Raw genomic sequence first — 72,089 nt, forward strand, 5'->3', positions numbered from 1 at the left:
AATGGGCCTTCACAATTGGGGTAGTTCATGTGAGGGAGAGCTGGGTTCAGTATGTCGTACCCACTGCTATTGGCCCCCTAACTCTCACACAAGGCCCAAAAGAGAGGAATTTAACCTTTAAATAAACAATTGTTATTCATTGAATAAGCCCAAATCTAATTGGGCCTAAATAAATTTACTTATGTTAAAATTTATTTTAGCAACCTAGTCCATTTACTTAGTAAAACTTAAATGGGCTTCCTATATGCATCTAAGCCCAATAGCAAACATATAGGCTCACACAGGTCAAATGATTTGGATGGGCCCTATCATGTTACTAGGTTTACACAGATGAAAGAAGTACAAATTTACCTGTTACTTATAAGATCGTTGACAATTGGATGGGCCCTATCATGTTATTTATAAGATCTATTGACAATTGGACTATGATTAAAATCAGATCATTGGATCTATCAACAAGTTAATCATAGAAATTTAGATCAAATAAATAATAGGTTTGTTAAAAAAAAGTTTTCAATAAACAAACATTGTCCATGTAACAAATGTAAAAAAAAATATTAATATAATTAAATTATTATTCTTAAACTAACCAACTAAAATTTAAAAATTTAGGGTTGTTAAAACAAACCTCAAAAATCTCAAAATTTAAAATTCAAATGAAAAACTAATTTAAAATATCTAGGTTTATTTGAATTATTTTTATCAAATTAAATTAAATATCAAATAAGATCAATGATTTGAAAAAAGTATCTTCAATATCATTTCCAAATCTTATAATTTAATGAAATTAAAATAATAAAATAAACCAATTTTAAAATAGATATGGTTAGATAATTATTATTTTAAGAATAAAATAATAATTATCCTAATTATATGTCAAAATATCTCAAATTAAGCAATATTCAAATTTCTACAAAATATCTAAGTTATTTAACTATTTAAAAAATAATTTATAAATTTCTAATAAGTAAAATGATATAAAATAGTAAAATATCATTTTAAACTTATAATTTATAAATAATAAAATATTTCACAAAATAACAAACTTTTTAATTTGAACATAATGGTTAAAATATCTATAAAAATATCTAGGTTAATTTCAAATTTATTAATTATTTAATTTGTCATATAAGATAATTTTAATATAATATTTCAAATAAAAAAGATAAAGTTATCTTTTAATTTAAAATATGTTAAATATCAAAATATCTAATCTTATAATTAAATAATATATAAATATTAAAGAAATTAACAAATTTTTAAATCTGACCATAATTTAAAAAATAAAATAATCAATTTTTTTTTAAAAATTTAAACCTGAAAATATCAAAATTAATAATAACTTATTGAGAAATAAATATTATTAATTTAAAATATGATATTTAGGTTCAAATATATTTAAAAATAATATTTTATTTTAAATTTAGGGTTTGAAAATTGGAAAAATCGGATTTTTGGGAAAAATCCCATGAAAATCGGATTTTATGGGTTGGCAGCCCTGTAGGCTGCACGTGCAGCCTTCATAGGCTACAAAAATAGGGATGCGCGCGCGGATTGGAGGTGCCAGCCGAGGAACCTCGGCGGATGCAGCCTCCTAGAGGCAAAATTGCAGGGTATTAGGGCGAGACGCCGGGTTCAAACAAGGAATTGTCTAAAGCATGCGCGCGGAATGAGCCTCTTGTCCAAGTGCACTCGCGCGGATCCCAGGTTGTCCGAGTGCCTGGTGCGATTGATGCACCCCTCTCGACAACCATGACACCCAATCTTCCAAAATTCATAACTTTTTCAATTTTTATCGGAATTGAGTTCCGTAAAAAAGAAAATTGCTTAATTTTTCACAAGGAATCCAAATAAAATATTTTTAAAAACAGAAAAAATATTTTCATGGAAAAATTTCGTACAACACATACATTCATCACATAAGCACATAAACTAACATGAAACCATCCAAATCAACACATATCATCGTTTTAATTCATATTTCATGAACGTAAATCATTATCATGGCTCTGAGGCAAGTTGTTGGAAATATTTTACAAGGATCTAGATTTACTAACAAGTATGTTTCATTAACATCCTAATATGAATTCTAAAACAATAACACATAAGGGTTTAAGAAAATCTTACATTGGGTGCAACGGAATATAATAACTCCTTCCGTTCAGATCTCTAGCCCTTGATTCCTTTCTGTATCAGAGCATTATCAAGATCTGAACCTGTATCTCTTTCTCTCCTTCTTGAGCACGATTCTCCTTCTTGTTAGTTGGATTCTTCACAGTCTTCCACACTATGATTGAGATACCACTTGATGTGTGTGGGCCCTCACTCATTCACTCAAGGTTCGAAAATTTAGAAGAAGAAAGGAGAAGGGAAGTGGTTCGGCCTAATAGAGAGAAGCTCAGGAAAATTTTTCTAAAAGTGAAATTTTTTCAAAACTTTTAAGTGTGAGCCATCATTATCTATTTATAGGTAACCACCTAGGTTTAGGTTAGAATTATTTGGCATTAAAATAATAGAAAAAATAAATGATAAAAGCCTACACTAGTGGCCGGCCTGGGCTTTGGATATTGGGCCCCACTTATGCAATTTTACTATTTTATCATTTTTCCATCCCATTTTCTCAAAAACACCAATTTTCCAATTTAACCACTTAAATGCCAATTCCAATTATTTAATAACTAAAAATTAATTATTAAATAATATTGTCATTTAATATATTTATTAATTAGACATATAAAGTCTCTTAATTAATAAATCAAACCTAGAATCTCTTTTCTTCACAATTTCGCCCTTGCTTAGTGAAAATTCATAAACTAGACATAGTCTAATTTTAGAATTATAATTGATTAATTAAAATCAATTAACTAAGTCTTACAAGCAGTATGGTCTCAACTAGTGTGGGGACCATGGGCCTATATAACCGAGCTTCCAATAAGCAGACCAAGAATTTACCAAGTAAATCCACTGACTTATTAATTCCTTGTTGCATCAACGCATAGAACTTGGAATTGCACTCTCAGTCATATAGAACGCTCTATATGTTCCACGATATAGATACGCTATTAATTATCTATTTTTATAATCCTAAATTTATCAATGATCCTCTAATAGATGATCTACATTATATAGGGATTAAATTACCGTTACACCCTTCAAAGTATTTTACCCTTAAAACACTTAGCTCTGTATAAATGATATTTTAGTGAAGTGAAATGAGTACTCAAGAGAAGCAAACACATAGAAAGGAAGTATCACATCATCAGAGAATATGTGGCAAGAGGGGATGTACTGGTTGAGAAAGTGGACACAGAAGACAACTTAGCTGATCCATTCACCAAAGTCTTGGCAGTAACAGCATTTGAAAAGCACCGTCAGAATTTAGGATTAATTGATATGTACTGATTAGTTTTATTTAGTGCAAGTGGGAGTTTGTTGGGTTTTATGCCCTAAATAAAACTCCATTTCAATGTAATCCATTTTATTCAACATCAATAAAGAAACAGAAGTATTTTTCATTCATATGTGTATGTTTTGGTTCATGTTATCAATTGCTTGTCTATTTGATTTATAAATTCATCTGAAACCCTTTTCACATACTTGATCCTGTTTATTGTGTTGTCAACACATTGGAAAGTAAACATGACTATGTGAATAAAGATTCCTAAATTTATTAGACACAGGGTTTTACTGATATGATAATCTACAACAGAGTTTACTTGCATTTGGTATAATGCTATGTTCTTTCCAGAGCATTGGTTAAAGTAAAGCTTAGGTTGGGTGCATGGAGTATGCATCGGAAGGGACCGATATTGAACTTTGACATAGATTTATTAAACTTACCGTAATATCTATCCAAGTCAATATCGCCTAGTTGATCCTAGATCAAATGATCTTAATCCAGATATGATTAGGTTCGATCTCAAGAGTGTTATTCGTGTTCTTTGATTTGTTAGTTTAGCCTACTTTTGGGTCAGGGTGATACGTACATTTTGGGAACACGGTAGTGCAATTGAGTGGGAGCGCTAACATAAATATGGAATCTATAGCTTCTATCTGGCGAATAGAAAGTAAAGGATGATTTCCTTTGAGCTTGACCAAACGAAAATAAATGGTGGAGTACTCATTTCACATAGCTGAAATATCACTTATACGGGGTTAAGTGTTTTAAGGATAAAATACATTGTAGGGTGTTACGGTAATCTAATCCTTTACGGTGTAGATCATTCATATAGAGGATCATTGATCAAATTAGGATTATAACAATGGATAAATAATGACGTGTCTATATGGTGGAACATATAGAGTGTTCTATATACTGAGAGTGCAATTCTAAGTTCTATGCGTGGATTCAACGAAGAATTAATAAGTCAGTGAATTTAGGTTATAAATTCGTGATCAACTTATTGGAAGCTCGGTTATATAGACCCATGGTCCCCCCACTAGTTGAGATAATATTACTTGTAGGACTCATTTAATTGGTTTTGATTAATCAATTATAATTCTCAAATTAGACTATGTCTATTTGTGAATTTTTCACTAAGTAAGGGCGAAATCGTAAAGAAAGAGTTTTTAGGGCATATTTGTTAATTAAGATACTTTGTATGGTTCAATTAATAAATAAGATAAATGACAATATTATTTAATAATTATTTATAGTTATTAATTAGTTAGAATTTGCATTTAAATGGTTGAATTTGAAAATTGGCATTTTTGAGAAAATGAGATGCAGAAATGATAAAACTGCAAAATTGCAAAAGTGAGGCCCAAATCCATAATGCCTTGGCCGGCCACTTTTGTAGGGATTATCATCTGATATTTTCATTATTTTAATGCCAAATAATTCAAACCTAACCCTATGTGGAATGCTATAAATAGATAGTGAAGGCTTCAGGAAATATACACTTTCACATATTGTTTCCTTCAGAGAAAAACCTGAACCTTCTCTCTCTAAACCTAGCCGCCACCTTCACTCTCTTCTTCTTCCTTGAATAATTTCAAACCTCTTAGTGATAGAGTAGTGCCCACACACAGCAAGTGATACCTCAATCATAGTGAGGAAGATCGTGAAGAAAGACATTCAACAAGAAGGAGATTCAACACTAAAGAAAGGAGAGAAAGAGATCCAGGTTCAGATCTTGATAATACTCTGCGACAGAAAGGATACGAGGGTTAGAGATCTGAATGGAAGGAGACATATTATTCCGCTGCACCCAATGTAAGGTTTCTCATACTTTATATGTGTTTTTTTTTTTTTGAAAAAATACTTTATATGTGTTTAATTTATAATCGTTTTAGAAGTTCATATTTAGGGTGTTAATCAACATACTTGTGAGTAGATCTAAGAACCTGCTAAAATAATTTCCAACAACTGGCCTCAGAGCCTTGGTAATTGATTTGCTTGCAAGAAATTTGGACTTAAAACGATTTGTTTGTTTTTTGGATGGTATCATGTTGTTTTGAGTGTTGTATGATGATTGATTGATGTTTGTGAATTTTCGTGAAAAATAATTGAAAATCTGTTTCTGGAATTATTTTTATTGGATAGTTTGGAAAAAATTAAGCAATTTACTTTTTTACAGAACTCAATTTCGATTTAATTTGAATTAGTTATGATTTTTTGAATTTTCGAAAAATATCGGGATGGTGCAACTGTCACACACGCGTGCATGAGAGCCTTCCCTCGGACAGCACGCACTCAGATACGGTTTTGTGTCTGAAACCGAGCCTTCTACGCGCGGAGAGGCTGCATGCAGCCTCCTGCACCGGCATTCCTCGGTCAGCTCCTCCCTTGCACGCGCGCGGACAGTATGCAATGCATACTGTCCGTACAGCTCGCAATTTTTTCGTTTTTCTTCGATTTTTCATGCTATTTCATGGAATTAACTTCCGATTTTTTGTGTAGTTTTGTATTTTGATTTTAACTTTTCAATTTTCAAATCTAATATCATAAATAAATTAATTTGAATTTTTAAATTTAATTTTAGATATTAGTGTAATTTGAATTTGAAAACAAGTAAAAATCTATCTTCTTGCTTGATTTTATATCTTATTTTTAAATTTGATTATTTTATCTTATTTTTTAAATTTAAAGGTCAGATATTAAATATTTTTTAAATTAATTTTTTTTTTAAATTATTTGACCTTATTTAAATTTAAAATAAGATTACTATAACCATGTAATTTTAAATAGAAGTAAGATATTTTGCTAACTTTTAAATTTTGTTATTTTTTATTTAAATTAAATTATAAAATCTGAAAAATAATTTTTTTTGATTTTATATTTAATTTATAAAATAACTTTAAAAATTTAAAAGGTGGTTAGCAATTATTTTTGAAATGATATTTAGGTTAGTTGAAACCTATTTTTGCAAAAATTGTAGGTTTAAATTTTAATAAAAAAAATTATTTTATTTTAATTTAAAAAACCGAAATATTTTTTTTAATTATTTTCGAAATTTTCTATTTAAAATTAAATAATTCCTACATCCAACTATCAAATTCATCTTGTTGCAGGAGTATGTGTTTTAGCTTGTTTGTAAGTTTTATAAAACCTATTATTGCTTGATTTAAATTGCCATGGTTAACTTGTTGAAATATGCAATGATCTGATTTTAACCCATGGTTCAATTGTCAATATGTCAAGTAATAATTTGTAATAGGTAAATTTTTACAATCTTCTTTCATCTGTGTGTGACCTAGCAACATGAGAGGATCCATCCAAATGTGTGTTTGTGTGAGCCTATATGTTTAATTTTGTTATAGATGCATATAGGTTGTTGTTGCTAAATAAAATATCATAGTTTTTGATAGATTTTATTTAGGCCCATTTAGTTGTTGGGCCTATTCAATTAATAACAGTTGTTCATTTTAAGGTTAAATTCCTCTCTTTTGACCCAATAGAAGTGGGTACGACATACTGAACCCAGTTCCCCCTCACATGAACTACCCCAATTGTGTAGGCCCATTTGCCTGATTTGGATAACTGTACTAGGTTAATTAAATTAGTTTAACCCAATAAAATTGATTAGCAACATAATTAATTTCATTTATTTTGAAATTAATTTAAGAAAACATAGTTTAATGAATTATATTCTAAGCTAAACTATATGTATTTTCTTGTATTTAATTAAATATAGAATTATAACCAACTAGATTCTTTCTCAAGCTTAATTTAAATTTTTCATTAAATATTCCTATTTAAGTTGAAAATTAGTTATCTCTAACTAATCAACTTAAATCTGAATATCTTTTGAATTTCAAATTTCAAAATTAAGTTGAGGAATTTTAGGAATTGGTTATTAAGATTCTTTAGATATTTTTTAAGTTGATATTTTTTCAAATATTAACTTAAATGGAATATTTTTAAATTAAGTGGTTACAACTTAATTTTATATTTAATGAAATCTACTTTGAAAGATATTTAAGTTGATTTTTTTTAGAGTCTTCTAAACAACTTAAACAAGATATTTTCAAATTTGTTCCATTATTTTCGAATTTAAATTATAATTGAAATTTAATTAAAGTTTTTTTTTAAACCAACTTTAATTTGTACTTTTTCATTATTATAATACGGAATAAATGATTAAATAAAATACATATTTTAAAATAATGAGCTTTAATCAAGAGACATTCGATCTCCATTGTTGGTTTTACATAGCCTTTGTTTTAGTGAGTAATCCTCCCTAATGGAGGAACGTTCATTAGCAAGTTAGCACCGTTTAATCTCGAAAGATAAGTAGCTTTGTAAGTGTTTTATATGGTATGGATCACCCTAATGGTGGCGACTGTATTTGACTTACAAAATATGAAACAATGGTGGAAGCTCATAAGATAGAATTGCCTTGACTTTCGCCTAAACGGGACAACGCTGAATTCCAATCTTGATCGAATAAAAGGTTGCTAGAATGATTATCATTTTAGATGAATTGACAACTCTATTCAATGGATGATGCTTTGACTCTCGCCTAAACGGGACACTGTATCAGTTTGTTGAAAACCTTGGAAAATAAACTATGTTAGATTTAATATTTTTATAACATATGTGATTATTTGTTATTTTCTGAAATTGTGTATGAATTTATTTGAACCAAAACCTTACTTATGTTTTATTGATGTATTGTAGTGCCAATATGAATAACCCTCACCCTGATCCACTCCTAGTTTATATCTTAGCAAAAGAACTCTATAGTGTGATAAACTCGCATCTGTTGATGATGAATCTGAAGTTCTAAAAGGCAAATCTACTATGGATTGATTTATCAAAAGAACAATGGGTACAACTCATTCTTAATAGTCTTCCTCCAGAGTATAATGGATTTGTTGTATCTTACATGATCAACAATTTTAACTCCTCCGACATGGACAAGCTCGAAGAAGAATTACGAGCCCATGAACGAAACTTGATTGCAATGGGACCTCCTGGGTCTGCAAATCTTAATCAGAGGAAAAGGATTAAGCATGAAGGCTCTAGAAAAGCTACTTCTTCAAGTACAGTTATCAGACATAATCTTCTATGTTCGAATTGTAATGAAAAGGGACATCAAGAAGAACGATGTCCCCGGCTTCTAAACAATTCAAACGAAGGTAATGCTTCTGTCTTTGAATCATGTGTTTTAGAGAACGACAAATCCACTTGGATAGTTGATTTTGGGTCTACTAACCATGTATGTTCTTCATTGCAGCTGCTTGAAACTTGGGAAAATCTGCTTCCAGAAGAGTTAAAGCTTAAAGTTGGGAATGGCGAGTTAGTGTCGGTCAAAGCTAGAGGAAAAGCCCGCATCAAGTTTCAACAAAGATTTTTAATTTTAGAAAATGTTTTATTTATTCCAAACTTTAGTAGAAACTTGATAAGTGTCACATGTTTGCAAACACAATCTTATACATTGAATTTTTCGAGTTCTTATTGTTCAATTTCTCGTAATGGATTTCAAATATGTGTTGCTTCCATGGAACAAGGGCTTTATGTTTTAAGACCAAATACACAAATCTCACTAAGTAGTGAACTTTTCAATGTAGCTAAACCTAGAAACCTTAAAAGAAAAGAGATTGATAATGATGATCAAACTTATCTATGGCATTTACGTTTAGGTCATATAGGTTTTGATAGACTCAAAAGGCTAACCAAAGACGTGTTGGGTTTTGTGCCCTAAATAAAACCCTTTACAATCTGATTAGTTATCAATATAAGAGATTTGAAATGATTAATGTTTGCATGAATTTAACATGCTAATGGTTTAATATGTTTATTACATTTACACACAAAATCAGTTAAGTCCAGATCATATGTTTATTCACAATTACAGTATCGTCAACACAGTGGAATGTGATTGTGATCATATGAATCAAAAGACTAAGTCCCTGTTTCAACAGTGTTTTGGATTTACACTAATGTGATAATCAGCGATGATGTGTACTTACACTTCGAGTAAGTGTTATGTTCTTTCCAGGACATTAGTAAAGTATACTAGTTTCGAATGTATGGAGTATACATTGGACTGGACCGATATTGCAACTTAGTTAAGATATTATAAACTTACCGTCATATCTTTCCAAGTCAATATCAGTAGTTGATCTTAAGATTAAAAGAATCTAAATCCTGATATGCTTAGGCTCAACTCAGGAGTACTATTCATGTTCTTTGATTTATTAGTTAAGCCTACTTTTGGGTCAGGGTGATACGTATATTTTGGGAACACGATAGTATGATTGAGTGGGAGTGCTGAACATAAATATGGAATCTATAGCTTCTACTGGTGTATAGAAGTCAAGTGATGTTTCCCTTAGACCTTAGCTAAATAGAAGTAAATGGATGAGCTCTTGTTTAAGTGACTAATTCTTAGATCACTAAACATCATTTACAGGTAGCTAAGTGTTTTAAGGGGCAAAATACGTTGAGGGGTGAGAACGGTAAAATTATCCCATCTCGATGTAAATTATCTATATAGAGGATCTTTGATCACAATAAGATTATAACACTGGTTAAATGAGATAGCATATCAATATCGTGGAACATATAATATGCTCTATATAAGTCGGAGAGTGCAATTCTAAGTTCTAAGAGTGGATTCAACGAAGAATTAATAAGTAGGAATTTACTTAGTAAATTCGGTTCACTTATTGGAAGCTCAGCATATAGATCCATGGTCCCCATTCTAGTTGAGACTATACTGCTTGTAAGACTTAATAATTGATTTGTGATTAATCAATTATAATTCTAAAGTTCGACTATGTCTAATTTGTGAATTTTCACTAAACAGGGGCGAAATTGTAAAGAAAAGAGATTTTAGGTTTATTTATTTATTAATAGACTTTATGTTGGAAATTATTTTACCAGGATCTTAGATCTACTCACAAGTATGTTTATTAACATCCTAAATAAGAACTTTCTAAAACGATAAATTAAACACATATAAAGTTTAAGAAACCTTACATTGGGTGCAGCGGAATTAAATGACTCCTTCCGTTCAGATCTCTAACCCTTGTATCCTTTACGTAGCGAGTATTATCAAGATCTGAACCTGGATCTCTTTCTCTGAATCCTTGATGCTGAATCTCCTTTGCTGATGATCTTTCTTCACGATCTTCCTCACTATGATTGAGGTATTGCTTGCTGTGTGTGGGCACTACTCTAATCACTAGGGTAAGTTCGAAATTCTAAGGAAGAAGAGAGAGAGTGAGTGGCGGCTAGGGAAGAGAGATAGGAGGCTCAGGTTTTTCTGATTCAGAAAGTGTGAAGTGTAATTTTCCTGAAGCCTTCACTATCTATTTATAGCATTCCACGCATAGAACTTAGAATTGCACTCTCAGTATATAGAATGCTCTATATGTTCCACCATATAGACACATCATTAGTTATCCATTGTTATAATCCTAATTTGATCAATGATCCTCTATATGAATGATCTACACTGTAAAGGGATTAGATTACCGTAACACCCTACTATGTATCCATGCTATGTGCTTATAATTTCTGAATTGATTTTGTGTTAAACCATTATTGATTTCTATTTATTATTTTGTAGCATCCCCTATAATCATGATGAATTCCATGTTATCACTCTTGACCGAAAATAAGCTAAATGGATCTAACTTTCCAAAATGGAATGAGAATATTAATATTGCTCTCATAGTTGAAAGTGCCTTGTTTGTGTTAACTGAGCCGTCTCCAGAAGTGCCGGGGGACAATGCATCCAAAGCTGTGAAAGAAAAGTATGAGCGTTGGCAGAAAGCAAATGACAAAGCTCTATACTTTAAGCTTTCCAGCATGGTTGACACCCTTAAAACTCGGTTTTCTAAAACCGAAAAGGCTGCTGAAGTTATGACGAAGTTAACTGAGCTATTCGGTAGGGCATCTCTTCAGTCTCGCTTTAACGCGACTAAGAAATACATCAATGCACGGATGGAACCCCATCAAAACGTGTGTGATCATGTTCTCCTCATGGCAAGTTATTTCCAAGAAGCTCAGGATAATGGTGCTGAAATGGATCACACTACTCAAGTAAGTCTTATCTTGAATAGTCTGACAACAGCATTTCTGCCCTATACATCAAATTATATCATGAATAAAAAGGACATAGACTTTCATGAGTTAGTCAATGACCTTCAGACATATGAAAATTTGATTGGAGGACCCAGGAAGAAAGGGAGTAAGCCTCAAAATTCTGGGAATGGTAATGGGACGGGCAAACCTGAGGCAAATATTGCCTCTGTTTCTAAACCCAAATCGAAGAAGAAGTGGAAAAACACCAAGAAAAGTGCCAAAGCCCTGAAAAACTAAAAGGCTGCTGCTTCTGGTGATACACTCAAAGGAAAGTATTTCTACTGCAATGAGAAAGGTCATTGGAAACCCCAATGTCCTAAACTTCTTGCAAAGAAACAATGTATTTCTTTCTATAAACTTTAAGAGTTTTAGTGAATTATTATCCAATTGGATTATTGATTCTGGACTAACTTTGTTTATTTGTTTCTTCTTCTTATAGGCCAAGCTACTTGAACTCAGATGCTATCTTCATGAGTTGGATCGGAAAGCTGGACAAAGGGTGAAGATCATCCAAGATGAAGATGAAGCTCTTTTATCTATTTTTGAATTAATTGTTTTAGTTTAAAGACAATTTGGATTTCGAATTTTAGTTAGGGATTTTTTATCTCTGTTTTTCTCATATTGTTGCAATATTTTTTTTATTAATAAAATTTATTTTATTTTCTATTCAAACAAATTGCAATTTATGAGATTGAGCTTCATTTACTTTATCTTAAACCACAATTACCACATTATATTTATATGTTTGTATGTGTAAGTGTTTTTATTATTGATGCAAATTCTATAATATTTACAACTCTTCATAGAGTTATATTAAATAAACATAGAAATATTTTCTATGTTTATTAATAATTGTTAATTCTAATACAATTATTAAGAATTTGTTTAATAAAAGGATCTTTTGATCTGATAGGGGTGGAGAAAAGTTAAGAAAAATATGCAGTTCAACGATCTTTTATATCTAATGAACTATGATTGTATTCAACTCCACATAATCTCTATAACACTTAGAGAATCATGATCTTTACAACCTTTAGGGGTGGATCATAATCTCTATATACTTAGGGGTGGAGTTTACCCACAATACCTTATGTAGCACATATTTTCTTTAAACATGGAAGTAATATAATGACTTAGCTATTATCAATATAAATCCTTGATCTTGATTGTATGTTCCAATTTAGTTTTAATGTTGTAGTAAAAATTGATACCTATAAAAGTTCTTTGATAATGTATCACACTACCTTAATTGAGTGGGAGAATTTTAAAATTCTTTACCCATCTTCATTAGGTTGACACTTGTGATAGGAACTTAAGAACACTTCTGAAAAGCAAATCTAACCATTCATGTGGATAGATATAACTTATCAGAATTATGAGAATAAGATAAAAGAACTCTAGTTCAGTCTATTCGAATGACTTGAGCCAAGAATTCTTAATCCTCATAAAATTTTATGGTATCTTAATTTTGATTACTTAATCTCTAGCAAGTATTTTTCACTTCAAATACTAGTCTGCTATGTTGATGATTTAGTATTAAAAGAAACTTAAAGTTTTAGACTAATACAATAAGTCACAACTAAATAACTCTCCAAACAATAAAGAGGTTAAAAGTATTATTTAACCAGACATCTGCTATTGAGTGGGAGCTATCTGAGATGTAATCAAATAAGGAACGTTAGAAGATATTCAAGAAAGATTTATGAAAGTGATCTATATGTTAGATATTAAGGAACTGTATATCAGTTATCCTTGTATCTACCCCAACTCATTCAAAATTTTGAGATGGTGGTTACTCTGGGGGTGGAGGAATTATTCTATAATAATTCAAGCTCTACCAGAAAAGAATTATAACTTCGTAAATTCGAAATTACCAGAAAGTTACATTACTGAAGAAAAGTCTACGCTGTATTATCTCAATTCCATATTTTAAAATATGAGAGATATGTCTTCTGTTTATTCAGATGAACTTTAAAAACAGTAAGGATTTCAGTATCCCTTTATGAGTAAAGCATATAGTAAAGGATGTTTCATAAATGTATTTATGAACTAGTTTCCAGAATTTTGGGTGGATTCAAATATACTACACTTGATCTGAAGATCAAGACATCAGATTGATTTATTTGCACAGTTTGTTTTATGTTAGTGCAAGTGGGAGTTTGTTGGGTTTTGTGCCCTAAATAAAACCCTTTCCAATCTGATTAGTTATCAATATAAGAGATTTGAAGTGATTTATGTTTGCATGAATTTAACATGCTAATGGTTTAATATGTTTATTACATTTACACACAAAATCAGTTAAGTCCAGATCATATGTTTATTCACAATTACAGTATCGTCAACACAGTGGAATGTGATTGTGATCATATGAATCAAAAGACTAAGTCCCTGTTTCAACAATGTTTTGGATTTACACTAATGTGATAATCAGCGATGATGTGTACTTACACTTGGAGTAAGTGTTATGTTCTTTCCAGGACATTAGTAAAGTATACTAGTTTCGAATGTATGGAGTATACATTGGACTGGACCGATATTGCAACTTAGTTAAGATATTATACTTAACGTCATATCTTTCCAAGTCAATATCAGTAGTTGATCTTAAGATTAAAAGAATCTAAATCCTGATATGCTTAGGCTCAACTCAGGAGTACTATTCATGTTCTTTTATTTATTAGTTAAGCCTACTTTTGGGTTAGGGTGATACGTATATTTTGGGAACATGATAGTATGATTGAGTGGGAGTGCTGAACATAAATATGGAATCTATAGCTTCTACAGGTGTATAGAAGTCAAGTGATGATTCCCTTCGAGCTTAGCTAAATAGAAGTAAATGGATGAGCTCTTGTTTAAGTGACTAATTCTTAGATCACTAAACACCATTTACAGGTAGCTAAGTATTTTAAGGGGCAAAATACGTTGAGGGGTGAGACCGGTAAAATTATCCCATCTCGATGTAAATCATCTATATAAAGGATCTTTGATCACAATAAGTGTAAAGCCCGCTTAGCTAATTTGGAAATTATCAGTTAATTGGGATTAATTATGAAATTATTTATAGCTATTTAAATAATTTATGATACTGTTATTTATGTTATTCAGTAGCTTGCATATTTTGCATTTCCGGTGTCCGGTATTTTGGAACTCGGCGTTTGGCTCAGTAGAAATCACAACTTAGTATGTTAGTAATTTGGGGACGGGTTTTAGACATTGGGAATGTCGGGAATGGCCGGAAATTTAGAATGTCCCAAAAATACCCCTTTAGTATGATTTTCATGATTTTATGGTGGAGGGGCAAAATGGTCTTTTTGCCCCATTAGTGTTTTGTCTTATGTGAGTGTATTATTTGAAAAATAAATATTTAATTATGTGTATTCTTGGCTGAAATGTTTATTGCATATAGTTTATTCATTTCCTTTTTTAGCAAAAAATCACTAAGTTAGAAAAAGAAAGAAAATTTCCAAATTTCACTCAAAACTCTCTCTCTTTTCCTCTCTCTCTCTCGGCTGTGCATGTGGGTGCAAAGGGGGGATTTTTGCTTTGATTTCTTAGTGGATTCTCATCCAAAGCCAAGCATTCTTCAAGCTAGGTTAGCTCTTTGGTTTTCTCTTGAATTTTATTGAAATTTTGATGAAAATGTGATGATTCTTGCATGATTTATTGTTCTTGTTCTTCTTTGTGGTTTTGTGTTAATTTATGTGGGTTAAAGCATGTTAATTGAAGTTAAATTGAGCTGTGTTGAAGCATGTTAGTTAGAATTGTTCAAAGCTTTTAGTTTCTATGTTAAAATATGTGATTTTTGAAAGAAAAGGTTCATTTTGTTTCTGTGTAGTTGCTGGATGTTCTTGTGTGTTTTCAGAGGCTTATTCATGCTTAGTTGAGTAGAATTAAGTTAGTTTGATTGCATGTTTAGGTGTTTTTGCTCAAGTTTGAGTTTAGAACTCAAGCTTGAGCTCCAATGGCATTTTTCATGTTTGAGGTTTCTGGGTGGTTTTGATGCCTTGGATTTGTTCTAGGGATAGTTTAGAACAGGTCTGGAAAGTTTGGGACCAATTGGGGTTGAATTGGTCGAGTTATGAGAATTTTAGTTGGCTGCCTACGAGGAACCGGAATTCCGGTTGTGCATCCGGAATTCCGGATGAGGGTTCAGTAATTCCCAGAACCGGAATTCCGGTTGGGCAACCGGTCTGCCGGTTGGGGAATTTTTCCGAACCCTAGTTTTCCTCGTTTTTAGGTTTTTAGGGGTATTGCCATGCTTTTTATCGATAGGGAAACTTTTAGTTCCTAGTTTTAGTCCCCGGGAAGTGATTTAGCGTGTCACTTATAGCGTTGTGATTTTTATGGTTTAGGAGCCGATGTCCGCGCTCGGCTTCGATTCCGGTCGGGTTGGCAAGACACCGAAATCGGAATCCAGGTAAGATTAGTATAACAGTATGCATATGTAGATTACATGTTTAGCGTGCATGTAGGAAGCCTGCTAGATTACATTAGTTATGTATTTAGGCTTCGAACCATCCAACCCTGTCACGTCGGTACAGTGGAGTATGACCGACGGCGGAGTATGACCGGTTCGACCGATCAGGCTGACACTTGGTTGGTGGTTCAGTGCTATTGACCTATCCCGTCGGTACAGGCTGGAGTATGACCAGCAGCCGGAGTATGACCGGTTCGACCGATCAGGAGGATACTTGTCAATAGTACCGTCCCCTGAACGTTCAAAACTCAGTACCATGTTGGACATGGCAGTAGTGGCTCAGTACCATGTTGGACATGGCAGTAGCGGGACTCAGTATCGTGTTGGACACGACAGTTAGTATTATGTATGATATTATTATGCTTTTCTTGCGAGTACGTCGACTCACAGTTTATGTTCATGTGTAGGTAAAGGCAAGGCTATAGCTGATGGACCGTGAGCGAGCTTATGAGATTGTACATGTCGGGGCGGTTAGGCCTGGAGCGTACGATCCTCAGGACAGCAAGGCTGAGATTTTTGTAACTGTCGTTAGACGACTTTTATTTTGATGTAATAGTTAAACAGTGAAACTTTTTGTAAATATTTTTATAATCGGGATCCCGAGTCTTTTATAATATGTTTTACAAGTTTAATCAAAAAGCAAAATTTCAATTAATCACGTTTTTCCATAAACCTCGTTGATTAGCAACGAGCTGCACAGTACGTTTAAAAATCACGTAATACGCCTAAGTTAGTTAGGGTGTTACAATAAGATTATAACAATAGTTAAATGAGACAGCATATCTATATCGTGGAACATATAATATGCTCTATATAAGTCTGAGAGTGCAATTCTAAGTTCTTAGAGTGGATTCAACAAAGAATTAATAAGTAGGAATTTACTTAGTAAATTCGGTTCACTTATTGGAAGCTCAGCATATAGTTCCATGGTCCCCATTCTAGTTGAGACTATACTTCTTGTAAGACTTAATAATTGATTTGTGATTAATCAATTATAATTCTAAAGTTAGACTATGTCTAATTTGTGAATTTTCACTAAGCATGGGCGAAATTGTAAAGAAAAGAGATTCTAGGTTTATTTATTTATTAATAGACTTTATATGTCTAATTAATAATTAAATTAACTGACAATATTATTTAATAATCTATTTTAGATATTAAATAATTAGTTTTGGCATTTAAATGGTTAGAATTGGAAAATTGGCGTTTTTGAGAAAATAGAAATAAAATTTGTGAAAACTGCAAAATCCAAGTAAGGCCCATTACACACCATGGCCGGCCACATGGGATGGTTTTTCAAATTGATATTTTCATTATTTTAATGCCAAATAATTACTAAACTAAACCTAGTAGTTGCCTATAAATAGAAAGTGATGGCTCAGTCAAATCATAAGTTTTAAATAACCTTTTCTGTCAGAAAATTCTTTCTTCAGAAAAACTGAGTCTTCCCTTTTCTCTCTATAGTCGACATCAACCCTCTCTCTTTTCTTCTTCTAAATTTCAAAACCCTTAGTGATAGAGTAGTGCCCACACACAGCAAGTGGTACCTAAATCATAGATTGGAAGATTGTGAAGGATCACACACAAGGAGAAGGACATTCGGGCTCAGATCTTGATAATACTCTGCGACAGAAAGGATACAAGGGTTAGAGATCTGAGTGGAAGGAGACATTAATTCCGCTGCCATCAATGTAAGGTTTTCTTAACTTTATATGTGTTTATTTATCGTTTTAGAAAGTTCATATTTAGGGTGTTAAACAACATACTTGTGAGTAGATCTAAGATCCTGGTAAAATAAATTCCAACAAGACGGTCTATTGAAAAATGTCGTCTTAGGTGAATTGCCAGTATGCGAGTCCTGCCTAGAAGGAAAAATGACCAAACGTTCTTTCTCTGCAAAGGGAGAGCGTGCCAAACAACCCCTAGGGTTAGTGCATTCAGATGTTTGCGGACCTTTGAATGTCCAAGCCTGAGGTGGTTATGAGTACTTTGTCACTTTCATTGATGATTACTCTAGATATAGTTTTCTTTACCTAATGCAAAAGAAATCTGAAACGTTTGAAAAGTTTCAGGAGTTTCATGCTTTGGCTCAAAACCAATTAGGTAAAACATTAAAGATCTTGCGAACTGATAGGGGTGGAGAATATATGGATATGCAGTTCAAAGATCATTTAATTTAACTTGGAATTGAATCCCAATACACTGCCCCAGGCACTCCACAGCAAAATGGAGTTGTAGAAAGAAGAAATCCCACTCTTTTGGAAATGGTTAGGTCTATGCTGAGTTATTCAACTCTGTCTACGTCCTTCTGGGGATATGCTATACAGATGGCAAATGACATTTTAAATGTTGTTCCATCTAAAGCAGTCCCTAAGACACCCGTTGAACTATGGAATGGTCGTACACCTAGTTTACGCCACTACAGAATTTGGGGGTGCCCTGCTCATGTCTTGAGAAAGAAAGAAGGCAAACTTGAATCACGAACTGAAGTTTGCATGTTTGTCGGAAATTCTAAAGAGACTAGGGGTGGACTGTTTTATAGTCACAAGGATAACAAAGTGTTTTTTTTCTACAAATGCTACTTTTCTTGAAGAAAAGTATATTAAAGACAACAAACCGAAAAAGTAAAGTTGTTTTAGAGGAAATGCTTTCAGATATAACTCCTTCCAATGTTCCGTCCTCTTCCACTCAAGAAGAGGATAATCCCACTCCCTCAGTCGAACCTACTGAGAAAACTACTACCAAAGTTCCTATTCAGAAGATCACCGCTCCTCGTCGTAGTGGGAGGGTTTTCACAAAACCAGCTCGTTATGGCTTGGATGGTGAAATCAATAGGGTCATTGGTGACGGTATTGATGACGACCCATTAACCTATAAACAGGCAATGGCTAGTCCGCAACGAAAATGATGGTCAGCCGGCATGGATTCAAAAATAGATTCCATGAAAAAGAACAAAGTCTGGGAATATGTAGACGCACTTGATGACTATCATCCAATCGGATGTAAGTGGGTTTACAAGAAGAAAAGAGGCGCTGGAGGCGAAGTCGAAACTTTTAAAGCTAGACTTGTAGCCAAGGGTTATACCCAAAGAGAAGGTGTGGACTATGAGGAAACTTTTAGTCCTGTTGCCATGCTCAAATCCATCCGAATTCTTCTCTCCATAGCTGTCGCTTTCGATTATGAAATCTGGCAAATGGATGTCAAGACTGCCTTCCTTAATGGGGTACTTGAAGAAACCATCTATATGGAGCAACCAGAAGGCTATGTTCTTCCAGGGCAGGAAAAGAAAGTTTGCAAATTAAATAATTCTATCTATGGACTAAAGCAAGCTTCTCGCTCATGGAACAAAAGGTTTGATGAAATTATCAAGACCTACGGCTTTCTTCAGAATGAAGATGAACCTTGTGTTTACCAACTCAAGGAAGACCAAGTAGTAGTATTCCTGGTCCTTTATGTTGACGACATTTTGATTATTGGAAACAATATCAAGAAAATGACTAACATCAAGGAATGGCTTGACACTCAATTCGATATGAAAGATTTGGGTGAGGCAGCCTATGCTCTTGGTATTCAGATTATTAGAAACCGAAGAACAGATCTCTTGCTCTCTCTCAAAAAACCTATATTGATAAAGTTTTAGAAAGATTCTCCATGAACAACACCAACGGGGTGAACATGCCTTCTAGATATGGTATCCGTCTATCTAAGGAACAGTCTCCTACTGATCCTCAAGGGATAGAGGACATGGTGAAAATTCCTTATGCTTCTGCAGTTGGAAGTCTAATGTATGCAATGTTATGCACTAGACCTGACATCTGCTATGCAGTTGGAATCGTGAGCAGGTATCAGTCAAATCTAGGACAGGAACATTGGAATGCAGTTAAGTATATTCTGAAATACTTAAAGAGTACAAGGAATCTTATGTTAGTCTACAAGGGTGGTGCTTTAAATCCCACAGGCTCTACTGATTCAGGTTTCCAAGCATGTCTTGAAGACAGGAAATCTACATCTGGGATGGTGTTTACTCTTGGGGGTGGAGCAGTGGTTTGGAGAAGTGCTAAACAAACCGCGATATCGGACTTGACGATGGAAGCAGAATACATAGCTACACCAGAAGCTGCTAAAGAGCTTGTCTGGCTAAGAAAGTTCTTCACCAGTATCGGCGTCGTGCCTGGAATGGAAAAGCCTCTGGTCCTACTTTGTTATAATAATGGAGCAATAGCCAATAGTAAGGAACCTCGAAGTCACAAGAGAAGCAAACACATACAAAGGAAGTATCACATCATCAGAGAATATGTGGCAAGAGGGGATGTACTGGTTGAGAAAGTGGACACAGAAGACAACTTAGCTGATCCATTCACCAAAGTCTTGGCAGTAACAGCATTTGAAAAGCACCGTCAGAATTTAGGATTAATTGATATGTACTGATTAGTTTTATTTAGTGCAAGTGGGAGTTTGTTGGGTTTTATGCCCTAAATAAAACTCCATTTCAATGTAATCCATTTTATTCAACATCAATAAAGAAACAGAAGTATTTTTCATTCATTTGTGTATGTTTTGGTTCATGTTATCAATTGCTTGTCTATTTGATTTATAAATTCATCTGAAACCCTTTTCACATACTTGATCCTGTTTATTGTGTTGTCAACACATTGGAAAGTAAACATGACTATGTGAATAAAGATTCCTAAATTTATTAGACACAGGGTTTTACTGATATGATAATCTACAACAGAGTTTACTTGCATTTGGTATAATGCTATGTTCTTTCCAGAGCATTGGTTAAAGTAAAGCTTAGGTTGGGTGCATGGAGTATGCATCGGAAGGGACCGATATTGAACTTTGACATAGATTTATTAAACTTACCGTAATATCTATTCAAGTCAATATCGCCTAGTTGATCCTAGATCAAATGATCTTAATCCTGATATGATTAGGTTCGATCTCAAGAGTGTTATTCGTGTTCTTTGATTTGTTAGTTAAGCTTACTTTTGGGTCAGGGTGATACGTACATTTTGGGAACACGGTAGTGCAATTGATGTTGGGAATTATTTTACCAGGATCTTAGATCTACTCACAAGTATGTTGTTTAAACATCCTAAATATCAACTTTCTAAAACGATAAATAAACACATATAAAGTTAAGAAAACCTTACATTGATGCAGCAGAATTAATGTCTCCTTCCACTCAGATCTCTAACCCTTGAATCCTTTCTGTAGCAGAGTATAATCAAGATCTGAGCCCGAATGTCCTTCTTCTTCAAGTTTTGATCCTTCACAGTCTTCCAATCTATGATTGAGTTACTGCTTGCTGTGTGTGGGCACTTACTCTTTCACTAGGGTCACGAAAAAGATGAAGGAGAAAAGAGAGAGAGAGGTTTCAGTCAAGGTGTAGAAAGTGGAGAAGGCTCAGTTTTCTGAAGAGAGAAAATTCTGTCAGAAAGCTAATGAAAGCATGTGAAAGCATGTTATGTGACTGAGCCATCACTTTCTATTTATAGCCAACTACTAGGTTTAGGTTAGGATTTATTTGGCATTAAAATAATGAAAATATTAATTTGAAAAAGCACATTAAGTGGCCGGCCATGGTGTAGTAATGGGCCTCACTTAATTTTGCAATTTTATCAAATTTTATCTCTATTTTCTCAAAAACGCCATTTTTCCAATTCTAACCTTTTAAATGCCAAAACTAATTATTTAATAACTAAAATAGATTATTAAATAATATTGTCATTTAATTTAATTATTAATTAGACATATAAAGTCCATTAATAAATAAATAAACCTAGAAAACTCTTTTCTTTACAATTTCACCCCTGCTTAGTGAAAATTCATAAAATTAGACATAGTCTAACTTTAGAATTATAATTGATCAATCACGAATCAATTAATGAGTCTTACAAGCAGAATGTTCTCAACTAGAATGGGGACCATGGATCTATATGCTGAGCTTCCAATAAGTGAACCAAATTTACCAAGTAAATTCCTACTTATTAATTCTTCGTTGAATCCACTCTTAGAACTTAGAATTGCACTCTCAAACTTATATAGAGCATATTGTATGTTCCACGATATCAATATACTATCTCATTTAACCATTGTTATAATCTTATTGTGATTTAAAGATCCTCTATATAGATGATTTACATCGAGATGGGATTTCTTTACCGTTCTCACCCCTCAATGTATTTTGCCCCTTAAAACACTTAGCTACCTGTAAATGGTGTTTAGTGATCTAATAATTAGTCAGTTAAACAAGAGCTCATCCATTTACTTCTATTTGCTAAGCTCGAAGGGAATCATCACTTAACTTCTATACACCAGTAGAAGCTATAGATTCCATATTTATGTTCAGCACTCCCACTCAATCATACTATCATGTTCCCAAAATATACGTATCACCCTGACCCGAAAGTAGGCTTAACTAATAAATCTAAGAACATGAATAGCACTCCTGAGTTGAGCCTAAGCATATCAGGATTTAGATTCTTTTAATCTTAAGATCAACTACTGATATTGACTTGGAAAGATATGTATAACGGTAAGTTTGTAATATCTTAACTTAGTTGCAATATCGGTCCAGTCCAATGTATACTCCATACATTCAAAACTAGTATACTTTACTAATGTCCTGGAAAGAACATAACACTTACTCCAAGTGTAAGTACACATCATCGCTGATTATCACATTAGTGTAAATCCAATAACACTGATGAAACAGGGACCAAAACTTTTGATTCATATGATCACAATCACATTCCACTGTGTTGACGATACTGTAATTGTGAATAAACACATGATCTGGATTTAACTGATTTTGTGTGTATGAATGTAATAAACATATTAAACCATATTAAACCATTAGCATGTAAAATTCATGCAAACATCAATCACTTCAAATTTCTTATATTGATAACTAATCAGATTGTAAAGAGTTTTATTTAGGGCATAAAACCCAACAATTGAGTGGGAGCGCTAACATAAATATGGAATCTATAGCTTCTATCTGGCGAATAGAAAGTAAAGGATGATTTCCTTCGAGCTTGACCAAACAAAAATAATTGGTGGAGTACTCATTTCACATAGCTGAAATATCATTTATACGGGGTTAAGTGTTTTAAGGATAAAATACATTGTAGGGTGTTACGGTAATCTAATCCCTTTACGGTGTAGATCATTTATATAGAGGATCATTGATCAAATTAGGATTATAACAATGGATAACTAATGACGTGTCTATATGGTGGAACATATAGAGCGTTCTATACTGAGAGTGCAATTCTAAATTCTATGCGTGGATTCAACGAAGAATTAATAAGTCAGTGAATTTAGGTTATAAATTCGTGATCTGCTTATTGGAAGCTCGGTTATATAGACCCATGGTCCCCCCACTAGTTGAGATAATATTACTTGTAAGACTCATTTAATTGGTTTTGATTAATCAATTATAATTCTCAAATTAGACTATGTCTATTTGTGAATTTTTCACTAAGTAAGGGCGAAATTGTAAAGAAAGAGTTTTTAGGGCATATTTGTTAATTAAGATACTTTGTATGGTTTAATTAATAAATATGATAAATGACAATATTATTTAATAATTATTTATAGTTATTAAATAGTTAGAATTGGCAGTTAAATGGTTGAATTTGAAAATTGGCAATTTTGAGAAAATGAGATGCAGAAATGATAAAACTGCAAAATTGCAAAAGTGAGGCCCAAATCCATAATGCCTTGGCCGGCCACTTTTATAGGGATTATCATCTGATATTTTCATTATTTTAGTGCCAAATAATTCAAACCTAACCCTATGTGGCATGCTATAAATAGATAGTGAAGGCTTCAGGAAATATACACTTTCACATCTTGTTTCCTTCAGAGAAAAACCTGAACCTTCTCTCTCTAAACCTAGCCACCACCTTCACTCTCTTCTTCTTCCTTGAATAATTTCGAACCTCTTAGTGATAGAGTAGTGCCCACACACAGCAAGTGATACCTCAATCATAGTGAGGAAGATCGTGAAGAAAGACATTCAACAAGAAGGAGATTCAACACTAAAGAAAGGAGACAAAGAGATCCAGGTTCAGATCTTGATAATACTCTGCGACAGAAAGGATACAAGGGTTAGAAATCTGAACGGAAGGAGACATATTATTCCGCTGCACCCAATGTAAGGTTTCTCATACTTGATATGTGTTTAATTTATAATCGTTTTAGAAGTTCATATTTAGGGTGTTAATTAACATACTTGTGAGTAGATCTAAGATCCTGGTAAAATAATTTCCAACAGATTATATTCCACTGTGCTGACAACATTATAATCATTATCAAATACACATGTTCTGGACTTAATAGAATTTATACATTAAATAATCATGAAATAAATCATGTGAACCATGCAACATAAAATGTTATTTCTGATCTTTATTAACTAGTAAATCTGATTATATTGAAATGGGTTTTATTTAGGGCACAAAACCCAACAGATCTATATTGATTGGTGGAGACTCTTGTTTTGGTGCAAGACTATCAGTAGTCTTCTTCTCTGTTGATGTTGGTGCTGGTTGATCTTTAATTTCTTCATCCACATGTTGTACCACATTAGGCCCATCATATTTCTTTCCACTTCGCAGGGTAATTGCCTTGCAATTTTCTTTAGGATTAACCTCGGTTGTACTAGGCAAGTTTCCCTGAGGACGGGTTGCTATCTAAGTTGCCAGTTGCCCCATTTGAGTTTGTAAGTCCTTAATGGAAGATCTAGTCTCTGTCATAAATTGTAATAATAAATCTGTCTGAAGACCAGAATTCCCACTAGAGCTTTGTTGCTGAGTCTGTTGTTGGTTCTGTGTCTGGTTTTGATTTCTCTGTTGATAGAACCCACTATTCCTTCGATTCCCTCCTTGATTAAACCCATAGTTGTTGTTGTTTTTAGAGTAATTCCCAATGGCTTTAGCTTCATCCATTGGCAAACTATTCAGATCCACCGAGCATTCCGCATAGGGATGAGGGCCTCCACATAGCTCACAGACCACCTGAGCTTGTTTTGCTTAAACAGCCATCAGTTTTGTTAGGGCCTCTACCTGGGCTGTCAACTTGGTAATGGCATCAACCTCATGCATACTAGCCACCTTCTTTGTTTGGCTTTTTTCAGTTGGCCACTGCTGATTATTCAGGGCCATCTCCTCCAGCAAATCATAAGCCTCATTCGCACTTTTCCTCATGAATGCCCCACCAGCTGCAGCATCTATAAGTGTTCTAGTGTTACCCACCAGCCCGTTGTAAAAATTGTGAACCAGCATCCACTTCTCAATACCATGATGAGGGCACTTTCTGATGAGATCCTTGAACCTCTCCCAAGACTCATGTAGAGATTCATTATCCAACTGACAAAAATTGTGGATTTCTCCTCGCAGCTTAGCAGACTTTGCTGGAGAAAAGAACTTAGACAGAAATTTTGTTGCCAAGTCAGTCCATGTGGCTATAGAGTTCGGTGGCAAGGAGATCAGCCAACTCTTTGCTCGCTCTCTCAGCGAGAATGGAAAAAGTCTCAAACGAATGACATCATCACTAACCCCATTAACTTTGAAAGTCTGACATAGCTCCATGAAATTTGACAAGTGTAGATTGGGATCTTCAGAGTGGAGTCCACCAAACTGGACTGAAGACTGCACCATTTGGAGTATTGCAGGCTTAATTTCGAAGTTGTTGGCATCTACGGCGGGCGACATGATGCAAGACTGAACCCCCGTAAGAGTTGGGAGAATGTAATCTCTCAAGCTGCGGCCATTTGCTTGATCTTCAACGATACCTCCATTATTACCGTTGTTGCTTCCATTATTAGCAGCATTAGCGTTATCAACCATGATTTCTGGTGTTTCAGCAGTTGCTGAAAACTCTTTCTTGCCTCTTGTTCCTTCTGTTTTTCCTACAAGTCTTCTCGATTTCAGGATCAACGAGCAATATGACTCCTTGCCCTTGACGGCGCATACACCTAAAATTCCTGAAATAGATAGAGACAATATTGCAAGAAATAGATTAGCAATTAGCAAGAAAAATAAACCAAAGTAGAATTTAGTATAATTTTATGTAATATCAATCTTTATACAATTCCTCGGCAACGGTGCCAAAAACTTATTACGAAAATTATAAAACAGTATGCAAGTGCACGTAATCAAATAGTAAACTCACGCAAGTGAGGTCGAACCACAGGGAATTGGATTGATTACCACTAAACTAGACTTATGAATCTATTTGGCAAATCGATAGTTTTCAAGATTTTAAACAAAAATTCAAGAAACTTAAAGAAACAAGTAAAGATTAATCAAGATGAGAAGATAGGGAAGAGAATCCTGTTGTTTGTTTACCCAATTGTTAATGCCTAAGTGCTATCCTTTTCTTGATGTGAATGACAGATTATAAATTAACCTAGCTCTTTTCAGATCTTTTAGGTTCTAAACCACATGTTTTCTAATTAATCTCTTAATTAAACTCACATGTAATCAACATTAAGTAATAATCTAAGTGTCACATAGGTCATGCAAATACTCTTGTTTCACATAGAACCTTGATTATCCAATTTTAGCATTCTCAATTCTCACCTCTCAGATTTTGAATTGAGATCATAGAACATGTAGAAGGTGATCAAGCTTACACATGGAATTAAACACAAATATAGATAATTTCACAAATCAAGATTGAAGGAATGACAATTATTCATTAACTAGGCAAAACTTTAAACAACATTCATCATCCTCCCTAAATGGGAAATTTAGCTCATAAAAATAATATAAACATCCATGATTAATTCTGAAACAAAAATAGACATAAAAGAGAAATAGAGAGTAAAAGAAAGAAACTAGATGGTGATATCGCTCAGGATCTTCAAGATTTGTTCCTCTCCTCCTTCATTCACTTTTCGGGCCAATTTCTGATTATCTTGGCCTTCTGAATCGTATCCCTTATATAGGAATGAGAGGTGTGACTCTAATTGGAAAAAAATCAGAATTAGGTCAAAAATCCCATTTTCCGTGCCTGGTCGCGACCCACTTAAAGGCTGGTCGCGACCACAGGCAAAACTCGAAAAACTGGGTTTCTGCCAAAACCTCAAGTCGCGACCGTAGTCGCGACCAAATAAAAGGGTCGCGACGAGGCTATAGGCTCGTCGCGACTACTGATTCCCATTGAGCAGCTTTGGCGGATTTTTCACCAGTTTGTCCCGTCTTTTTGTCAATTGACTGAATTTGAACTCTAACGCACCGAGAACCTGAAACAAGGAAAACCAAGCAAAAAACTGCTCCAAAAGACAACAATAATCGAGAAAGTGCTTATCTATAAGACCCGAAACTTAGGCTAAAAATAGCCTAACAAATTATTATACCCAAAATTCGGTGAGCACATCAGAGGGAGACACGTGTCGAGCTGGGAAGAATGAAGGACTCAAACACCCAATCGTAAGTACACTTGGCATGGAACAACTCCTTAGAAACACAATTCGCAGAGTATGTTTTTAACTCGACTGACTGAACAGTATTCTGCGAGACAGAAATGTACAGACTACTAACTCATGTATCGACGAGAAACCATGTGAGTGCAAGTGTGCATGATGAGGCTTCAACCTCGTCGTGTGGAAGAGAAATGATAACGATAAAAACACTTAGCGTATATTGCATGATATACAAACTAAGTGTAAACAGTTTGGTGAATCAAGATGACAGACAGCGAGGTGTCTATCTCGCTAGAAGAGGGCATGTATGGGAGAAAGATCATCTCGATACTAGAAAATGTAGTTATCAGAATTAAAGCAATATTAATTTCAGGAAGTCATTTGACGAGCCACAACTCGCCACCAAAGTTAACTCCGCTCCATTCCTAGCGAGGCATTCCCATGAGATAAGGCTTACCGTATATCCTTAAATATGCATTCATCTCGGCCCAATAAAAGCGGGATACTCACAGTTGTGTGGATTATAAATAAAAACCGCATTTACTTAGCCTAATTTGTAATTAAATCCCATGATTTGAGGGAATAATTGATGTAAAGATTATTGTCAACTTTTGTAATTTAACGCCCACTATGTAATTATAAATAGTGGCAGACAAGATGAAAAAGGGGACGAAAAAACTCATACATGAGAGTTCCGTAAAAAAAATAATCAAAAATATGAATAAGATTGACTCGTGGACTATGCAGAATTTTAACTGCAAAACCACGTAAAAAACCCTATGTTCATATTTTTTTATCTTTATAGTTTTTATTATTTCTGTGTGAAATTACTATTGTGATGCTCAAATTTAGTTAACGAAAATCTGCGTTAACAATGTTTAAGGAATTTAGTTTTTTTTTAGTATTTTATTTTAATTCTTTTATTTATTTACTAAATTTAATTTTTATTCTTTTATTTTAATTAATTTATTAAACATTATTTTTAAAATTTAAAATATTCTTTTAAATAATTTGTATAATTTTAAATAATTAAATTAGGTAGACCAATTAATTTGTGCCATGTGTACATTGTGTTCATGTGAACATTGCATTGTGTAAGTCCAATATAATACTTAACACCTAAATAAAAATTGTCAAGTGCTAACAAAACATAAATTTTGGGGATTTTGCCACTAAAAAATAAATTTTAGAAGTTAATTGCTAATAAGATAAAAATTTTGAGATTTTGCCCCAATTTTTTCATTTATAACAAAATTTTAATAATTGTACCGCAAATTAATGAAAAATAAAATAAGGATATGTATAAATGTGTACCACAAAAGTTTTTTTTATTTTTTATTTTTCATTTTTTCTTCTTGAAACAAAGTTGATGGGGTATCACCAAAGTTCCATGCAACTATAATTGGGTAAATGATGGGAATTCCGCCCAACCCAAAAATTGGTATCATACTATCATTGTTTTAGGACATCCTACTACAACAAACTCTACCAACACAGATTCTTTCTTTCGAAACTTAAGCTGTAATAATATATACAACAAAGCGGAAGAAATCACGTTGTTGTCCCTTTCAGTTTTATGTTGGAGTGGGACTGTATAATAAAACCAAAATAAGGAATATAAATCTAACACATTCAAAGCTATAAAAACCAATGCTCATCAAAGCTCTACTTCATCACTGAAAAGCAAAAGAGAGGGGATGAACTGATAAAGGTGTCATCTTGAAGCGCCTAGTGAAAAGAAAAAAAAAAAAGGTATTTCTTGAATTCGCAACCAAATTTCTCCTTTACTCTAGCTTTTCTGTGAACTTTCTTGTTAACCAAATATCATCCTGATTTTCTTTTCTCTTCTTTATTGCGGGATTTCGTTTTGTTTTGAAATAGTTTTATTATTATGAGCATTTGAGTGCTTCGAAGCGCAACAGTTAACTTCAACACCGCATAGTCAAATCTTTTCTTTTCACCCAGATCTTGGTTTTAGATCTGGATTCTCTGTGTCAAGTGTAAAGAAAAGCTAGGCTTTTTATTGGCTTTATAGATTCCTAAAAGAACTAACCTCTATTTTATTATTATTATTCTTTTTTTTTTTGAGCAGAACACTCAAAAGTTTTAGATAGTGATAAATTTGGTTTTACTTTTGGGTACAATAGTATAGCTGAGATTTTTGCATACTGCCCCTTTTTCCAGGTGTGTGTACAAACTCTTAGCTAAAAATCATGGCTCCAGGGAAGTATTCCCGGGGTGAAGGGAAGAAATCTTCTGGTTACTGTTCAACTGTCAGTATAGTCGTTTTTGTCGCCTTTTGTTTAGTTGGAATATGGATGTTTATGTCATCAGCTGTTCCAGTTCAGGATCGACAATTACAATCTGAATCTGATGAGACCAGGAATGAGGTAAAACGACAAGTCGTAAATGATGGTAATTCTAAGCAATTTGAAGATAGTTCTGGTGACTTACAAGAGGATGCAACTGATAACAGTGGGGTTGATTCTCAAACTGTTGTGGAAACCCAAGAAGAAACGAGTTCAAAGGAAGAAGCTGAGGCCAAGAATGAATCTCAGAATGGTTTTGATGAAAAGAAAACAGTTTCTGAAGATGACAATGCTAATTCAGTTAATGGAGATTCAAACTCAGAAACTGGAGAAAAAGAGGAAGAAGTCAGTAGAGAAACTAATGAAGGTGGGCAAGCTGAATCTGATGGGAGGGTGGAAAATGAATCAAATGATGATCAAACAAAGCAGAAAGACGAAATGGTTAGTTCGACTGAAGAGAAGGATGAGAAAAATCAGGAGACTGATTCACAACGAAGTGATGCTGCAGAACTTTTAAAGGAGCGCAATGTTGAGAATGGGGCGTGGTCGACTCAAGTTGTCGAATCAGAACAAGAAAAATTACAACAAGATTCCACGTCTCAGAACCAAAATGACTATGATTGGAAACTTTGTAAGGTCACGGCAGGGCCTGACTACATCCCTTGTCTGGACAATTGGCGAGTTATCAGAAAGCTTCCGAGCACAAAGCACTATGAACACCGAGAACGGCACTGCCCTGATGAATCTCCCACTTGTCTTGTTGCTCTACCTGAAGGATATAAACGCCCAGTCAAGTGGCCTGCAAGCAGGGACAAGGTACATGATATTTCTACTAAATAAGTGAATAACACTGTTTGTATCGAATTGAAGTTTGAATTTGTTTTTGTGGTCAATGCTGCAGATTTGGTACCACAATGTTCCTCACACTAAGCTTGCAGAAGTCAAGGGGCATCAGAATTGGGTTAAAGTAACTGGTGAATACCTTACCTTTCCAGGGGGTGGAACCCAGTTTAAGAATGGTGCTCTCCACTACATTGATTTCATTCAGAAAGTAAGTCCATTTTCACGTGATCTCTCTCTAATCTGTCTCTATATGTATATGTATCCATCATCTTGACCAAATGAGGTTGAGCCACAAATCAAGTACCCCTTGACTGGGATAGAATAGAACATGTTTTCATGATTTTCATCATCAGAAACAGCTGTTGAACTAATTTTTTCATAGTTCCCCTGAATCTGAGGTAGACAATATTGACTTGAATTTTCATCTGGGGTTGAGTTGGAGCCCAAAAACAATTACTTCTCCTTATCTAGTTGAAACATCACATAGATAAATTAGTGTTGGCTTTATATATTGTTGAGTATTTCTGGTGTACACAAAAGGGGACTGGCTTGGCTTTATATATTGAAAATATATATTTTGTACAAAATAAAATAATAAAATAGTGTTTTATAAATTTTTGGGGGTGGAAATAAAATTTTTATTTTCAAATTGTACAAAACGTTTTTGTAATTTGAATAATATAGTGTATCTCTTCACTAAGATTTTAAAGTCACTATCTTATGAACATTTCTTGATTGCCACTTGGATCCTTTCCAGAAACAGTACCAAAAAACAAATCGTCAATCATTTACTTTCCTCCAATACCTCATTTATCCTTGTAAAATATTTACATTCATGATTAGCGATTGGTGCTCAAAAGAATGGCAGCATGATATGAATTAGGGAGAGTGTATGTATGTGTATGTTATGTCTATCTAGTTTTTTTTTTGTTGTGCATTTAACAGAAATATATGTATTACTACAGTTGCAACAATTCACAAACACCCATTTGCACTAACAGTTGCATTTACTACAGTTGCAATCATTCATAAACACCCATTTGCACTAACAGTTGCATTTACTACAGTTGCAACCATTCATAATTAAACACTCATTTGCTCTAACAGTTGCAACCATTCATAATTAAACACTCATTTGCACTAACAGCTGCATTCATTTACAAGAATGCATGCAACTGCTAATAATCATTAACAGTGTCCATTGAAGTTTGATTATTGGCATACACAAACATCCTTAGGAGCCCCAAATACATTATACATACTTGAAAGTTAACATTCTGATTTATATATTTGTCTATCATGATTTAAGACTCGTGAGTAAATGATAGAAGAATCCAAAAACACCGATAGAAGGATTGACTCAGAAATATAATGAGTGAGATAGATAAACAGAGAGATTGAAAGATAAAAAAGATTATTAGATTAAGAATTAATTCGAGTAGCTGCTTAATAATAAAAAGTATAAATAAAGTTTTAGTGTATAATCTTAGAAAATAAAAACAATATGCTTCTGTCGACAAGTGAGATCTTGAGAGAGTGAATGGGAAGAGTGCTGGGGTTTCTTTATCTATTCTATAATAACCCACTAATCTCTACTGTTGATGAAATCTAAGAGTTCTTTATCTTTTTATTTTTGTATTACTATTTTTTTTTTTCTTGTCACGTTCTTCTTATAAATAGTGATTATTGTTTTTACTAAAATATATAATATATATTACATTGTCGAAGATCAAGAAACCATTGTATTTAGCTGCTCTTATGGCCATAGTATATGAATTTTGGAGAGCTTGAAATATTTTCTTTTTTGGATCATAAAGTCATTACAAGATGTATCAGTGTTAAAGATGTAAAGTGTACAGTTCACAATAGGATTAGTCAATTCATTCCTTCCAAAACTAAAACTATAGATGCTTGGTTAGTTAATTCATTCATATATACTGCATACTAATATGTGACTTGTTTTAAACACACCAAATATAATAACCTAATTGGTGAAATTTATACTAAAGATATTATCTTTTGTTGGATTTATAATTGGCATGTTTGAGTTATACTAATTTTTTTTTTTTTTGTAAATTGAGTTTTAATTATTTCGAAACTAATATAGTGATTCTTTTTTCAATTATACCATAAGTTTGATTGCATAATATTTGTTTCGCGTGCACGTGGAGTTGTCACTAATATATATGTATATAAATATATATTGAAATTTCCACTTGTGTAGAGTTAAATTTTCATTAATGTTGCGTATTTGATCAGTCTAGCTTTTTGAGTCCTTGAAGTTCCATCTAATATGTTAGTCCTGCTCAGAAATTTGACAAATTTGTATCACATACATTTTTGAGTTCTCATGTAATTTGTGTCCTTATCTTCATTAATATTTACTACTCAAGATATGCTTTTGTGGTGGTTTTGTAGTCTCTCCCTAAGATTGCTTGGGGAAAAAGAAGCCGTGTGGTTTTGGATGTAGGGTGTGGGGTGGCCAGCTTTGGAGGTTACCTTTTTGAAAGAGATGTTCTGGCAATGTCGTTTGCTCCCAAGGATGAGCATGAAGCACAAGTGCAGTTTGCTCTCGAACGTGGGATCCCTGCTATATCAGCTGTCATGGGTACCAAGAGACTACCCTTCCCTGGTGCTGTCTTTGATCTTATCCACTGTGCACGCTGTAGGGTTCCTTGGCATGTTGAAGGTGATGTCTAGATTCTATTGGGTTTCTTTAGTCACCTTGTTTTTTCAAAATTCAAAAGTGTAATAAATATAAGTGGGATATTACAGGCGGTAAACTTTTACTAGAACTGAATCGTGTCTTAAGACCTGGTGGTTACTTTGTTTGGTCTGCTACTCCTGTTTATCAGAAGCTTCCTGAAGATGTTGGCATTTGGAAAGGTACAGTACTTTCCATTTCATGCATATTTGTTATGGAGATGCGATTTTGTGGATTTCTTCTGATATGAGGTGTTTTGTGGAAATTTACAACAGCAATGTCCAGATTAACAAAAGCAATGTGTTGGGATCTGATTGTGGTTAACAAGGACAGATTAAATGGAGTGGGTGCAGCCATCTATAGAAAACCCATTTCTAACGAGTGCTATTCAAATAGATCACGAAACGAGCCTCCACTTTGCAGTGAATCTGATGACCCTAATGCAGCCTGGTATATTTCTGTGTATATTTTATTATCTTAGTTTAATGTAGTTAACCTTCTATCTGCTAGAAAATGAAATGTTCTATCTTCTGAGGCTGCTTTTACTATGTGTGAGCAGGAATGTGCCACTCGAGGCATGCATGCATGAAGTGCCAGAGGAAGAATCAAAGCGTGGATCTCGGTGGCCTGCACAATGGCCTTCAAGACTAGAAAAAGCTCCTTATTGGTTAAATTCTCAGGTGGGAGTTTATGGCAAACCTGCACCAGAAGATTTTGCTGCAGACTATAAACACTGGAAAAATGTAGTCTCTCAGACCTACTTGGAAGGAATGGGAATCAGCTGGTCCTCTGTGAGGAATGTCATGGACATGAAAGCTGTATATGGAGGGTAAGTAATCTTCTTAAAAACATCCATTGATGTTGTTTGCATATACAATCCTTTAGAGACTACATAGTTAGTAAAACCGTGAGCTAACGGATTATATGCTTGCATATACAATCCTGTTGCTTGCACTAGTAGATAACGGAGATAGCAAAACTGTGAGTGTGAGCTAGCTTAGCCACTAAGGATAACTGCTAGTTTTGATGCCAAGTAACTTAAAATGATAAACTGAAATTATGTCATGGATAGCAACATCCTCAGATCGATCCTCTTTTCTTATTCATAGTGTCTGCTTTCTCAATTTTATGCTTCTAGATTTGCTGCTGCACTTAAAGACTTGAAAGTATGGGTGATGAATGTGGTCCCAATTGATTCTCCTGACACACTGCCAATAATCTACGAGCGTGGTTTGATCGGGATATATCATGATTGGTGTGAATCCTTCAGTACATATCCAAGATCTTATGATATCCTCCATGCAGATCATCTCTTCTCAGTGCTTAAAGACAGGTTTATTTATTTATATTAATTGGTGGTTTAATTGTCAAAAATATATCTTCTAAGCTTTCTTCTTTTTTTTTTTCTTGTTTGATAACTTTTATTTTTTGAGCAAAACAAATATTCTTCTGATTCTATACAGGTGCAATCTAAGACAAGTTATGGCAGAAGCAGATAGGATGTTAAGGCCTGAAGGGAAGCTGATAGTACGAGATAATGTTGAAACCATAAACGAGGTTGAAAGTATGGCCAAGTCTCTAAAATGGGATGTCCGCTTCATTTTTTCAAATGACAAGGAAGGTTTACTCTGCGTTCAGAAATCATTCTGGCGTCCCACTCAGACTAAGGCGATTTCATCAGCCATTGTCTGATAGTTTATTCTGAGACCCTTCCATTTCAAGGGTAAGCCATGTAAAATAGCTATATCTGTAAAATATAGCTAACGAGTTACCTAAATTCCATTACAAGGGTAAGGGTACTTTTGTTTGGCTAGTTATTTCGGAGAATCTAGGTACAGGAGAAGAGAATTATGAACGAAGGGGAGCTTTCTTCCTTTTTCATACCACTCTTTGCACCTTGGTTATAAGATAAAATGATCCCACTTGTTATACTGAGTCTTAGAATCACATTTTCCACCACATGCTTCATTTTACAATTGAGTAGGTCTATTGGCACATTTATCTTTTTCATTTTCTCCCCCTCAATCCTTTCTAATAAATTAATTGTTTTCAAATATATTTTTTTTACAGCATTATGTATATTGACATAAATATTGTTATATAATTTTATTTATTTATTTGAAGATATATTAATTGGCAAATTTAGGTCGATTCAATAAAATGCATAAAAAAAAAGAATTTCTTTACAAAACTAATTTAAATGACCAACAGAATCATATCAAGTTGTTTATAATGTTCAGCATTAAAAAAATTATGCTGTTGCAAAAAAAAAAAAAATGCAGTGTAAATTTTTTAACAGTAATGCCTATATAGTTTGGTTTGTTGCAAAAAAAAAAAAAAAAATGCCTATGTAATTTTTTTAGGGCTCGTTTGGAATGCCATATTAAGTCGTATTGTATTGTATTGTATTATATTGAATTAGATTATACATTATATTTTTATATAATACTATGTCAAACTTTAAGTTATACTAAAATATTATATATTTAAGTATCCATAAAAGTTAATGTCACATATAGTTTTACATAAAAATATTACATTAAATACAATTCAATATAATACAATACAATACGATCTAATACGGCGTTCCAAACGAGCCCTTAAGGGATAAGTTAAGGAATATATTATCTTTTAATCATTTAACCAAATTTAGTTTCTTTGTACATTTAATTCAAACATATCTGTTTTTATAAGTACTATACCTAAAATGTTCAGAGTTACAATTTCCCTCACGATTAACCTCTTGAAAGCACACAACTCAGCAGCCATCATTCTCCACCATTGTTGCAACATTCTCGTGACTTCACCGCCACCGTCCTCCTCCTCTGTCACCACCATCAACGCTATACCGGAAACTTGCTGATTTTTTCGTTTAGTGACAGCAAAAATGGAAGTGTTATTAATGAGTTATCAATCGGTTTTTTTATTGTTTTTTTTTTTTTTGAATTTTTTCTCATTATTTTTTGTTGTACTATTTTAGTAAAATTATATTTGCATAATTTATTTTATTGGGCTCTGTGTAATATGACTAAGTGAGCTTAAAAATTGTGAAATGCGGATAAAAACTTATGTGCCCATGCAATGTTTGTTTTAATTCTTCAATGGCATGTGTTATTAATGCTTACTTTAGGAGCTAATGATTTGAATGATTAGCCTTTATTTGCAATGAGTGGAAGACACATGGTGTTTTATGCGCATGGCGTTTCAAAGTTCCATATCGATCCTTATCAATGTTGATTAAATGGTTGAGCTTTTAATTGCCTTCTTTCAGCGTTGCTAAAAGGAACTTGAACACTAGGATACAATCTCTTTTGGTGGCCTAAAACGAATCTATGAAAAATTTAAATTACTATACACAATTAAAATACATAATATATCTATATGTAGATGTGATATTAGTTGAAGAATATTAATTAATAATATCTGATAATTTAAGTACGCTTGAAAGATATATTCACAGAGGCTTTTAACATTAGGTGGGGTTTATAGATTTTGAAAATATGTTTCAAAGCTTGAGAGGCAAGAGACAAGCCGATACTTAGAAATGTTTTCCCGATGTTTTATAAACTTATTATCATTATTTTAGGGTTCATCTCTCAAACACGTATTATCAGAAACTTATTATATGTTTTTATAGCTTCTTGCATATTTGTAATAATTTTATTCATAGAGTACTTAAATTTACACGTACAACTAATATGTTTACATTAATTAGCGACCGCTCCTTATGTGCACATTGTGGTCAAGAAGTGGAGTAAATTGAGCAAAAATGAACATTGTAGTGAGAAATTTTCAAAAGAGATTCCTAACTAGGCCACTTCTGAGACTTACCACTCCATTCAATCATGAAGCAACATGAACAAATGTGTGTTCTTAACTTATTTGATTTGTTTATATGTTACAATACTTATTTGTATATATTTCCATAGAGAGATCAAGAAGGCTTAAGTTTTTTTTAGAAAAAAAAAATTTTGTGGTATTTTGTAGTTTAGTGACATAAACATTACTACGACTAAAATTGTTATATGTATATCTGTACTGTAAGAGACGTATGCATTTGAAACTCACTTGATCTTGTCCTTAAGTTTTCTCTTTAAAATTAACTATTTTGGAATGAACAACTAACAAGCCTAACATTGTTATTATAAGAGAATAATCTTCACCAATAGAAAAACAAGAGTAATGATCTAATTCTTTTTTCATTACTTTATTTAAAGAACAAAGTTTACCTAAATAAAATATGTTGTTAATCTTTTTTAAGGCACGAAGTTTACCTAATAAAATGTATCATTTATCTTATTTTAAGGTAATTATTTAGCACGATATTTACCTAATAAGGCGTGTCGTTTACCTTATTTTAAGGTAGTTAATGTTGAGAATCATGGGGTTCTATCTCAAAACCAATTGGTAATGAGTGGAGTAGCCCATGTTCTTATATATGGCTTGATTCTCTACCATTTATTTTATGTGGGACAATGCCCACAATATTCTCCTCAAGATGATGGCTATTGTTTGCTCATCAATCTTGAACCGTATCAGAGTGGACATAGTCACTATCTGTATAGGTGCGGATCGGATAGGATCACTTGCCCGCAAGGGATATGGCTCTGATAGCATGTTGAGAATCATGGGATTCCATCTCAAAACTAATTGGCTATGAGTAGAGTAACCCATGTTCTTATATATGGTTGAATTCTCTACCATTTATTCTATATGGGACAATATTCACAATAGTTGCAACGAATAATAGAACATAATTAAACTCACATTTTCAGTCAACGATTCCATAAAGTTATTGATCAACCTTTTTTTAGTAGTTTTATGTGTTTTTTTCTTGTATATGTACATAGTTGTAGTAAAGCATGCAAGCATTCCAACAATGCAGTGATTAGTAGTTCCCTAACTCTATGTTTGTTGAGTTGAGAGATTCATTAATGTTAGAAGTAATAGTTGAATACTTATTGTGTTTGAAGTGGTACCCTGACCATTTGTAGTATCCTACTTTTTCTAAATAGGGTTGAATATGCTTATCAAAGCTTTCAAACTCCCTCATATGGTATTCAAATGTCCTCTCTATGTATGCTCTAGTTACTACAAAGAATGGTTTCTCAATTTTGCTTCTATTCTTTTTTAAGGTTGTTTCTAGGTTGAATGATAGGTAATAAATCCAATAGCCATGGGTTATATCTAGGAATATTTTAGCAGTTTCTTTGAGTATGCTCTCATGCCGGTCTAAGATCAAGCATTGTTCTTCTTTGACCCCATAAGTTTGCCTTAGTATTTCAAAAAACCAAGTCCATGCATTGTAATGTTTTGAATCTACAATAGAGAATAGTAGGGGGAATATATGGCCATTTTCATCTTGTGTATAGGCTGAGAGAAATGTCCTTCTAAATGTAGCTTTTAGGAAAGTTCCATCAATAACTATGACTAGTCTACACTTATTCCGTCCTTTTATTGAAGTATCTAGTGCCATGAACAAGAACATGAAGCTATTCTCTTTTGCAACTTGAATATGTACTATGGTTCCTTGATTTGTTTTCTTCAACATGTACAAAAATCTTAGCAGTAGACTACATTTTCTTTTCCACGTTATTCTTTCTGCATGTGTTCTCCACTTCTCCATGCCTTCTTGTAGTTCATTTTTATACATACTTATGATTCAGGTCTCCTCTAATATCCTGTGGCATTTGAGTTATTTTTATGTTGATGAACTTGGACTTGATGTAGTTTCCAATCAATTTTATTATATCATGTTACTTGTCTACAAATTTTATATTGAGATCACAAGTGTGTATGATATTTTTATCATATTTACGAATTATTGAAGCTTTTAATGGTTTGTTTCTTGATGCCATTAGTGTCTACTTACATCTTAGATCCAAGCAACATATTTTATACTCTCTTGCGCAAGACTTTTTAACCTTGTATTGGAAACTGTTTCTAATTGCATAAAAGTTGACATACTCTGTAGAGTTTCCTTGTCTTTGTAAATCTGCACTTCTTAAATATTCAAATGTTAAGGATCTGCGATTAGTAGTTCATCATAATCAGTAATTTGTGGCTCTTTGTTCTTTTTATTTTCCAGTTGCTCTACCATTTCTTCAGCCACTGATATTTTGCGGTAGTCAATGAAGTTGAACATTATTTCGCCATCTTCCAACACATTGTTTCTTTCATAGATGGTTGTTGAGTAGTTGACTCTTCTATTCTTAGTCCATTATTAATCATTGGTACTGTTATTGGGTCTTATGTTTTTAATGAGACTCTCATTGCAAATATTGAAGTGTTGTTAGTTACTGGTGTGTTACTGATCATGTTCACACACAATGGATACCTAGGGAAATCAGGTTCTTTCAGTTTCAGTTATATATAGAAAAATAGGTTGGCATCGTCCTTTATTCTCAATGATTGGTAACCTTGAATCACTTGGTATTTTAGTTACACTTGAGTATTTTCGTGGTTGCATTCCAGGACTTGATTCAACTTATGTACAAGTTCTACATATTTACAATTCTTTGAGATGAATTTTAGCTACAGGATTAGCAAAAGTTTTGATAGTACATATTTTGTAAGACAACTTTTAAACAATTAAAAAATACTGAATTTTCACCTAATTTATGAAGCATGTAATTATATATATATATTTCAATTTCATAAAATTTGATAATACATATTTAGTAAGATAACTAATTTAGTAGTTGTCTTACTAAAGATGTATAATCTAAATTTCATGAAACACAATTGTCAACAATGACCAATATAAGCGCAACTCTATCATGATAGGCTTTTTATATGTTATTGTTGGTTTAGTTGACATTGATTACTGTGTCTTTACATTTGAATCTTTAGATAAAATAATTTGAAAGTTAAAACTAGTGTTGACCAGATTAATAATATTTGATTGTACAATTTATTAACAATATATAATTACATGCTTCATAGGTGACAATTTTTTATTTTCCAATTATTTAGTCGTTTCCTTATGATTTTATTACCAAAATTTATGCTAAACTACATTAACAAAGTCTAAGTTATTTTGTCATTGTCTAATAGTTATCTTACTAAATATGTAGTATTAAATTTTATGAAATTGAAATATATATATAATATTATTAACAAAATGAAGAATCACTATTATTAAAATGATCATCAACAATGTTTAGTTTTAAGTTAATTTATGTAAATATTCAACTGTAAAAATACGGTAAACCATTGTCAACTCAACAAATAAAAATGGTAAACAAATTTACCATGATAGAGTTGAATTTATATGAGCCCTTTGTTGGATGTTCTATATGAAATACCCATCAATAATACCAAAAATAGTGCAACCAAATCAGTGTATAAGTATTGCTACAACAGCTTTGCGATCATCCATAAAATAAAAAAAAAGTAAACGGTACGACGACTATATGTCAACAATAATATCTAAATACATAGCAGAATCAACGATTAGATATCAATAGGTTGCCAATTTATTATTGCTATATTAGCAATTCAAATTGAATAATTCCAACATATAATTTTTTTTAAAAAAAATAATAACGTTAATACAACAATAGAAATTGAGAGATTGTAGTGACAGGTATTTTTGATGATACATGATTTGGATTGATCGAGAAACTCAAGATCAACCTCTTGTAGATCTACATTTCGACAATCTAAAAAATTATAATGTGATTATTAATTTTTTAGATTTTGCATTAGCATAATTTTATCTTTGAGTTTCATGTTTGAAACTAGTTGTGCTTTTAGAATTCTTGATTGAGCAATTGCGATTGTTTTTTGGTTTTGTGATTTGCTTTTTCAAAATTAAATGGTAGATTTGTTGTCGAAGAGTTTTGTTGTTGGTACCCTGCGTTTTCCATGAGCAAAGCTTGAAGAAATCTTTTGCAACATTGGTCTCCCTTAATAAAGGGACAAGTTAAAAAATACCGCTTTTATTAATCAATTAATCAAATTTACCTCTAATTTTATATTTAATTGAAATATACCTCTTTTTATATGTATTGTACCCAAAATACTCTGACATAAGAAAATCACATGGAGAGTATCTTGAAGTGATAAGGGCAAAATTGGTATAATATTTAAAAAAAGAGGTAAAAATAATAGACTGTGAAAAAGAGAGTAAAAATAAAAGAGGACAATATAAAAATGATATAGAGTGTAATTTCCTCCTTAATAAACTGTATTTTTGTAATATTAATAATAATGGGCCGTATAAAAGATTTTATATAGCGGAGACTCACATTATTTTTGTAATTATTTGCCCTGTCAGGCTATAACTTAAAATTGTCTATTTTATTATCATCAATAATTTGCTTTTATCTAAAAAAATTACTATGTCTCCTTTTGTACTAATTCTTCTCCTTCTATCATATGTTGTAATTTTTCTAATATTAGTCGGAACTGTAACTTTGCGGCTCACAATGTCGCTAAGTGGGCTTTTACCCACCAGGTTTATGGATCGATCCCGATAAATTCTGTACCAGAGAACATTTTATATAACGACCATGAGGTCTAGTCTTTTAATATAAATCTACGCTTATTTCAAAAAATAAAAAAATAAAAAAATTACTAAAAAATAATAAAAAAATTGAATAGTAACTAGTAAGGGAGAGACATAGGGCACTTTTTGAATGAGAAAGGAGCCTACCACTCGGAGATAAAAGTTAAACATACACCTATTTCCAACTCCTCTTTGTCCCAAATAATATTCATATTTTACAGAATACAATAAAGATATTATATATGTTTCCCGACATTCTTCCTACTATCCTCCTATTATTTAAATTCTAAGCCACGCATGTGCTTCTATTATTTTTTAATCTAGCGGCCACTTTCTCTATGTCTTATATATATTTATATTAAATATTTGACCATATAAAGGCGAAGATTTGTAAATAAATTAAAAAAAATAAGAAACTGTTATTATAAACTTATAAACATTAATCCTCAAAATAAAGCTAATACATCGACTTGTGAGTTCTATAATTAATGGTTTAATATAGGCTTTGGTTAATGAATAGTTTTTTTTTTATTTTTTATGCATGGTTAGTTAATAGTTAATGGCACTTAACTCTTGGTGAAGGCCAAAGGATTAGTTTAGATGTCCCACTTAAGTATTCAATAGTTGAGTGGTCCGATAACTATATATATAGCCTAGCTTTTAAGGAAATACATTATAATCTCACAACCATATTGATGCCCATTATCTACTTTTGTCTACAAAATAGCCTACAGAAGTGTCGAGATGCTTCTTCTAGACTCCTAATTTTAAGAGGGAAAAGAACCTTTTTTCGCTATCTAAAAAAAAATAATGGAAAGAGAACTCTTCCTCATGTTTGCATGATTGTAGTAAAATAATCATATGCATTGTTTAGGTATGTTAGCTCTCTCTCAAATTAAAAAACATATAGCTAGACTTTACGGGTATTATTGATTGGTATAAACATAATTATAAATATATAAATAAATATTAAAAGAATGAATGACACATGTTTCATTGAATTCATGCAACTTATGCTTTTTTAGTTACCATAAATGCATGAGTACACATTCATGTGTGTGCATGCATGTATATAATTTTATATGGAATATTGAATGAGTGCTTCAAATGATTTGTTCAAATTATATCATGAATGAACACACTTATTTTTTGATTAATTTTAAAAAGTTGGTGCATATTCTTAAAATTTGTTGTGTAAATTATTATAAAACATATCACTTAGAAAAACTTTGCCATTGAGAACTTGTTGCCAAACCTACAAAAGACTAAACAAATTAGACCTTAGCAATGGAGGGTCCACTGAGAATATTAAAACTCCCACAAACAGATTCTATAGTCTTAACAGTAGCAACATGAGCTGCTTCACTAAACAGTTAAGAATATTCAAATAAAGATTGTCTGCCATTGACATATCTTTCCTCAAACAGACTAGTTGGCAGTCTCCATACATTACTCAACATGCCTGTTGTCACAGACTCTCTAAAGCTGCCGTTCCTTCCCAAGTTTAAAGAAGCATATCGAATTAAGAAACGTAGTAGTAATTCCTCCCAAGCTTTGATATCAAACATGTTAGGCTCTTGGAGGCAAAAGTACTGCTTGTTCTTTATTCTTCTAATTGCTTTCATTGATCTCTCAGAAGCCTCAAGATTGCCTAAGGAATACTTTAAACAGATGATGCCCAAGAAGCTTCCTTCTCCTTCCTCATCTCCTTCCAAAGGCACCAATTCGGTTACTACATCATCTTCCAAGGCTGTCAAAGCTGATACAAACCTTCCTTCTTTTGATGGAAAGGTTTAGTTAGTCAAGAGAAGCTTATTTTGGTCAATCCACTCCATCTGCACAAATCACAAATCAGTCTTCTTTGGAGCACACAAGACCGCTCCATCAAAGCTAGGGAAGGCATAAAAAGAATCACATGTTGCAATTGGTCTGATGTGCCTATAAATGAACAGAGTCATATAGATATACATTTGTAGATTTTTCTTACTTACTCAGCGGATATTCGCAATTGTAAAGATACCTGAGTATTTACAAGTTCACTGCGCAGGATGAACAGAATCAGTAGTAATTTTTTATAATGGAAATTTGATCTAAAATAGATCTTTCAATGCTAAGCAAGCGTAAATTTTATTATCCAATCTTAAATCATTATGATTTTCTATTATTTTATTTTTATGCATTATAGCAAAAAAGATATATATTCAAACTAAGTTGGCCATTTGTAAAAATAATGTGATCACGACCTTGGAGCATGGTTCCAATTAAATATTGCTTAGTTTCAAATTGATGATATTAAGCTTTTTTGGTCTATTATAATAACTAGTCCTTTCTAAATGTAAATTTTAAGAACTTTCAAATGAGAAAAGCAGTTAAATCAGTAAAATTCAGACTGAAGAGTCTGTTTAATTAATTACTCAATTAGTGGGCTTATGCAAAAAAATTCTTCCCTAGTCCTTGGAATTTTTAATGAGTGATAACTTGTTAGATTTCTTCTCCTATGTGAAGCTTACAAAGGCAAAATTTGATTTCACTAACATAATGTATGATAAAAGACCATACTGGAACATAATTGTGAAAAAGATAACATATTAGTCAACACTACTATATGGGCCTAGTGACTCTTTTTCAACTCTTTTTATAAAAATGGAAGTTTAAGTGTGTAAAAGTACTTATCTAGTACAAAACTAATATTTAGAGACAGTTATTTGATAAAAACCGTAAGTATATCATTTATGGAGTACATTTAAAGACAGTTTTAGAATCAGAGTTGTAAAGAGCGAGAAGTTATTTTCAAATAACTGACGCCAAACAAAATCCTGACACGTGTAATTTTTTTACATTATGGCGTCAGTTAATTTCAAATAACCAACGCCATAAGGGTATATATCAAACCCTTTCAGCATATCAGCCTTACTTCGTCTTTTTGTTCACCATGATACACACACCAGCCACACCAGCCCAGAAACCACCACAAACCCTCGCCAACCACCACCCTAAACTCTCGTATCTCCACCATTTTACCTTATTTTTTTAAATATTTATTTTTATACCTAAACCTATACACCTAAAAAGTTTTGTTTTTTCCCCTATTTCACTATAAATCGAACCTATCGGAAAAAGTGGTGGGTATAACTCCGGCCACCGATTTTAGTAGAAAAAGCGTTGAATCTCAATGTCCATTAAGGTATATATATGATTTCTATTTATTTTAATAATGTACATTGCTTTATTTTTGTCTTTGTAAATTTTTTGGAAATTTTTCCATTTTATTAATATTATGTTGTTGTGTATGTGCATGATAACTAGATTTTTGTCGAAATTGGTCGCCAGATTACACTTATAAGGTAAAAATTTAAATCTTAATATATAGTATATATGTATGTATTTTGTGTTTTATTGAATATGTGTGTATATATATTTATTGTGTGTATATATTGTATATTGTGTGTATATTTTATATTGTGTGTGTATATATTTTTATATTGAGTGTTTTAATTAGTTTAGAAATGATATTTTTAAAATTTTGTTAGCGTGAGATATAATTTATTATATATGTATATATAAATTTTTAAAAAATTTGTGTATATAATTTACTAAATAGTAACTAGCTACTTTTTTTCATTCATATTCATATATTTTTTACTAAGTAGTTACTCATAAATAATATACCTAGTAAGTAGTTAAATAATTAAAATTTTAATTTTATTGTATTTCATTATATTGTTGGTTGTGAGCTAATTTTGAAGGTGTCGGATAATTTGAAGTTGATCGAATTTTAACTTGCTATACAGGTTTACACATTCTCTAACTTTTTGTTATTAATTATTTATCAATGTTTAAGCTACATTTGTTTGCACTTAATGATGTAACTCATCTGATTCGTTCAGATTTAAACCTATTGGCCCGTTTGGCACAGCTTTTGGAAAAGATAAAAGCTGCTTTTTGAAAAAGCTGTGATAAAAATATGTTTGATAAATAGTCAAAAAATAACTTTTTGAAGAAATTTTGGAGAAGCTACAACTAAAAGCTGAAGCTACTCCAACCCAACTTTTAGAAAAAACTGTTTTTTTTAAAAGACTAAACCATATTTACTTATTTATTACATATTAAAAAAATAAAAAAAATTTAAAATAAACTAATTATAATAAAATAAATAATATTTTTTTGAAAAAAATAAATAAATAATTATTAAATCTCTTATTTTTTTCAAAAAAATAATTTTTATTTTATTTTATTATCAACAAACAACATCAACTTAAAATTTTATTTATATACTTGAGTTTCTAAGTTTTTTTTTTTTTTTTTTTTTTAAATTTGATAAAATATAATAAAAAATATTATCAATTATTTTTATCAACTGCATATAAATTTATATTTGAAAAAAAATATATATAAAAAATAAAATATTATATAAAATAAGTTTTACATATTTGATATTATAATAAACTAGATTATAACATTATCATTATCAATATAATAAATCTTAACAACTCACAGTACTTTGAAATTTATAATTTACCAAACACTCAGCTCAACTTTTTTCCACAGTTTTGCTACAGCTATTTTTTCTCATAACATAGCTTTTCTCCCACAGCACAGCTAGCACAGCTGTGCCAAACTGACCCTAATTCATATGATTCGATCATATGTGTGTTTGGTTCTTAAAAATTTTAAGATGTAATAATTTCCACTTTTCTATTTCTTTATCGAAAGTCATGCTCATAACTTTTCTTTCATCTCATTTATATATATGTATGTAAATATTTACGAGTAATTTGTGGCGAAACCCCCCGACTATCAATTTACTTGCAAAAAACCATCCAACCTCATATTTTGGTTCTCTAAAGTAGTGTTCCGTTTACATTTTTAAGGTGTCGTCTGTCCAGCCTCGTTAAGTCCTAATTTTGTCCACATGGCAATGACAGGTCATTAAAAAATTATCCTACGTGGTCATATTTTACAAAATGGGAAATTTACGGCATAAATACCATATGTTTTTAAGTTTATACACTTAAATACCATATCTTTTTTTTTTCGATGGATTAAATACTAAACGTTGTGTTTTAACTTATTCCGTTACTACTATTTCGTTAGGTGTAAAAAAATATACACGTGTATGGCTCTCACTAAACCCTAATTTTTTAAAAAAATTTAATAAAAAAAAAAAACTAAACTTGATATTCTTAATATATCTCAAATCAATTAAAATTCCTAAAATAAGTTTAATGAATTAAAATAATAATACCCTCCTGCCCCTTTTTTCACAATCAACTCCTCTTCCAACATCACGGTCACTCTCTGTAAAAAAAAAAGCTGATACTAGTCACAATGTCCCCCATTTGACTGGTATTTATACACCAGATATTGGACCTGCATCTTCTTTTTCCTTCCCTTTTGCCACATATCCTCCAACCTTAACACCTACCCCACTTGTCTCTGCTTACTCGACTGGTGCCTCTACAACATCCTTTCCTACAGTATCAACCTCAACACTTGTTTCTTCTGTCAGAAACAAGGAAAATGTCCCTCCCATGCCTGTGATCAAGAGACAAAATGATAACCTCTCTGTCAGACAGTTCCTCAAACGATGCCGCAACCAAAATAACTATGTTCCAACACCTCTATCTTTGGGAGAAAACTCAAGCCACAACGTTTCCTATGATGATATGGATTCGGATGGCTTCATTGATGATTCCGCGGAGATTGCTTTGCAATCCCGCGACTCAATATGAAAATATTAAGTTGGAATGCTCGGGGATTGGGGAACCCGAATGCATTCAGGCATCTTCGATTGCTTGTCAAACAACAATCGCCCCATATTTTGTTTCTTATGGAAACAAAGCTGTCATAGAATTCTATTTCCCGTTTTCGACAACTCTTAAACTTTCCGAATGGTCTGGAATCACCTCGTAATGGCTTAAGTGGTGGACTGATGCTTCTTTGGCATCAGAATATTGATGTTACTCTTCTCAACCTGGGCCGAACCTTCTTTGATTGTCTTGTTAAGGCTGAGAATGATGCAACCTTCCATCTATCAGCCTTCTATGGTGCACCTGATGCGCAACATAAGGCTGATTCATGGTTGCTTTTGCAACGTCTAGCTGATGTTTCTCCATCACTCCCTTGGATAGCCATTGGAGACTTTAACGAAATACTTTCCAATGAAGTTAAATCGGGCGGCTGCCTCAGGAGTGAAAGGCAAATGGAATCGTTTCGTAAGACTCTTGACCATTGCAAATTACATGAGACTAGCTTTGAAGGGGATCCCTTTACTTGGATTAAAAATCGTTCGGGTGTTAACACTATTAAAGAGCGCTTGGATTGGTGTTTTGTAAAACATCATTGGGTGAGTCTTTTTCATGCCCCTCATGTGTTACATCTAGACTACTATAGCTCAGATCACCGGGCCATATCAGCTACTTTTGCTCCTGCTAGCTCTCGGTTCCAGCCAGAAAAAAGACGCAGCAGGTTTCGTTTTGAGAAACTTTGGCTATCTGACTCGCAAAGCAAAAAAATAATCTCAGCAAGTTGGAACTCTTCACCAAACTCTGATCCTATTGCTGTTGTTCTTTCTAATCTTCACGATTGTGCTTCGAATCTTCAAAAGTGGCATGTTGACGGTAACATGAAAAGAAAAATTACTGATGCTCAATCCAAAGTGGAGGCTCTCAATAACAGTCCTCACCGTTCTGCTGAATCAATGAATACTTTGAAGACTACTGAAGCTTTTTTGGACGAATTATTGGAGCAGGAGGAAATCTATTGGCAACAACGCTCACGTGTTGATTGGTTAAATGCGGGGGATCGCAACACCAAGTTTTTTCATGCTAAAGCATCGGCCAGGAAGTCTAATAACACAATAAAATTTCTGCAACTTGATAACGGTACTCGTGTCTCTGCTAAGCACGAAATGGCAGCTGCTATCCATGACTATTTTGCTGAGATTTTTACAGCTTCTTCATTAGATGAGGATGCTGTTGCTATCACCTTAAATGTCATTCCTACTACAATCACATCTGAGATGAATGCTGATCTTCTTAAGCCTTTTGAAGCCTCTGAAGTCGAAGTAGCACTGCATTCTATGGCTCCCGACATGAGCCCCGGTATCGATGGTATGTCTCCTATGTTCTATCAACACAATTGGGATGTGGTTGATAATTTACTCACAACAACAGTCTTGAGTGTTTTGAATGATGGGGCTGATCCAACAAGTTTCAACAAAACCCTTATTACACTTATCCCCAAGATCAAGAAACCTCAGCGAATGCAAGACTTCCGACCAATCAGTCTTTGTAATGTAATCTCCAAGCTTGTCACCAAAGTACTGGTTAATCGCTTCAAACATGTTCTCCCTTATGTCATCTCCGACTCACAAAGTGCCTTCTTGCCTAACCGTTTAATCACCGACAATGTTCTTGTAGCTTTTGAACTGGTCAATGCTATCAAGAACAAAACCTCAGGGCGTAAAGGCATTGCTTCTTTGAAACTGGATATGAGTAAAGCTTTCGACTGGGTAGAGTGGGGATTCATTGAAAGGGTTATGGGTAAAATGGGGTTTGCTGGTGAATGGGGTGCTTTGGTTATGAGCTGCCTTCGTACTAACAGTTTCTCATTCATTTTAAATGGAGAAGTCACAGGTTCACTTCTTCCTTCAAGAGGGCTTCGTCAAGGTTGTCCACTATCGCCATACTTGTTTCTCATATGTTCTGAAGCCTTGTCAAGACTGTTACAACATGAGGAAGCTACTGGCCGCTTAAATGGTTTTAAACTTACAAGACATGCCCCATCAGTTTCACATTTGTTCTTTGCTGATGACAGCCTCCTCTTCTGTCAAGCAAATGAGTCTTCATGCCTTGCTATTCAAAGATCCTTGGATATTTACCACAGAACTTCGGGTCAAGTTCTCAATACAGACAAATCGGTGATGTCCTTTTCTCCCAACACAACACTTGCATCTCAGGTTTTCTTCCATCGACAACTGCGAATGCCTATCTGTGAATGCCATGAACGATACTTGGGCTTGCCATCTTATTCTGGTAGGGATAAGAAGCGTATGTTTAGTGATATCAAGGAGAAAATATGGCGTCTTATGCATAGTTGGAGTGAGAAAATATTTTCAGCTGGTGGACGCGAAGTGCTACTAAAAGCGGTTGTTCAATCCATTCCAACTTACGCCATGAGTTGCTTTCGACTACCAGCATACTTTTGCAACCAACTTGAGTCCATGATGGCTAATTTTTGGTGGGGCTTAAATGAGAATGGCAATAAGGTTCATTGGCGTTCTTGGAAACTAATGTGTAAAAGGAAGGATAGTGGAGGAATGGGGTTTCGTTCTTTTATGCCCTTTAACCAAGCAATGCTTGCTAAGCAAGCTTGGAGGCTTCTCAAACAACCTGATTCATTACTTGCTAAGGTCCTAAAGAGTAGATACTACCCGAACAACTCTTTCCTTCAAGCTACACTTGGTCACTCTCCTTCCTTAACATGGCAAGGCATCCATTGGGGTAGAAGTCTTCTCTCTGCCGGTTTACGTTGGAAAATAGGCGAAGGTTGCAGAATCAAGTGTGCAGATGACCCGTGGATACCAGGACAATCAACCTTTCGGCCTTACCATTTTTCAGGGCCTCCTGATATGGTTGTTTCGAACCTGATTACAGAGGAAAGGCAGTGGGATTTAGCGCTTCTTCAACAATGGTTCTCTCCTCCTGATGTGGATCGAATTTTAACCATCCCGCTGAGCTTCTTTCGCACTGATGATACTCTGGCTTGGCACCCTCACTCCCCAGGCATTTACTGTTGGAAATTATTTTACCAGGATCTTTTTCTCTACTCACAAGTATGTTGATTAACACCCTAAATATGAACTTTCTAAAACGATGAAATAAACACATATAAAGTTTAGGAAACCTTACATTGGGTGCAGCGGAACATAATTACTCCTTCCGTTCAGATATCTAGCCCTTGATTCCTTTCTGTAGCAGAGCATTATCAATATCTGAACCTAGATCTCTTTCTCTGAATCTTTGATGCTGAAACCTCCTTCTTGCTGAAAGTCTTTCTTCACGATCTTCCTCACTATGATTGAGGTATCACTTGCTGTGTGTGGGCACTACTCATACACTAAGGATTTCGAAATTCAAGAGGAAGAGAGAGAGAGTGGGTTCGGCAAAAGATAGGGAGAGAGAAGGCTCAGGTTTTTCTGATTCAGAAAGTGTCAGAAAAAAGTGTAATTTTCCTGAAGCCTTCACTATCTATTTATAGCATTCCACTAGGGTTAGGTTTGAATTATTTGGCATTAAAATAATGAAAATATCAGAGGGAAAAACCCTACGAAAGTGGCCGGCCCTACATAGTGGATTTGGGCCTCACTTTTTGCAATTTTGCAGTTTTATCTTTTCTGCATCTGATTTTCTCAAAAACGCCAATTTTCTAATTCAACCATTTAAATACCAATTCTAACTATTTAATAACTATAAATAATATTGTCATTTATCATATTTATTAATTGAACCATACAAAGTATCATAATTAACAAATATGCCCCTAAAACTCTTTCTTTACAATTTCGCCCTTACTTAGTGAAAAATTCACAAATAGACATAGTCTAATTTGAGAATTATAATTGATTAATCAAAACCAATTACATGAGTCTTACAAGCAATATTATCTCAACTAGTGCGGGGACCATGGGTCTATATAACCGAGCTTTCAATAAGTAGATCAAGAATTTATTACTAAAATTCACTAACTTATTAATTCTTCGTTGAATCCACGCATAGAACTTAGAATTGCACTCTCAGTTATATAGAATGCTCTATATGTTCCACCATATAGACACATCATCAGTTATCCATTGTTATAATCCTAATTTGATCAATGATCCTCTATATGAATGATTTACACTGTAAAGGGATTAGATTACCGTTACACCCTACAATGTATTTTATCCTTAAAACACTTGACCCCGTATAAATGATATTTCAGCTTATGTGAAATGAGTACTACACCATTTATGTTCGTTTGGTCAAGCTCGAAGGAGATCATCCTTTGCTTACTATTCGCCAGATAGAAGCTATAGATTCCATGTTTATGATAGCGCTCCCACTCAATTGCACTACCGTGTTTCCAAAATGTACGTATCACCCTGACCTAAAAGTAGGCTTAACTAATAAATCAAAGAACACGAATAGCCTCTCGAGATTGAGCCTAATCATATCAGGATTAAGATCATTTGATCTAGGATCAACTAGGCGATATTGACTTGAATAGATATTACGGTAAGTTTAATAAATCTAAGTCAAAGTTCAATATCGGTCCCTTCCGATGCATACTCCATGCATCCAACCTGAGCTTTACTTTAACCAATGCTCTGGAAAGAACATAGCACTTCTCCAAATGCAAGTAAACTCTGTTGTAGATTATCATATCAGTAAAACCCTATGTCTGATAAATCTAGGAAACTTTATTCACATAGTCATGTTTACTTTCCAATGTGTTGACGACACAATAAATAGGATCAAGTATGTGAAAAGGGTTTCAAATGAATTTATACATTATGTACATATAATCATGAAATAAATCATGTGAACCATGCAACATTAAATGTTATTTCTGATCTATATTAATAAGTAAATCTGATTATATTGAAATGAGTTTTATTTAGGGCATAAAACCCAACAAACTCCCACTTGCACTAATATAAAACAAAAAGTGCATTTCAAATAATCTCAACACCTTGATATACAAATCAAGTGTAGTAGTAGTAAACTCCTCGTAATAGGATATGAAAGGTTAATTAACCACAACCTTTTCTCCACCATTACTCTTCCTTAATCACAAAATCATTGATAATGTGAAATTCTTCTCTATATGTCTACTCTCTTGGGATACTGGATTCTATACCTTTGGCAACTACTTTTGGTTATTCAGGAAGTAACACTAGTAGTTTAGGCAATTTGGAATGGTGCCAAAGATGTATAGAACTTTCCTTAGACTGAATAAGTACCTTTCTTGCAACTTTAACATTCAGTCCCTTCCTGGTAGACCTAGAGACTTCAGATAGGTTTTTACACTTCTCCAAAATAACTATTCCACCCCCAGAGTAACCACCATCTTATCAGAAAGATTTACTAGCACAAAGGCAAATTTCGAAATCTGATATGGTGTAGTCTAAGAGTTTTAAACACACCCTTATAGACTAACATATAGTTCCTCTTCTTAATCTTAGGATTTGCTTGATTGTCTTCCAATGTTCTTCTTCTGGATTAATCTGATACCTACTCATTACTCCCACTCAACAGCAGGTGTCTGGTCTAAGGCATACAAAAGCATATCTAAGACCTCTCACTGTTGATATAAGAAATTCTTTCATGGCTTTATCTTTTTCGGAATAGTTAAGACTTTCCCTTAGATAAATAAAATCTATACCTAAGAAGCTGTGAAGCTTCTATAGATTGCCATTAGAAAGAAAATGCTTCAGCATCTTACTAAAGTAAGTTGCTTGCATTAGAGGAAGTAATTACCAGGTATACCACAAGCCATAGGTTTAGATAAACTCAAACCTATAATACTAGGAACAGGAAGTTTTGTTAAGTCTATTGAATGGACTTATAAACGAAAATTTCCTTTTATGTCCTTGTAATAGAAAAATTTAGGTTATTCCATGTGAATGGATTAAACCATAGTTCTTTTGGCTTTCTTCTTAGTTTCTTATCTTGACAATCCATTACTTGTTTAAACTCACAATGGATTTTAATCACTAGTGTCTTCCAAGTCATAAGAAGGTGAGTTCCTAGAAACTCTCCCACTACGACAAGGTACCGTGAATTATGTCGAAGAAAACTAAATGGTATTGATCTCTTCGGTTGTGACAAGACAACAGAGGCAGTGGGATCATCATATGTTATATATGATGATAGAACACTTTTGGAATCAAGAAAAATATCTCCTTTATTTGCTACTTGTTTTCAGACTTAGTCATTATCTTAGAAAAGTAGTATTTGTTTGAACAAACACTTTCTTATCTATTGACAATGGGATGGTCCACCCCTAATCACTTAGAATAGCTAACAAACCATGGTTAACAGTTCTAGCTTTTCTTAAGATTTTGATTAGGTCATCCATGAATCTAGTAATGATTTACATTAAGTATACAACCATTACATCATTCTAAAATTGTATTACCATAGAAGGAATTAGGCAACGACTAGTAACTAATCATCAACATGCAACTCGAAATTTCTGGGGAGGTCAGTTTGGATATAATTCAAAAGTCAATTTAATGATCTTTGAACTGCATATCTACTAACTATTTCTCCACCCTATCAGTTCGCAAGATCTTTAACCACTTACCTTAATGGTTTTAACCATTGCTAGAAATTAATGAAATTTTTCAAACATTTCAAATTTCTTTGCTAAAAGGTATAATCTAGAGTTATCGTTTTAAGAATACAACGAAAAACTCATATCCACCCCTGAATGTACATCCATCTGCGAATGAGATGAACTACTTTCAGTGGATATAGGCATATTAACTCTTTGCAGAGATTGATCTTGTCAAATCCACTATGAACAAGATACAAATGCCATAGATAAAAAAAATGTGGTTGTGTCTTTTTGATGACTTAGGTATAGTTACATCAAAGAGTTCTTAGAATAGTGCAAGTGAATCCTAGTCACAGAATACCTAACTCATATTCCATACAGTTTGAATCCATTAATAGAAGATGGATATTAAACCCTTGTGAAGGTGTAACTGTATTGCATCCTGGAATTAGAAATATAAGAGAATTTCTATTTGGAATCTAAAATTAAAGTCAAAGACTTAAATTTATACCAAATATAATGAGTAATTCTATCTTGGACCACCACTACTAATTTAACTCTAAGTCTGATTTGCCCATACAAGTAGGAGATTTCTAAGATTGAGGATTTATATCAATTGGGAATAGAATTTCGGGATTATAATCATATGCGTCATTTAATTTCTTAAGAGAAAATATAGAATGACATGAAATGATTTATAGACCATTCATCCAATGATATGTTATTGAAGCTAATTCGAAATGAATAAGCTAAGAGGAATTAGAATAATTTCGTTTATAAATAAGAATCCAACGATGCTTCGACTAGCGAATGTCAAAGTAATCTTATTTATACAATCTTCTTGTTTCATATCGTAAAAATACTAGTCTAATGTGTCATCAATTGATGAACAGCTAGATGTCGCATATACAATATTTATCTTTCGAGATCTAACACTATTATGTATGTCTAATGGTGAAAATCCACTAGGGATTTATCTCATTAGATAAACAAGCCAAGTTAGACCAACAATGAAGATTCGAAATTAAACTACAACTTAATAACAGAAAATAACATGGTTCAATATAAATTCATACACAATTCAGAAATTATAAACATATAGCAAGTAGGAATGACAAGTGAAAATACTAAAACTTACAATCCTAAATAATTTCTAAGGTTTTTCAACAAACTGAGACAGTGTCCCGTTTAGGCGAGAGTCAAAGCATCATCCATTGAATAGAGTTGTCAGCTCATCTAAAATGATAACCACTCTAGCAATCTTTTATTCGATCAAGATTGGAATTCAGCGTTGTCCCGTTTAGGCGAGAGTCAAGGCAATTCTATCTTATGAGCTTCTGCCATTGTTTCATAATTTGCAAGTCAAGTATGGTCGCCACCATTAGGGTGATCTATACCATACAAAACACTTACAAACTACTTATCATTCGAGATTAAATGGTGCAAAATTGCTAATGAACGTTCCTCCATTAGGGAGGATTACTCACTAAAACAAACGCGGTGTAAAACCCACAATGGATATCGAATGTCTTTTAATTATAAGCTCATTATTTAAAAAGAGTTGTATTTTCTTTGATTCTCTTTATTTATTCTATTTATTTTAAATATATATTTATTTAATTAAAATTTCCAATTTAGAATGAAAAATTCTAAATATAAATTTTACTTAGATGGATATGAAAATAACATGAATTATTTCCATCTTAGTAATAATTTCCAATAAATATTTAGAAAAATATTCAATTTAAGTTGTTACAAAATTAATTTAAATTAATTTACAACTCAAATTTTATTTTCTATAGATATATATTGCATTTCGAAAAATTAAAGTATTTAAGAATACAATTTTCGAAAAATGCATGTTAAAATAAAAAATAAATCCTGGAAAAATTATTCTAATTTAATGTTGGCCCAAAACTAATTAATAAAATTAATTTACACCAAAAAATATAACTTTCCTATTTAATTAAATACATATAAGAAAAATTTCAAATATTTAAGTATGATGATGAAAAACAACTTAAATATTAATTTTCTATTTAATTAAATACACTAGAAAAATACTTCAAGCAAAAATATCACCTATCTAGATTTTCCTTTGACTAATTAATTCAATTTCTAATAATATATTTTAATTCATTTATTTTTAAATTAATCAATTAATGAAAAAATCATTGATTTAAGTTGGTCCAAAATTAAAATAAATAATTTACAACTTTAATCTATTTTTCAAATAAAATTCAAAATTCCAGCATTTAAGCAATGTAATTTCGAAATTTGATTAATAAAATAAAGAAAAAATATATTTTGAAAATTATTTAAATTTAGTTTAAAAAATAAATTTCAACTAAAAATAATTTTCTATTTAATTAAGTGTCATGAAAAAGAAATATTTAAGTATCATGATGAAAATCAACTTAGATATTTAATTTTCAAATTAATTAAATGTATTAAATTCAAGAAATAATAATTAAGTGTACAGAAGGCTTAATTATTAATCTCTAGTTTAATACTAGGAAAAATATACTTAAAATAAATTGTACCAAAATTAATTATATAAATAATTAATTTCACAATGTATAATATTTTCCTATTTAATATTAAAAATAATAAGTAGTCTAGAAATAACTATCTAGAAAATATTTTATTTGACTAAGTATCTTTTCCACAAAATTTAAAAAAATATCTAATTTAAGTTGTATTAGAAAAAATCTAGAACTTAAATATTTTCAAATTTAAATTTAATTAAATATCAAAAATTAAGTTGTAACCACTTAATTTAAAAATATTCTATTTTAAGTTAATATTCGAAAAGATATTAACCTAAAAAAAATATCTAAAATATTCCATTTTAAGTTAATATTCGAAAAGATATTAACTTAAAAATATCTAAAGAATCTTAATAACCAATGCCTAAAATTCCTCAACTTAATTTTGAAATTTTAAATCCAAAAGATATTCAGATTTAAGTTGGTTAGTTGTAGATAACTAAATATCAACTTAAATAGGAATATTTAATGAAAAATTTAAATTAAGCTCCAGAAAGAATCTAGATGGTTATAATTCTATATTAAATTAAATACAAGAAAATACATATAGTTTAGCTTAGAATATAAAATTCTTTAAACTATGGTTTTCTTAAATTAATTTCATAATAAATGAAATTAATTATGTTGCTAATCAATTTTATTAGGTTAAACTAGTTTAATTAACCTAGTAGAGTTATTCAAATCAGGCAAATGGGCCTTCACAATTGGGGTGGTTGATGTGAGGGGTGCTGGGTTCAGTATGTCGTACCCACTACTATGGCTTTCAACTCTCACACAAGGCCCAAAAGAGAGGAATTTAACCTTAAAATGAACAACTGTTATTAATTGACTAAGCCCAAAAACTAAATGGGCCTAAATAAAATTTATCAAGAACTATGACATTTTATTTAGCAACAGCAACCTATATGCATCTATAATGAAATTAAACACATAGGCTCACACAGGCACACTTTGGATGGGTCCTATCATGTTGCTAGGTCATACACAGATGAAAGAAGATTGTAAATATACCTGTTACAAATTATTTACTTGACCAATGGAGCCATCAGATCATTAGATCTGGCAAAAAGTAACCATGGCTATTTGCAATCAAGTAATAATAGGTTTTGAAAACTTACACACAAGCTAAAACACATACTCCTGCAACAAGGTTAGTTGGATAGTTGGATGTAGGATTTATTTAATTTTAAATTAAATTATTAATTTCAAAATAATTAATTAAATAAAAAATAATTTTCAAAAATTTAAAAAAAAAATTAAAAAGAAAATTCGAAATTTTTTTTAAAAAAAAATTAAATTTAAAATTAAACCTACAATTTTGAAAAATTAGGTTTCAACCAACCTAAATATCATTTCAAAATTTGCTAACTACTTTTAAAATTTAAATGGTATTTTATAAATAAAAATTAAATAAAAAATTAAAAAAGATAAATGAATATCTTTTTCAGATTTTAAATGTAATTTAAATAAATAAAATAACAAAATTTAAAAGTTAGCAAAATATCTTATATCTATTTAAAATTACATGATTATAGTTATCTTATTTTAAATTTAAATAAGGTCAAATTATTTTAAAAAAAGATTTAATTTAAAAATTTAAAATCTGACCTTAAATTTAAAAATAAGATAAGATATAATCAAATTTAAAAATAAGATAGATAATTAAGCAAAAAAAGATAGATAACAACTATTTTAAATTCAAATTACACTAATATCTTGAACTAAATTTAAAAAAATATTAAATTAATTCATAATGATAATTAGAATTGAATTAGGAATAGTAATAGTATAAATATAGAACTACACAAAAAATCAGAAGTTAATTCCATGAAAAAGCACGAAAAATCGAAGAAAAACGAAAAAATTGTGAGCTGTACGGACAGTTTTCGCGATCGCAGGAAAATTTCAGCACAGCTCCGATTTTTTCGAATCTTCAAAAAATCATAACTAATTCAAATTAAATCGAAATTGAGTTCTGTAAAAAAGTAACTTGCTTAATTTTTTCCATACTATCCAATAAAAATAATTCCAGAAACAGATATTCAATTATTTTTAACGATAATTCACAAACACCAATCAATCATCAAATAACACTCAATACAACATGATACCATCCAAAAACAAACAAACAATCGTTTTAAAGTCCAAAATCTTGCAAGTAAATCAATTACCATGGCTCTGATACCAGTTGTTGGAAATTATTTTACCAGGATCTTTTTCTCTACTCACAAGTATGTTGATTAACACCCTAAATATGAACTTTCTAAAACGATGAAATAAACACATATAAAGTTTAGGAAACCTTACATTGGGTGCAGCGGAACATAATTACTCCTTCCGTTCAGATATCTAGCCCTTGATTCCTTTCTGTTGCAGAGCATTATCAATATCTGAACCTAGATCTCTTTCTCTGAATCTTTGATGCTGAAACATCCTTCTTGCTGAAAGTCTTTCTTCACGATCTTCCTCACTATGATTGAGGTATCACTTGCTGTGTGTGGGCACTACTCATACACTAAGAATTTCGAAATTCAAGAGGAAGAGAGAGAGAGAGAGTGGGTTCGGCCAAAGATAGGGAGAGAGAAGGCTCAGGTTTTTCTGATTCAGAAAGTGTCAGAAAAAAGTGTAATTTTCCTAAAGCCTTCACTATCTATTTATAGCATTCCACTAGGGTTAGGTTTGAATTATTTGGCATTAAAATAATGAAAATATCAGAGGGAAAAACCCTACGAAAGTGGTCGGCCCTACATAGTGGATTCGGGCCTCACTTTTTGCAATTTTGCAGTTTTATTTTTTCTGCATCTGATTTTCTCAAAAACGCCAATTTTCTAATTCAACCATTTAAATGCCAATTCTAACTATTTAATAACTATAAATAATTATTAAATAATATTGTCATTTATCATATTTATTAATTGAACCATACAAAGTATCATAATTAACAAATATGCCCCTAAAACTCTTTCTTTACAATTTCGCCCTTACTTAGTGAAAAATTCACAAATAGACATAGTCTAATTTGAGAATTATAATCGATTAATCAAAACCAATTACATGAGTCTTACAAGCAATATTATCTCAACTATTGCGGGGACCATGGGTCTATATAACCGAGCTTCCAATAAGTAGATCAAGAATTTATTACTCAAATTCACTAACTTATTAATTCTTCGTTGAATCCACCCATAGAACTTAGAATTGCACTCTCAGTTATATAGAATGCTCTATATGGTCCACCATATAGACACATCATTAGTTATCTATTGTTATAATCCTAATTTGATCAATGATCCTCTATATGAATGATCTACACTGTAAAGGGATTAGATTACTGTTACACCCTACAATGTATTTTATCCTTAAAACACTTGACCCCGTATAAATGATATTTCAGCTTATGTGAAATGAGTACTCCACCATTTATGTTCGTTTGGTCAAGCTCGAAGGAGATCATCCTTTGCTTACTATTCGCCAGATAGAAGCTATAGATTCCATGTTTATGATAGCGCTCCCACTCAATTGCACTACCGTGTTCCCAAAATGTACATATCACCCTGACCTAAAAGTAGGCTTAACTACCAATTCAAAGAACACGAATAACCTCTCGAGATTGAGCCTAATCATATCAGGATTAAGATCATTTGATCTAGGATCAACTAGGCGATATTGACTTGAATAGATATTACGGTAAGTTTAATAAATCTAAGTCATAGTTCAATATCGGTCCCTTCCGATGCATACTCCATGCATCCAACATGAGCTTTACTTTAACCAATGCTCTGGAAAGAACATAACACTTCTCCAAATGCAAGTAAACTCTGTTGTAGATTATCATATCAGTAAAACCCTATGTCTGATAAATCTAGGAAACTTTATTCACATAGTCATGTTTACTTTCCAATGTGTTGACGACACAATAAACAGGATCAAGTATGTGAAAAGGGTTTCAAATGAATTTATACATTATGTACATATAATCATGAAATAAATCATGTGAACCATGCAACATTAAATGTTATTTCTGATCTATATTAATAAGTAAATCTGATTATATTGAAATGAGTTTTATTTAGGGCATAAAACCCAACATTTACTCAGTCCAAACCGGTTATCACCTCGCTGCATCTCTTGAAGAAGTTGATGATAGTTCTTGTTCTTCACCATCGGCTTCTTGGTGGAAATTTTTATGGTCTCTGAATTTATCACAAAAGATCAAGATTTTCATCTGGCGTGTTTACAATGATGCTCTTCCAGTTGCAACTGCCCTGGTTAAAAGGAAAATAATAACGGATTCTACTTGTTCCATCTGTCAACAAGCTTGGGAAACTGTCGGGCATGCTCTCTTTAGTTGCAAATATGCTCGATCTGTTTGGCGACATTCTAATATCACGCACGACTGGAACTCTGCTCGGGTGATGCATAAAGGCGATTATCTAGTACACTTAGCAACTATGTACACGAAGCAAGAGATGGAACAAATTTGTTGTTCTCTTTGGGCAATCTGGACTGAGAGAAACCGTGTGCTTCATGGACATCAAGCTAAACCAGCAAAGGATCTAGCTTTTTTTTGCACAAAATTACTGCCACAATTTCATTTCTGCCCAACTGAAACACACCTCTGCAGCATCAGCTTCCACTCCTTCTACTTTTGCTACTGCTGTCGTCCCTTTGCAACAGTCTATTTCATCAGCTGCCCTGTTACCTTGGACTCCTCCTCCACCTGGTTTGCTGAAATTGAATGTTGATGCAGCAGTTGACAGCTCGCGAAAAATCACTGGTGTGGGTGCTCTAATTCGACGCACAGATGGTTCGGTTGCTGCAGCCTTTTCCAAGCCGGTTCTTGGTTGTTTTACCTCTCATGAAATGGAGGCAATTGCTATGTTTCACAGTCTATCCTGGGCGCTTCAACTTCATTTGCCTGTTACTTTAATTGAAACAGATGCTCTCAAAGTTGTGAATGCTTTATGCAAATCTTCATCAGCAATTTCATCTTTTCAGGATTTAGTTGTTGATATCTCTAGTCTATTATCCTTTTTCCCTAATGTAAATGTTTCACATGTCAAACGCGCAGCTAATGTTGCTGCTGACGGGTTGGCTAAATTTACTTTAGGGGTGGATGAGGCTTGTTATTGGACGGATTGTATACCTCCGCCTATAAACTCTGTTATTGTAAATGAATTTACCTCCTAATTTATGATAACAAGTTTATTTCCTCAAAAAAAAAAATTAAAATAATAATAATAAAAAAACTTAAACCTAAAACGATTCAATCCCTTTCCAATGGCACAACCTTCATCTTCTCATCAAACCCATAACTCAAACTCGAAAAAAAAGAACAGTCAAACCAAACCCGAAAAAATCTCCAAAATCACATCCCTTTTCACTCATCAATGAACCAGACGGAGCAACAAACCAGAAGCACTGATGAACCTGACCCACCGACAACTGATTTACCTTCGACGTCTTCTTGTTGATATCAAGCCACATCCAACAGTATGCTCGAACAGTAAAGAGATCTCGTTCATCCGTTCGCTTCGTTTTCCTCCTCGTCGGCGTGTTTGGTCTAGAAGGCATTAAAGAGAGCATCTTTTACTGGTACGCGCGTCTGACTGAAAATGGGAGGAGGTCTATTTGGTGTTGTTCTTGCGATTGAGAAAAGGGGAAATGGTTAACTGGGTTTGGTTTTTCTCTTCACGATTGAGAATGGGGCTGGTGCTTTTTTTCTTTTCTTTTATTTTATTGTACTTCAGTTTTTAAGATTATATTAGGTATATAATTAGTTTATAATATTATTAATATAAATTTTGATAAAATACAATAGATTTTCTAAAAGTATTTGTTATGCTTAAAAGAAAAAGAATAAATAAGTGGGATTTAATCCGGGTCATACACATGTATGTTCTTTTACATTTAACGGAATAGTAGTAATAGAATGAGTTAAAATAAACGTTTGGTATTTTATTTGTAAAAAAAAAAGATATAGTATTTAAGTGTAAAAAAATAAAAAACATATGGTATTTATGCCGCAAATTTTTCTTACAAAATAAAAATTAAAATGAATAATTAAAATGAAAATAAAAACTTTAAGAGTAATTTGTGGTAAAACCCACTCAACTATCAACTATCAATGATACTTAAATTTTTTTTAAAATTATTAATACAGTGTATTTTAAATATATTCAAATATTTTTTAAAATAAAATATTTAAAATAAATTATATTTTAATAAATTCGTCAATCTTATATAAATTAAAAATACTAAAAAAATATACATATTTTAGATAAAAAAAAAAAAACAAACAGTCTAAATATTTTAATATTCAAATTCAGAGTTAATATCTTATTATTAAGATGTACATCTGAATTCAGATGTCTGGATCTTAAAAAAAAAAAACAAATGCACAATCTTATTTTCATGAAAGATTATTACTCAAAATTACCACAAAAATCATCTCTATTAAATAGATTAATTCATAATTATCTATGAATTAAAATACACTTTCACTATTTACGTTCTCTTTGAATCAACAAGGGCCCGTTTGGTACGCAGAATTGGACTGGATTGGCCTGAAAAGGATTGGACTGGACTGGACAAGATTGGATTATGCTGAAAGTAATCCTGTGTTTGGTTTAAGAATGGACTGGACTATTTCATTTATTTCCTTTTAAAAAAAAAAACTTAAATTAAATAAAAACATATAATAATAAATTAAAATTAAAATATATAATAATAAATAAATATAAATAAATAATTCGTAGCAAAAAAAAATAATATATCATATATAATTAAGAATATATCATAAATATATAATAAAATATTTTGTCATATTTTTTATTTAATAAATAATTAAAATAGTACAATAAAAATACTTGAATAATATAAAATTGTTTATCTTAAACACTAATTTAATTACTAATTTAATATAAATATTAATTTTTTAAAATATTTTTATAAATTTTTTAGTAATTTAAAAATAATATATAATTTTATTGTCATATTTTTTTTTTCTTAGAATCAATTTAAGTAACTATTATTTAATTAATAATATTCTAAATTTTAAAAACTTATGTATAATAATTCAAAATTATACATTTTCACTAATTTTAATGAATAAGTTTTTGATAAAAAAAAATGTATAAATAAATGTGTGATAATTATTTTCTTTAAATTCTAATTAAATTTAAAATATATTAATAAAATTTAAATTAAAAAAACGATAAAAAAAAATCTCACCTGCATGGGATTATTTATCCCACCCTGCTGGATGGGATAAATAATACCAGACAGATGAGGTTAACTGGATTAGTTATCCAGACTTCTAACATGCCCAAACACTGGATTGGACAAATTAGCCTGTCTAATCCAATCCAGTCATGCGTACCAAACTGGCCCCAAAAGTATTTTTTAAATTTATGTTTATACGTTTATAATAATATATAATATGTTTATTTATGTTGATAATTTTAATATCTTATTGATTCATACGATTACATCAAACCAAAGAATTTTCAATATCTATTCATACGATTACATCAAACCAAAAAAATTTCAATATCTCATAGTGGACTAGACTTTGCTAAGTACGAACTCTTTCATTTAACCTAAACTGCTTAATTGCTCTTTTAATTGCCCTTGTGTTACACTATGAAATAGTGTAGGGGTTTATTAGTAATTTCTAAAGAGTGTGAATCACTATAAATATGTAATTGTGTAGCTATTGTTGGATAGAAAATGAATAACTAGAACTTTGGTTCAATTGGAGTTTGGCACTGACTTAAAGAGTGTATTTCGGAGATTTGTTCTGTCTCAAAGAGGACTATTATCTAACAATTGGTGCTTTCATTGAGAGAATCTCAGCGAGAGATTTCATTGAGAGCTCCGCAATATGACTGGCGAAGAGCTTCGTGAGTTAGAAAGATCAATGATTAGATCCGTGGAGTTGCGTACTAATGCCATGTTTGAGAGCCACGGCTTGTCGACTGCGATACTGTTGGATTCCTCAGCTCAAGCACCACCTATTTCACCGGAGGTCAAAAATATCATTGATAGTTCCGAGGAACCAATGAGCATCATTAAGCCACCTCTCGTGCTCGTCGGCAGCAACGCTTCTACTGGAGCAGATACATGTAGATCGCAATTGACTCAGGCTCGATCTAAGTTGATGCCAGCAGCAAGCAGAGCACCAAAGTCAGAAAAGAAGCCCATGATTTCATCGGATGTTAAGGATTCTGGATCTTCGGCAACGAATGGAGCTCAAAAAACATCAACAGATGAGGAGATGCTCTTCATTCCCTCGACTGATACTGATACCGATGTTGTCTTAGCCATACGAGATTTGAGCTGGCCTGAGATCCTTAGTTGGCTAGGCAAGTTACGGAATACCGCTGCAACAGGGGTACGCCGACCACGACACTTTCGCTTGGTGGAGGAGCTCGAACGTGGTCCAGATCAGAGCACAGAAGGGAGATGGGAATCGTGGTCGCGCCGGATAGCAGAAGTTCATCGTAGTAGTATGGTCACTGCCAGGCGGACGGAAGCATGGTCGCGCCGGATTGCAGAAGTATATCGAAGCAGTGGAGTTGACGAGGATCCCTTGCTCTGTATTCATTAGTTTGTAGAAGAAATATACAAACTAATATGAATTGTGTGAAAATTAATCTTTTATGATTGAATTGTGAATATTAATATGAATTGTGTGAAAATTAATCTTTTATGATTTAATCTTCATTATATATTTGTTAGTGAATTGTGTGAAAATTAATCTTTTATGATTGAATTTTCAAAGCTTAAGAACTTAAGGAGAAAAGTGACCATATAACAATGGACACTAATTTTGGCTAGCAAGGTTCTCTTGGAATCGAAAAGTGTGTGGTTATAACAAATCGCTTAATCTCCGTACAAGATTAAAGCATGAAATTTCGAGGGATGGGACCTAAACTCCCTTAGAGTTTTACTCATTGATGGTAACCTATCTTAACACTAGTGAAAATTTAGTCTTAAGTTCAATAGGTAATAACAAGTCAATAGAGTGAAAATAGTAGTACTCAACTTGTCCCATCTATGAAAGAGTACTAATGGTGAAATTTGGAGGGTTAAAACCGAAAGGTTTTATAATGGAATGATGTGTCTAAAGAGAAGTTGTGAGACACTAATTTCGACCTATATGGACAAGAGGTGGTGCCGCCTCTTATGAGAATTGGGAGTTATTCTCTAGAGAATCCATGAAATGGATGTTGCACATGGCCATTAACGGTGCACAAGCGAGATATAATGAGGTCTCAAGTGAACTCTAGCAAAGATGTGTGTGTTATCACCATTTTGTATTAAAGGAATAGTGGTTCAATGCTTCGGCAACCAAAATTTCAACAAACTTTGTGGTAACTACACTAAGGTAAAATTCAAGTCGAAAGACATTTTACTTTATGCTTCTAAGCAAGATCTCTATAATAGTGTTTGATTTATTCAATCAAAGTGGGGGATATATGTAATATTTGATTGATTAAATAATGTTACAATGGTGTGTCACAAATTTTAATCTAGTGGGGGAATGTTATATTATTTGATATAATATAATATAAATTAAAATATTTCAATGTGACAAATTATATATTAATAGGAGATTAATATATATTATGTGTTGGAGGTTATATTATATCATATATAGTATAATAATACACATAAAATTGTAACATATGAGGAGTTACAAATCTGAAAATAGATTGTAACATAAGGATCAAAATTGATAACTATGTAATTATGTGAGTTGTTACATATGAGAGTTATGGAATTAATGAGATAAGTTTCTAGCTGTTAGAAACTGTTACAATACTCAATTATATCATTTAAATAGGTATTGGGACGTTGGGAAATGATTTAACTCGGAAAGGAGTTACATTTTGAGTTATCTGGAAACAGTTGTTTAATAGTTGTTTGTATGTTGTTTTATGGTTGTTTTCGAACATCAAGAACCAGATTTTTGAAAACATTCATAAACGTATATAAATTAATTGAGCATGTTTCCAGCTCTCTTGTCCAACGTTTTTATCCCATTAAACACCAATTAAAGTGTTGGTAACAGCCATGTGATGAAATGATTTGATTTTCAAATGTGATCCTCAAAACACTATAAATAGAGGTCTTGAGTTTACCTTGGAGTGAACAAGTTTCTATCAAAAGAGCACATTGCTAGAAACACTATAGGCTTGATAAATCCAGAAAGCTATTTCCATTCTTTTCTTTTCCCTAAGTGCTTGTGGTAGGGGGAAATAAATTTTTGGACAAAGGTGTAAGACCTTGTTCAAGTTTTGTGATTTCCCTATTATACACTTGTGGTGTATGTGGTGTTGAGATTGCTCTCACATCTCTTTTATATATAATATATATATATATTGTGATTCATGTGTAACATTATTTAATCTATATTTTTGTCCTTTGTATTATTTGTCATTGAGTTGTAATCTTGTTGGTTTGATATTTCTATTGGAGCACAATAATTTTCCAACATATATGTCCTTATGGATTATTTTCTGCGAATATGATATACATATATCATATATCATATATGGTACTGTGTTGAAGATGAAAGTTCAAATTAGGGAGGTCACGAACTCATTGCTTCGAACTGAAAAGAAAAAAAAATAGAAGAAGACGAAGGAGAAGTAGAAGGGCGGCGCATCATCAAGTGACATGAGACTCTCTTTGCCCTATGAATTTTGGGCTTGGACTTGGGCTGAGAATTTAGTAGGAAATTAGAAAGAAATGGGCTTAATATTAAAAGAATAATTGGGCTGTAATTAGTTTTTATCTTTTATATTTTGTGCTTGTTTTTAGTTTTTTTTTTTTTTTTTTTTTTTTTTTTTTTTTTTTTTACCACCTTGAGGACAAGGTGATTTTGAAGGGTGGGAAAGTGTTACACTATAAAATAGTGTATGGGTTTATTAGTAATTTCTAAAGAGTGTGAATCACTATAAATATGTAATTGTGTAGCTATTGTTGAATAGAGAATGAGTAAATAGAACTTTGATTCAATTGGAGTTTGGCACTGACTCGAAGAGCGCATTTCGGATTTGCCAAAATTATTTATTCTGATGGAGAAAATATGTAATGTATAGGTGTAGATACAGAGATTATGACTTATTTCCCATATTGAATTCATACACACTATTTTGAACTATCAAAAAGCCAGACAATGTATCACTTCAATTTTTCGAAAAGGAAGTGATTAAGTGTGAAATATTTTCAATATTTCTTCTAATGTCTCTGACGGAAAACGTGTTATAAAACCTGACCGCGCAAATGCATGAAGTTCAAGCTAGAGCAAATCACTCATTTGCAATGACTACTTGCTTTACAGAAGCTGTTGGTCAACCCATTTGGCTATAAATTCCATTAATGCCTTCCTGTTGGAACTAACTTAATTGGGAAGAGAGATGTTAACCCAAACTATTTCCTTCAATCACATATATTTATATTATGCAAATGATCCTATTTTCTCACTTCACATGAGAGGTAATCCATAAATTACATAGCATATCTTTAATTTGGCATGAGTGTCAGGTTAATCCTTTGGATTTTGAAAGTCCCAAACATCTATACTGCCATTTCAAGCATCCAAACATGTTTGTCTCTAAAAACAGCAAGGGGGATCAGCTCGGAGTGGAGTTCCAATATTAATAGCAGTAAATTCGGCTAAAAGTAATGTAGCTTAGTTGGTCTAGTGAGACAACCATCGACTAATTGCCCCCCAAAACGGGCTCCTCGATAAACCATTTGAAGACCTTCATAATTTTGTCTACACCAGCCGTCATCAACATCTTGAACAATACTGTCTACTCTACTGAAAACTAGACCCTAAAACCATGAAGAAGTTAAAAGACAAGCCTGAGGTACAATGTAATATTAGATCAAACAAACTTTGAGGAACCAGATTACAATTAAACAATGTATGATATACTGATTTCAACTGGTTCGTTCATGTGATGAGAGATTTCTATTAAGGGGGAAGGAAAGAATTTGTACCGGAGTTTGTCAATGACTTAATTTTGTGAAGCTTATCGTTAAGATTGGGTTGGAGTAGCTGTGGTGAAAATAGCTTTGGCCTTTCCAAAGCTTTCACTGCTGAGTTTGCAGCATGGTTGATCTGCAAGGAAATTAGAGGTAATACTTAAAGACTAATAAGGAATAATGTAATACGCCCTTCTTCAATCTTTCCGTTTTAAAAACGCATGATATGTTGTTATATTTTGGAGTTTTTTCATTTTTACACTTTAAAATAGTTTTTTTTTTTTTTTTTAAATTTTTATGAAATTCCATATAAAAACTATTATTGTAATATGGAACAACTTAAATCGCAACTAAAATTTATTTAGCAACCTATATAGAAATCACCAAAAAAACTACTTTAAAGAATCTAAATTAGAAAAAAAAAAAAAAAGTTAAAACAATAATATACCAAGTAATTTCCCTCAAATTTTGTAGCCCATGTTTGTACAAGTCAAAATAATATACATTTAAAATAGCCTTTTATTAATTTTTTTATCAGAAAAATAACTATAAAAAAATTTATTAGTAAAATAATTTTGTATGTCCACCAACCACCATATATTATAGACTATTTTTCAGTGAGATTATTTTTTTTTGAAACAAATTTTCAGCCAGATTATTTTATAAAATTAAGTATTTCAAATAGTTAATTTTGGCTAAACTTGACTATAGTTTACTAAACTAACCAAAGCTAAAGAAAATATTCCAGTCCACAGACACATTACATAAATATACATATACATATAATACAGAGCAGAGAATATTTCATACCGAGTTTGAAGCCATCTTTAGAAAACCCTTTGCCAGAGGCACAATGCAAAACCTTTTCCCCCAAATAAATAAAAAAAAAAATTATTAACGTACTTAATTGCTCATATTCATGGTTGATAAAAGAATGTTAGAAATTGAGGCCTAAATTAGAAAGTGAGAACTAACATTCCCCGACCACCGGACAGAGCTTCTTCCGATGGGTCCTTCCATTCATCAATTCTGCATTTGACATCAAAAATTGAAAGTCATAAATATATATATACATACATATGCACATATGTACCTATACTTTGGCACAATGAGAGACTTACACCCAACCGTAACGCCGGTCGAAAAGAAGACGCTTAGAAGTTGGAGTGGAAGAGGAGCTGGTTATTGCCATCGAATTCTTTCTTCTCCTTTTTTTCTCTTTTGCTTACTACTCACAAAACTACTCGATAATAATTAGTTAATTAAATAATAATGAATAGGCCACACATCAAATAGGGTAAGATTTAGGCCCATTACAATTTAGAACAGAAGAAAATAAATGGGCTAATCCATATGAAGGCCCACAATATATGGGCTAGCTCAAGAACGCGCGGGTGATGTTTATGCCTTACTAATCAAATGTCTAAAGTAAAATAATTCTGAAAAGAAAAAAAATTCTAAAATAAATAGTGATAAATCAGTTTCCCGCTTCTTTGAATCGCCGAGTCACTTTCTGTTAAAGAGTTTGGGCAATGGCGAATGATATAGCAGCAGCTGAAATTCGAGGTGAGGTGCTGAATAACTCAGGTGCTTCTCTTTGCGTCTGTTTTTCGTTTTCCGATCATGTAAAATTTTCAATCGAAGCGTAGTTTTGAAAGACCAAGAGAATAGGTTTTGGATTTGGATTTAAACATTTTATTTTCAAATTTCAACCTACTCGGTACATATGTAAATATGTGAGTTTCTGATTATGAAATGGGTTAGTACATACAGGTGTTGGTGGGGTTTGTATGATGAGCAATACATGGAGAGAGGAGCAACACTCATCTTTCATAAATTTCATCTCTACCTTCCTAAGAGCAAATTCTTTCCGTCTTAACTTTGTTGCGATTGCTCCTGTAATTTCCGTAGGCATAATTTTCATACAATTGTTTTCTATGTTATGTTAGACCCGAATCGTGAACTCATTTTTCGTTCTAGGATTTCATTTTCAATTGTGGCGGTTCGTCTGTGGCCTTCATTTTTGTCACCAAGTGGGATGAAAATAATGTCTCAACAATCTTTGGCAGGTGAGTAAGATGGTTCTCCCAGTCATTGTTGCTTCATTCTCTTCTCTTTCTGTTTGATGGAATTTGTCGTGTGCAGAATTCAAAAGTTGAGGATGCAGTTTGGACACCTCTATATTGTCGTCACCCTTACTACCAACGACCAAAATGACTCTTTTGTTCGTTCCTACTTTAAGTAAGTTTTAAACACTCCAGTTCTCCAATTGAGTCTCTTTTCTTTTTTGGTACAAACAGTTATTAGTTCTATTTGAATCTTTCGTTAAGATTTCAAATGGAGCTTGGCAAGCCAACATTTATACCAGTTCGAGATATAGAGATGGGGTTTGAGAAGATTGTAAAGATAGCTCACTCCTTTGGAGGTTTGACAATTTTCCCGAACTTCAACTTCATTGAGTTATTCCAATTGTTTTTTTTTATTTCTTTCCCCAAATTACTAATATAAATATCAGTATGCAAGCGACAAGATGCCAAAACAAAATTGAAATCTGAGGTCAGTAAGTGAAAAATATAGTTCCTTGTTTAATACGTACATAGCATAACCATGATCTAATCTATTTGTAGTGCGGTATTTCTTTCTTGTTTTTTAAGAGAAAACAAACAGTGCAAGGAATGGACTATTTCCTGAAAGTGGTTACATCCATCCCGGGAATTGACAGTCATGACGCAAATGCGGTAACATAACTAAACATTGTGAAATTCTGACGAACATGATGTTGTTTCAGTGCCGTGTTACTTGTTTCCATGCATTTAATTCTCTTCTAAAATGTGCCGGAAATTCCAACTTCTTTTGCACAATTTACTAAGAGAAGCTTCTATATATAGCATTCATCATTTCAAATGTTTATAAACTTGTGCTATGTTTAGTAAGAATGATTGGAGATGAGAACGAATGAGAAGAGACTAAAATTGTATCTTGCTTAGTACGGGGAGAAGTGGAACAAAAAGACTTGTAGAATCATGTCTTTCCAATGGAAGTATTGAAATTGTTAAGATTGAGTCCTCTTATTTCTCTCATTCTCTAAACTGACAAACACGAGATTTTAGTTTTTGGATTAAAAAAACAACAAAAATTTACTTTGCGTGTCCAAATTGAAGAAATGATGAGATCTTTCCGTTGGAGGGTGAGCTACTAATGTATTGTATGAATCTTTCGTAGCTTTTCATTTAAGCTGCTTATTAAATTTGAATTAACATATTTCTTTTCTGCCATTCACAGCTTAATCAGGCTATTGGTTCGATTGAAGATATTGCCAAGCAATCCAAGGAGTATATTCTGGAAAACACTGATCTATCGGCTGAAAAGGCAGATGTGATTTTTAAGTTTTT

At 32.5% G+C, this 72,089-nt stretch overlaps 3 protein-coding genes and 1 non-coding gene across 7 annotated transcripts in view; 3 read left to right on the forward strand and 1 right to left on the reverse strand.

Moving 5' to 3' along the window:
• Positions 1 to 25,319: 25,319 nt before the first annotated feature.
• Positions 25,320 to 25,426, forward strand: LOC115711878 (small nucleolar RNA R71). Its single transcript, XR_004010746.1, has one exon. It is a non-coding gene; the product is annotated as a small nucleolar RNA R71 (small nucleolar RNA).
• Positions 25,427 to 28,852: 3,426 nt separating this feature from the next.
• LOC115716238 (probable methyltransferase PMT24) lies at positions 28,853 to 35,363 on the forward strand. The gene is made up of 9 exons (XM_030644993.2): positions 28,853 to 29,205; positions 29,638 to 30,578; positions 30,664 to 30,813; positions 33,024 to 33,294; positions 33,381 to 33,491; positions 33,585 to 33,759; positions 33,869 to 34,138; positions 34,448 to 34,642; positions 34,773 to 35,363. The coding sequence occupies exons 2-9, from the start codon at positions 29,667 to 29,669 to the stop codon at positions 34,999 to 35,001; spliced, it is 2,313 nt and encodes a 770-aa protein (XP_030500853.2). The 5' UTR covers positions 28,853 to 29,205; positions 29,638 to 29,666; the 3' UTR covers positions 35,002 to 35,363.
• A 32,712-nt stretch (positions 35,364 to 68,075) lies between these two features.
• On the reverse strand, positions 68,076 to 69,967 carry LOC115715868 (uncharacterized). 2 transcript variants are annotated; one of them, XM_030644538.2, is made up of 5 exons: positions 69,819 to 69,967; positions 69,673 to 69,726; positions 69,508 to 69,559; positions 68,713 to 68,833; positions 68,076 to 68,544 (listed from the first exon to the last, which is right to left on the reverse strand). In XM_030644538.2, exons 1-5 carry the CDS (start codon positions 69,887 to 69,889, stop codon positions 68,528 to 68,530), a joined length of 315 nt encoding a protein of 104 aa, XP_030500398.1. In that variant the 5' UTR covers positions 69,890 to 69,967; the 3' UTR covers positions 68,076 to 68,527. The 2 variants fall into 2 exon arrangements, with proteins under 2 accessions (XP_030500398.1, XP_030500397.1); XM_030644537.2 differs by having other exon boundaries at positions 68,076 to 68,833.
• A 113-nt stretch (positions 69,968 to 70,080) lies between these two features.
• The window catches only part of LOC115716869 (protein PARTING DANCERS), a 2,163-nt gene continuing 154 nt past the window's right edge, over positions 70,081 to 72,089 (forward strand). Inside the window, exons 1-8 of one of the 3 annotated variants that reach the window (XM_030645774.2) lie at positions 70,081 to 70,284; positions 70,462 to 70,595; positions 70,678 to 70,766; positions 70,843 to 70,938; positions 71,028 to 71,122; positions 71,213 to 71,253; positions 71,352 to 71,435; positions 71,980 to 72,089. The exon at positions 71,980 to 72,089 is cut by the window's right edge and continues 154 nt beyond it. In XM_030645774.2, the coding sequence (XP_030501634.1) occupies positions 70,230 to 70,284; positions 70,462 to 70,595; positions 70,678 to 70,766; positions 70,843 to 70,938; positions 71,028 to 71,122; positions 71,213 to 71,253; positions 71,352 to 71,435; positions 71,980 to 72,089 (704 nt within the window). In that variant the 5' untranslated portion in view covers positions 70,081 to 70,229. Of the gene's footprint in view, positions 70,285 to 70,461; positions 70,596 to 70,677; positions 70,767 to 70,842; positions 70,939 to 71,027; positions 71,123 to 71,212; positions 71,254 to 71,324; positions 71,436 to 71,979 lie in introns of all 3 variants that reach the window. The other 2 variants (XM_061115595.1, XM_030645777.2) reach the window with 2 other exon arrangements.

This window comes from Cannabis sativa, chromosome 5, assembly GCF_029168945.1.
Source record: "Cannabis sativa cultivar Pink pepper isolate KNU-18-1 chromosome 5, ASM2916894v1, whole genome shotgun sequence".
NCBI classification, from domain to species: Eukaryota; Viridiplantae; Streptophyta; class Magnoliopsida; order Rosales; family Cannabaceae; genus Cannabis; species Cannabis sativa.

Bases quoted from the DNA above. Each gene is read 5' to 3' on its own strand.
- LOC115715868 (XM_030644537.2), bottom strand. From the start codon at position 69,889: ATGGCAATAACCAGCTCCTCTTCCACTCCAACTTCTAAGCGTCTTCTT. The intron at 69,727-69,818 runs GTAAGTCTCTCA...TGTCAAATGCAG, and splicing joins GACCGGCGTTACGGTTGGGT to AATTGATGAATGGAAGGACC. The intron at 69,560-69,672 runs GTTAGTTCTCAC...TTGGGGGAAAAG, and splicing joins CTGTCCGGTGGTCGGGGAAT to GTTTTGCATTGTGCCTCTGG.
- LOC115716238 (XM_030644993.2), top strand. From the start codon at position 29,667: ATGGCTCCAGGGAAGTATTCCCGGGGTGAAGGGAAGAAATCTTCTGGT. The intron at 33,492-33,584 runs GTACAGTACTTT...AATTTACAACAG, and splicing joins AGATGTTGGCATTTGGAAAG to CAATGTCCAGATTAACAAAA. The intron at 34,643-34,772 runs GTTTATTTATTT...GATTCTATACAG, and splicing joins TTCTCAGTGCTTAAAGACAG to GTGCAATCTAAGACAAGTTA.